Source organism: Coptis chinensis, chromosome 1 (assembly GCF_015680905.1).
Source record: "Coptis chinensis isolate HL-2020 chromosome 1, ASM1568090v1, whole genome shotgun sequence".
In the NCBI taxonomy this organism is placed as follows: domain Eukaryota; kingdom Viridiplantae; phylum Streptophyta; class Magnoliopsida; order Ranunculales; family Ranunculaceae; genus Coptis; species Coptis chinensis.
The window spans coordinates 40,718,729-40,790,817 of NC_141456.1; the positions used below are offsets into that span (position 1 = coordinate 40,718,729).

At 37.2% G+C, this 72,089-nt stretch overlaps 1 protein-coding gene, 2 long non-coding RNA genes, 1 other non-coding gene and 1 pseudogene across 5 annotated transcripts; 1 reads left to right on the forward strand and 4 right to left on the reverse strand.

Moving 5' to 3' along the window:
* Window positions 1–19,739: 19,739 nt before the first annotated feature.
* LOC147524007 (uncharacterized) lies at window positions 19,740–21,921 on the forward strand. Its single transcript, XR_015196841.1, has 5 exons — window positions 19,740–19,892; window positions 19,981–20,126; window positions 20,621–20,697; window positions 20,804–20,926; window positions 21,692–21,921. It is a non-coding gene; the product is annotated as an uncharacterized LOC147524007 (long non-coding RNA).
* Window positions 21,922–33,700: 11,779 nt separating this feature from the next.
* Window positions 33,701–35,503, reverse strand: LOC147524008 (uncharacterized; annotated as a pseudogene). The gene has a single exon (XR_015218308.1). The product of XR_015218308.1 is annotated as an uncharacterized LOC147524008 (transcript).
* A 1,687-nt stretch (window positions 35,504–37,190) lies between these two features.
* On the reverse strand, window positions 37,191–42,516 carry LOC147524009 (polyadenylate-binding protein 2-like). The gene is made up of 6 exons (XM_086601320.1): window positions 42,253–42,516; window positions 42,069–42,171; window positions 40,086–40,156; window positions 38,715–38,906; window positions 38,452–38,582; window positions 37,191–37,812 (listed from the first exon to the last, which is right to left on the reverse strand). The coding sequence occupies exons 1-6, from the start codon at window positions 42,376–42,378 to the stop codon at window positions 37,764–37,766; spliced, it is 672 nt and encodes a 223-aa protein (XP_086457446.1). The 5' UTR covers window positions 42,379–42,516; the 3' UTR covers window positions 37,191–37,763.
* A 78-nt stretch (window positions 42,517–42,594) lies between these two features.
* TRNAW-CCA (transfer RNA tryptophan (anticodon CCA)) lies at window positions 42,595–42,666 on the reverse strand. Its single transcript has one exon. It is a non-coding gene; the product is annotated as a tRNA-Trp (tRNA).
* A 13,400-nt stretch (window positions 42,667–56,066) lies between these two features.
* LOC147524011 (uncharacterized) lies at window positions 56,067–57,145 on the reverse strand. The gene is made up of 2 exons (XR_015196842.1): window positions 56,751–57,145; window positions 56,067–56,314 (listed from the first exon to the last, which is right to left on the reverse strand). It is a non-coding gene; the product is annotated as an uncharacterized LOC147524011 (long non-coding RNA).
* Window positions 57,146–72,089: the final 14,944 nt, after the last annotated feature.

Genomic DNA, 72,089 nt, shown 5'->3' on the forward strand with positions numbered 1-72,089 from the left:
ACACAAATAAAAGAAGAAATCTTGTATTAAAAATATTTAATATATATAACATTGTATTCTCAACAAACAATATAATTGTAACCCTGCTACATGCGTAGTCCCACATAGTAAATTTCACTCAACAATTGTATTAACACGCCTACACTTACAAAGAACAAGTTCTAACACTTATAAGGAACCAGTGGACAACGACTTATAAAATGACAAGAAAAGCCATCATGATTTAAGTACCAAAAGCTTTTGATACTTAGCCCTTCACAGAAGAACTAAACACCAAGGGCACCAAAGAAGAAGCACCACTAGTCGCAGAAGCACCAAAGAGGTCCATGGCAGCAAGCAAGCACCAAGAAGTCCATGGCAAAGCAGTAGAAGCGCAAAAGGTACCCAAAGAAGAAAGACCCAACACACACTCCACCCAAAGAAGCGGCTCCAAAGACTCCAAAGACCACACTCACACACTAACCAAGTTTTCATGAGTCATAACTTTCCTTTCCTTCATTCTCAGATTAATTGGCCCCACCCTTCAAAACCAGTAAAAAAACATATACTTAAAAACCAAAAAATGAAAATGCTGCTTAAATTCAAAGAAGAAGATGTCATTGTTATTTACATGAATGGTGAAGAATCCCAATGCCTTCTTGAGAACTTTAGCCACAAAACTACCAATGTACTTCCAAACCAACAAGGCGCGAGCATCCTCAGTTCCATTAAATTCTCAGAGGCAAAAAACTACATCCACGATGACAAATAATATCGAAATGTTTCTTACTAGTGACAGTCCAAGAGCTTGATGTTCTTCTCGGCAAACATAAGCCTATCAATACAGAAGATAGATAAGTGCATAATGTAATAAGTAAAATTTAAGGTTGGAGCAACAGCAACAAGCAATATTAATAGTGCATGATGCAAGGACACATAAACTCAATATGCGATAGGTTTTCTTCCTTGAGAGAAGACACGCTCGGTCGCTCAAACAAATAAAAGTTGTACCTTCGCTGTACCAAGAAGTCCAATAGTCCACTCATGGTTCCAAGAAGAAACCTTGTAACAATTGCCATCCAAAAGCTTCTACTAAGGCAAAACAAGCTGTTGAACACAACCCTGTAAAAATAATTAACAAGTTAAAACAGTGCTCAAACATCTACAGTGATCAGGCGACAAAGTTCCCACGAGACTTGTTTATAAAGTGAGCTCAAGTTGTAATGAAATAAAATCTATCAATCGCAATTCAACATAGATTAGTCAGGTAAGTGGTCAGCTCTATCGTAGTTCTACACTCACAAATTGATAACATTACATACATACAAAGAGAGGATTTACAGTACAATGAAAACAAATTGATAGATAATAACATTTAAATAAAGGTTCAGTTTGCAACGATCTATTCTTACCATGAAGTAAACAAACCGAAAGAGGGACGCTGTTGGCAAAGCTGTAAAGAGAAACAAGAAAGAACAGAATGTTAGATTGCAAGTGCATTGGTCTCATAAGCATTTCAAGAAATGTCAACACTAAAAGCTTTAAATGTCCTAATTATGAACATGATGTTTTTTCCTTATTATGAACATGATGCTCTTCTGATCCCTACTTTTGATCATGGATAGAGTGTAGAGTGTTCATAGTTTCATACTCATAGCCTTTCTGAAAACCCTCAGATTTTAGTAATATTAAATGGGGCAGCAAAAAACATTTTCTTTTTGTGAAGGCAGCAAAAAACTCTTAATTATTCATTAATTTACTGATAAGCATTCAGAACTATTTACACGGAAGACAACCAACAGAATCCCCTCAGTCACAAAAAAAAAAAAAAAAAAAAAAAAAAAAAAAACGAATCCCCTAAGTCAATGTGGTCAACAATTTCTTGAGATAGTGACATCTAAACATATACCAAAACAAATTTATCTCATTTCAAATACTGATAAAAAACGAACAAAAAGCAATTAGCACCATAACAAGTCCAAGCCACAAAGAGAAAACAGTAAGCTGATTACTAGTTCCACACTTCCTCGTACATTATCTCTTTATTAAACATTGACTACTGTATTTTTATAACAAGCACATAACTAAAAAGTAAAAACCATGCAATCATGTTTTAGCTCAACAAAGTGTAGTGGTTATCGGCAGGAGAACATAATGTTTGACATAGATAGTACATGAAAACATGAAACGCTGAACAGTTTCATAAATCAAAATAATTACTGTGTAGAGTTTACCATTGCACAACACCATTATCCAGTAACAATTATTGGTGCTAGTGTTGTTGATGAATAGCTTGAATTAAAAAGTAACAATGACAAGAACAAAAAACAGTTGTTCTTGGTCACAAGCCTATAGCAAACCAAATTTACCGCTACTTTACATATGCACGCCGACATCAGATCAATCAAGTCTAACAGGGGGATCACAACATTAAGACTATGTATGGATTTTTCGGTTTCTTCACTAGCACAAGAAGAACCATTTAAGACATTTACGTGTTGAATAACGAACTCACCTTTAATACTCATCTCTTCCGCAACCTTGCAAGACCTGGACTTTCCTCCTTGTCCTCTCCTAGCTACAAAAGAAGCTTTACAATCTGCCAATGGTTCACATAACTAATAATAAATAACCGAACTTTTATGCCTACACAAAACCCTAATATCAAAAAATTGAAACCCAAATTATTTGTTACCTTGGTTAAAGCAGGCTTTCTTCAATAGATTGAGCTAATTTATGTTGAAATAATTAGTAAAACTCCATCGAAATGGCAAGAGCTATAAAAATGGGGTTTGAAGATATGAGAAGGAGAGGAGAGGATGGGGTTAGATGATCTGTTTTGATCGAGAGAGAGAGAGAGAGAGAGAGGGGGTTTCTCACACAGATGGTTCTCGATTGTTTCTAAATCTGATGCGAATTGGGTGGAGAAACTATGAAATGGTTCTCGTTCCACTCTTTCAGAGAGTTGAGATCGAGAAGAACCCGATGGCTTTCGAGTTTGACACCTGCACATGCGAACACGTGCGCTGGTTTCAATTTTTTATTAGCTAAAATCTTTATAACATCAAGCCTATATGCCGTCACTAATTTTTTCAGAATTTTCTTTAAAAAAAAATTACCTTTTGATTTATTATGACGCTAAAAACTGAATATTGACGCCTAATTGCCATCACAAAATTTGTGACGCCAATTTGGCATCACAAAGCCTCTGTCACAAAATTGTAGTTATGGTGTAGTGTGGACAGAATGGTGTTTGACAATTCATACACCACCCCATCCTTCGTGCACGTCACTTTCGAGCAAAAGTACTACGACCATTACATATTTGAGATGGGTGAGATTTACACCAAATGATGAGCTGGAGTTCACAAGGAAGAGAATAGAAAAAGGAAGAGAAGGAAAGCTTGGAAATTTTTGGTACCCATTGTTTATCAGAAGGCACGTTTGCTCGATTAACATAATACATTTATACTCAGTTCTGAAATAGAGTTTTTGTGGACTAAGGTTCCGGCGCTTGCAACCACACACTCTAGGAGATTTGAGAGAAGAAAATAGAAAAGGGCCCGGCTACCCTAATGGTGTATTTTCCCTGTTTTAACCACCTGGAAAGAAATACACCAGCGAATCTTTAGTCTTTGTAGACTAGATCTTTGAGAAGAGTCTTTTCGACATCTGGAGAACGCAACTTATGATAATGTTTAAGGCATTGGCCATTTAATTGAAATTCGTTGTCATTGTTTACATTTTTCAAAGAGATAGCCCCATAAGGGGTGACAGCAGAGACAGTGAAAGGACCAGACCGTCGAATTTTTAATTTTCCTGGAAAAATGTGTAATCTCGAGTTGTACAACAAAACTGTTTCACCAATTTTGAATTCTTTTCTTAATATGTGCTTGTCATGCACTCTTTTCATGTTGGCTTTATAGGATTTCGAGAGATCATAGGCATCACTCCGAATCTCCTCAAGCTCATTTAACTGCAATTTTGGCTTCTCGCCTGCCGCATCGGTATTATAATTTAGGCTTTTGATGGCCCATAGAGCACGATGCTCAAGTTCAACTGGAAGATGACAAGGTTTACCAAAAACGAGGCGGTAAGGGGACATGCCTATTAGTGTCTTAAAAGTTGTTCTATATGCCCACAATGCATCCGATAATCTTAAAGACCAGTCTTTTCTAGATGGATTAACTGTCTTTTCTAAAATTGATTTAATCTCTCTATTAGAGACTTCTACTTGGCCACTGGTCTGAGGATGATACGGAGTTACCACTTTATGGGTGATTCCATACTTCTTTACTAATGATTCAAAAAATTTATTGCATAAATATTTTCCCCCATCACTAATTATAGCTTTGGGAACACCAAATCGAAAGAAAATATTTTCCTTTACGAACAAAACGACCATTTTATGATCATTAGCACGGCATGCCAATGCCTCAATCCATTTTGACACGTAGTCAACAGCTACCAGTATGTATAGGAAGCCATGACTATTTGGAAAGGGACCCATAAAGTCGATGCCCCATACATCAAAAAATTTCACAATTAAAATTGGGTTTAAGGGCATCATATTGCGTTAAGTAATGCGTCCTAGCTGCTACCAGTGGTTCCATGCTTTGCAATGCTCATGTGCATCTTTAAACAACGTTGGCCAATAAAATCCACATTGTAGGATGATAAGAGCTCCAAAACTGTAGTTTTAACCCTGTAACAGTCATACTTTTAGACCAATTATGTGAGTAATAATTAAGAGTTAACACTGATTACGTGTTTTATGCATTTCAGGCTTCAAAGTCCATTATGTGCAGAAATGTGCCACTTTAGCGAGATAAAGAAGCAAAGGTCGGTTGCTAAGGAGTTCTGTAATTAAAGGCCAAGATTGAAGAAGACAAAGCCTTTCTAAAGCCCGGTCAAAAGCTGAAAAGTCGTCGCGGGCAGAAATAGCACACAAAGTCAACAGAATTCCGAAGGCCGTATCTTTGGACTCAGACCTCGGAATTGGACCTACCTTATGTCAAAACGACCGTCTCGGAAAGAGCTTTCCAATGGTCCAAGCCTTGACCCAATCAAAGGAGCGGAAGTGGACGAAAAGTCTGTTGAAGTCAACTGCAGCTGAAGAGGCCTTTTTGGACTGAAAGAATTGGGTTTTGGGCCTGATTCTCTAGCCCAAAACATGGCTCCAAGCCCATGCACGATTTTTGGATCTGAATGTATAAAAACCAAAGCTTCACTCTTTGTTAATGGTAGAGAGGGTAGATAGGGTAGATAGTTAATGGTAGCTAGTTAGACCTAAAAATTTATAGAATTCTAGATCTAGTTTTCAGTAGTTTAATTAAGTTTAGTTCCATTTCAATTCTTGTTTTAGATTAAACTCTTAGAATCATTATTCTTAATTAGTTTGATTAATAAATTAGCTAGTTTGTCAATTTCGATTCTTGTTATTTACAATTGTGTAGATCTAATTTCCCTTATTACGTAGATAGCTAGACTTAGATTAGTTAGATTATTAATTTAGTATTTGAATCATTATTTTATTATTCATTAGATTAATAAAATAGTGTTCTCCATAAGTTAGTTTCATTTCCATTAATTGATTAATTTCAATTCGCAGATTTAAGTAATTGTCATTATTAGCTTAATTCAAATTATTGCATTAGTAGTTTTGAATTGGGTTTAAACAAGCAAAGTTTCAATCTTTATATCATGTCTTGTTTGAATTCCATTGGGAATGATAGCATGATGATTCTCGGTTAAACCTCCATTGAGGGGGTTGAGAAGCCTTGATGAAAGCTTGATTCCGATTATCGTAGAGTCGTCGTAATTTTCTTTCCACTCTAGAAACGATTAGTTCACCATGAGAATGGGTTTAATCGTTCACATACTAGTTATGAATTGGTAGGAATGCCATGTGTAATTAGGGATTAGGAGTAACCATATATGTTCGGGCGATTCAATTCGGATTACTTACGATTAAATCGTTAGTAGGATTAAGTCGAAGTTAAGGTGGAATCAATCCCCTCTAACTCCTTATCATAGAATCAACGTAGCATTCCCATAGTTGTTCTAATAGTCGACTAGTTGCATCTTGTGGGTAGTTGCATCGTAGTCTAGTTGCCACTTCGTAAATCTCTCATTAGACTTTAGAGTTAAGAATACTTATACGTAGAGAACACAACATGCGGAAGGACTAGGAGTGGAACGAATCACTTTACTCCACTATATCTCATAGGATTGAGAGTAGAACTCTTTGATAAAATATAGGCACATAATTTAGTTTTAGTTTACTTACGTTTTGAGTTCATCGTTCATTTTGTAGGTAAACTATCATTCATATGATTTATTATAGGACCTTGGCCACAGTTTTCTTACCACTGAATGACCACCACAAGATTGTTCATGGCAAAAGGATAATACTTCATTATGTTCCCAGTCGGGAATGCAACGGCGTATCAGTTGGTCGGAACAATATTTGAAGAGATAGGGATCATCCCATAAATAAAATTTCACAGTGGATAAGAACTTTTTCCGGTCCGATCGAGTCCAAGATGAAAGGACCTACTTGGTAACTAGGTAGTTTACTATATCAGCATACCAACGAGATGAAAAAACAGAGTAGAAGTGTTTATCCGGAAATGAATCGTAGATTGGTTCAGCATCATTATTGACGATTCGTGATAAATGGTCTGCTACCACGTTCTCGCAACCTTTTTTATCTCTAATTTCTAGAGTAAACTCTTGCAAAAGGAGGACCTAGCGGATCAACCTCTGTTTTGCATCTTTCTTTGCTAGTAGATAACGTAGTGCCGCATGGTCAGTGTAGACTATTGTGGAAGAACTAACTAGGTACGAACGAAACTTATCAAGGGCATAGACAACTGCAAGAAATTCTTTCTCAGTTGTGGTATAATTACGTTGAGCTTCATTAAGAGTTTTACTAGCATAGTAAATGACAATTGGTTTATTCTCTTGGCGTTGCCCTAAGACAGCTCCAATAGCGTAGTCACTCGCGTCACACATTAATTCAAAAGGTTTAGACCAATCAGGGGGTTAAATTATCGGAGCTGTAGTCAGGGTGGACTTTAAGGTCTCAAAAGCTTGTTTGCAATCAAAAGTGAAGTCAAATACGACATCTTTAAGCAGAAGATTTGTTAAAGGTCGAGCAACCTTTGAGAAATCTTGAATAAATCTTCTATAGAATCCTGCGTGTCCTAGAAATGCACGTATGTCGCGAACTGATTTTGGTATAGGAAGTGAAGCAATTTTTTCAATCTTAGCTTTATCGACTTCGATTCCATCCTTTGAAACGATATGACCTAGAACTATTCCTTTTGTAACCATAAAATGACATTTTTCCCAATTAAGAACGAGATTTTTCTCTTCACAACGTAATAAAACCTTTTCAAGATTTGATAGACAGCTATCGAAAGAATTACCATATATTGAGAAATCGTCCATGAACACTTCCATAAAGCGTTCAACCATATCACTGAAAATGTGAAGCATATAGCGTTGGAATGTACCAGGTGCATTGCAAAAGCCAAAAGGCATTCGTTTATATGAAAATGTACCAAAAGGACAGGTAAACATTGTTTTTTCTTGATCAGTAGGATCTATGATTATTTGAAAATATCCTGAATAACCATCAAGAAAACAGTAAAATGCATGATCGGCTAATCGTTCAAGCATCTGGTCAATGAAGGGAAGTGGGAAATAATCTTTACAAGTGACCGCATTAAGTTTGCGGTCAATGCATATTCGCCACCTCACTGGAATACGAGCGGAGATGCATTCATCTTTATCATTTCGCACAACTGTAATGCCAGACTTCTTGGGAACAACGTGCACTGGACTCACCCAAACACTATCCGAGATAGGGTAAATAATATCGACATCGAGTAATCTTAAAATTTCTTCCCGTACCACCTCCTTCATGGTGGGATTAAGACGACGTTGCGGCTCACATGACGTCTTGGCATTTTCTTCAAGATGTATGCAATGGATGCACACTTTAGGGTCAATGCCTTTAATGTCATCAAGAGACCATCCAATAGCAGAACGGTGTTCTTGGATGACCTTAATTAAACGTGATTCTTGATCGGTAGTCAATTGTGATGATATGATAATTGGGTGACTACCATCTGGATCTAGATGTACGTATTTTAAGTCCGAAGGAATAGGCTTTAAGTCAGGGGTGGGAGGAGTAGGTATTAAAGATTCTTGAGGAATGTCGTCTTCCATATAGAAAATAGATTTATGTTCGTCCAAGTCGCTTGATAGGACTGTAGTAGAGTCAATTAGTGGTATTGACTCTAAGAACTCGTTTACATCCTGTAAATAAGCATCCACATCAAATTCAGAATCACCACATGAAAGGAATTAGTGTACTTCATCCTTAGAAAAAGAGTTTGTGAAATATTCCTGCACAAGGGTGTCAACCAGGTTAACCTCCCCATTAATGTCATTCTCTGGAATTTGTTTCATCAACTTGAACACATTAACCTCGACCGAAAGATTTCCGAAGGACATGGTCATAGAACCATCCCTACAGTTTATGAGTGCATTAGCAGTTGCTAGGAACAGACGCCCTAATATGATAAGAATAGAGTCACAGGCAACTTCTGTATCCAAAATGACAAAATTGATAGGATGAAAAAGTCTTGGACTTTTATAAGTACGTTTTCCACAATGCCTTTTAGATACTTAATGGAACGATCGGCTAATTGTAGAGTCATCGTGGTAGGTTTAAGCTCATGAAGACCTAGTTGTTTGAATAAGTAATAAGGAAATAAGTTCACACTCGCTCCTAGGTCTAGTAATGCAGTGGCCGTATATTTGTCACCTAATGTTCATGGAACTATTGGTCTACCAGGGTCCTTGCATTTGACTATACCATTGTATTCGGTGATTGGTGAAAACTGTTCAGTAAGGAATGCTTGTTGAGGAACATTTGTTCTCCTTTTTGTGGTGCACATATCTTTCAAAAAATTTGCATGTTTTGGCAATTGTTTTAGGGCATCGAGAAAAGGTAAGTTGATTGTCAAATTCTTAAAAGTCTCTCAAATTTCATCAAAATTTTCATCAGGTTTATTCTTTGCCAAACGGGCAGGAAATGGTGCCTTAGGGTGGAATTTGGCATAAGGATCCGCTCGTTTGTTTCCCAATTTTTTAGTTGGTGACTTTGATGAACTAGGTGTTTCCTCTGTTGGTTCATTATCAAGAGCAGATTCATTGGAAACTTCATTTACTTTTGTTTGATCATCCGACATACGGATTTGATTGTCAATGGTTTTGCCCGAACGAAGAGTAGTTATTGCATTCACCTCACCTTAGTTTGGAGCATTTGTAATATGTGCATTTGTGACTTCACAGGCAGTGTTCTCTGGCTTAGGGGGTTTGGAACTTCTTAGCCGGGAAACACACCTTTCTGACTCTTTTCTTGTGATAATTGTTGAAGTAATTGTTAGATAGACGTTAGGATTTGGGATTGCTAGTTCATATAAGCGAAGAAAGTCTCGTTTGTCCTATCGGTAGCGAGAGGCATAAGTTATGCAACAGGGACGAGTTCACAATTATTGCTTAGAAGTGGTTAATTATAGCCAAAATTTGGATTGGCTGGAGCAAGGCTGTGGTTGTTTTGCTAGTTAGCATTGGAATTACTTTGAAACGGATTTTGACTTTGTTGGTATTGCTGATTATTTCCTTGGCAGTATGGAATAAAATTGTTGATTGGTCGAACAAGTGGATTGGCAAAACCTGGAGGAGCCATCTATTGATTATTCGGGCGCCAAGCAAAATTCGGATGTTGTCTCCAAGGTGCATTAGGAATGTTGAATGCACATGCCTCCTCCTATGTTTGGGTAGGGGGAGTAAGTAACAAGGGACAATAAGCATCGGGATAGTCTGGACTAAGACATAGAACACATGGGGAAGTGTTAACGTTCATAACCTATTGTGGAAGTTGATTGTTTACTTGAATTGCAAGAGCATCTACTTTTTTAGTGAGGGATTCTATCATTTTTTTAGCTTTGTCTAGTTGGTGATAAGGACATTCTAAAAGAAGATCAGTAAAGCGACTCCATGCTTCTGTAAAGGATTCATGAGGATTTTGAGGAAAGAATTGAATTTTTTGAAGCATTTCAGTAGTTTTCTTTTGAGTATAAAATTGTAGCATGAAAGCTTGAACAAGTTTATTCCATGTGTCTATGGATTGTGGTTATTGTCCTGCTAACCAAACTGACGTTTTATCTGCTAAAGTGAATGGAAACAACCGAGGCAAGAGTTGTTCCTTAGAGACGGCTAGATGGTGAAATATTGTGGCCACTTGCTGAAGCCTACGAAGGTGATTGTACTATTTTTCATGATCTAAACCATGATACACAAGTAACAAACTAAAAATATTGGGCGGAATTCGAAAATCACCTACAATATCCTCGAGTTTGATGCAGGAAGAAGGTCCTTCCTGTAATGCTGTGTAGAAGTCTGAAAGGGGCTTCTCAGTTGGTGGATTTTTGTTAGCCATAACGAATGAAGGGAATGATGACAAGGAATCTTGTTGATTTGGATTAATAGATGAAGAACATTGTGGAGTTGAGAATTTATGCAAATGTTTATCGTATTTTCTCCTATGATAAGTATGTTCAAATTCTTTAGTTGAACCAGACCTTAATCTCATCCAAGTATAAAATTAGATCTAATTTACAGAAGGAAAGTATTATTAGTTGGATTTTATGATTATCTTTAAGCATTAAAGTTGAACAACGTAGGCCTAAGCTGCTGCTAACGTAGTAGTGAAGCTAGGAATACGTGTGCATAAACCAACAACCAGGTCACAAAATAGATATGAGGGAGGCTTTCCGTGCAAGCATGGTTCTAATTAAGTAACCTCAATCTTTCAAGTTTCCTAGGCACCGTTGGAATATGATTAAGATTTATAGAATTAAAATTTATGCAAGGTCCTAATTTTTTTTTATTATTATTATTTTTTTTTAATTAAAATTTATGCAAGGGAGAAAGTATAATCATGCAAATACGATCTACTCATACATTACTAGATACAGTAGCATGTGAAGATACTCTACTCATACGTATAGCAATACGAATATGCAAGGTTGTATCATCAATAAATACTTCGATACATACAGACAAATACACATAAGTAATACGTATATGTAGGCAAATAGGTAAATATATATTACGTATACATATATCTACACTAACAGGCAAATTGTAATCACTCATACGTATCTAGTTACAGTAGCATGCGAAGATACTATACGTACGCTGATATATACGACTATGCAAAGATGTAAACTAAACATGCAACGTATTATACATAAACTAAAATACTATTCTTGTATTGCATAATAATTCAATTTCGTCAATATAATACTCATTGAGATTGCGAATGTCATATAGAGAGTAACATCACCCTGCAGAGTTTAGAAACAAATTATCCAACTCAGATTTTAACCCTCGTTGAAATGTTCTCCTCTTTCATGACAAAATCGACTTATTAAACAAGACAATTTTCTAAAATGATGATTTTGGAGGGGAAAACAGTGGACAGCGTGCGCACCGTCGAGATCTTTCTGAATTGAGCTTGCACGTGTGATTCAGAGAACCGTAGCCAAAGTTATGGCCAAAATACCAAAACACACCCTAATTACTATGTATAACTTAAAAGTTAAATATGCCAACATGCAATTATATTACCATTTGTATGTATATATACATTAATATGCAATTCATAGCCACTTAACCGCATATATATATTCACAGGCGTATTGACATGATTCATACATATTATTAACCTAATACGCAAGAGATAGTCCAATAATTATGACATAATAACTATATATGTGAATCATGCCAAAATACGATAATTTTTTGGAACCTGCAGCATCCGCAATTCCGCCAAGAAATGAAACAGATGTTTCAACCCGTCGGCGTCTCGAATGGCCAGAAGATATTTGAAGTAGCTTTTACAGGTGCAGAGAGTTAGGCCTGGTACTAGAACAAGATTTCACAGGGGATGCTAATGTTGAAACAGGATCACCAACAGAGACCAAACACCCGAAAGCACGCTGAAGTCCAAAAGATTATCAAGACGCTTGGCAGGATTCTTCCGCGATCGGCCAAATTTTCACAAAGAATCTTATATTAGTGTGTAGATTATTTTCCAGGTTCTAACTTTTTGTTCCTGTAAGTGCAACCAAAAATGCAAACTCGGATCAGTAGCGAAACGCAGGATTTTTTTTTTTTTTTTTTTTTTTTAAACAATGAAAATGAAAGAAAAAATGATGGATAGGAATAAGAGTGGGGGGTTTCCCCTTGGAGCAATTCCAGTGTGTAGCACAAGTCATTGGTTCTTTAGAATGGCAGCGGCGCCATTTGATCCCTACACTTCTACAGTCTAAAGATACGAATAACTCGTTTCGGTGTAGATTTCAAATCCTTACTCACGTATTCGTGCATATAGTTTAAATAAGGGTTTCGAACCAATCTAAGTTCAAGGACAGCATACAAACTTCTAATGCTCTAAGTTAGAAAACATAGTGAGTAAGTTTCTTATTTTACTTTATGGAAAACATGGTTGGTTATACTAAACTACTTGGTTTCCTTCTAGATTTTAAGTTTACTTAACATGCAAACTACAATAAAATGAAAATCGATTTATAAAAGTGTGGATGGAGTAAATCCACTCATGTTTCGAAACACCCTTCTTGCTTGACTCTAGTTATTGCATATTAATCTTCCTTAAAATTCCTTGACAAATTTTAAATCAGATTATATTTTGATCCCTAACAACATAACTCATCTCTAAGATTATGTTGCTAGCATGAGAAACTAAAACAATGACTTATCTTTAAGTCATCACCTTAATTCCTAACTAAACTCTATACCAACTACCATTTTGGGGTAGGATGTAGAGTCTAGCTTATGTTTCTAAACAATTACTATAATTAAATTAAAAGTGTTATTCCTCACATGAGCATCATTAACCCTCCACAAAGGGAGAGTCTAGCTTATGATCATGGGTTGAAATGAAGGTTACAAGATAGATAAGTAAAAAGATATAGAAAAAAGAAATAAATACAAAATCAACTAATTACCTAAGGAAAACAGAAGTTTTTATTTAGAACTAGAAGTGTTGTCCACCATTAAAGAGTTACAAGCTTTTCTCTAAAAACAACAAAAGATAAAAAAAAAAAAAAAAAAAACAAAAGAAAAAGACAAGGAATGTAAAAGAAAATAAAAGTCAAGGAAGTAATGCTAGCTTTCTCCCCTTTACATAAGAGAGCTTTTTCCTCTCTTCTCCCACGTGAAACACTCCCCCCTCATTTATTTTTCTCTTATTCAAACTAAACCCCCATTTGACACCATTCATTTTCTAGATAATCATCACCTAAACTAACCAACTTCATTAAATTCATGCAAGGTGTCAAATTTGCACCAATTATTTTGTCTTGCATGATGACTCATCAAATCTTGTGGGACTGCATGGTGGGTCCATGTACTGTGCCCAGTGGCGATCCGGTCTTTTGGCATTTTTGCAACTTCCTGCCAATCCGTAGAGTTCGTCGCACTGATCGTCTTAGCAGCTCACTTGTCACATTCGGAGTCCTGGTTTGAGAGATATGAGCTTCGATAGTTTGATGCTTCTGTGCATGTAATCCCATTTCTAGCTGGATTCTATAATGTTTGAGTCTTTGGGCTTTAGTCTAGATTTGTTGGGCTTCACATGAGCTTGATCGGAAGGCATATGTATACTCCCTATTCCGTGCTTAAATGTTGGCTTTATCATCATTTTTACATTAGTTGATCCAACCTGCAAAAAGCACGAAGATGCGATTATTTCATGATTATTAAGCACAAAATTAACTAAAATGTTACGTCTCTACAGGGTTTTATATATAATATAGTTTTGGGTGCTTATCATTAGCCTCATTGAATTGAGCTCTGAAATCAAGATTACAGAACTATATTTAAATGCAAAATCGCGTAATGCATTCAAAAAGAATCTATATAAATAAAATTCGAAATCTTTCTATATGAATTTGGATATGTCTGTATGCATTCCGACTTGACAAAAGTTGTGAAAATACTAATTAAGTAAAAAATACCTCAGCATCAGCCACCTGTTCTCTAGGCCTTTGAACTATATAAACCAACAACAAAATTCAACATATTAGCCAAAAAAAAATGCCATAAGGACGCCACCCCATCAAACAGAGCCTAGGTGCTTTTTCTTCTCATTTTTTAGAAGCATTTTCTGCTTGGAAGAGAGTCATTTGTGATTTCCAAATCATCTCACTTACAATATCATCAAAATGATGCTTTAAAGAATATAACAGATTTACCTCGCACTTGATGTAAAGAATTGAAGTTCCGCCAACATGATTAAACTTTGCCGCTATTGTGCGAAACTAGCTCCAAATCAGGTGAAGCTCCAAACTAACATGAAACCCCCAAATCAGTGAATTGCAAAATCCAAAATCAATTTATGAGAACCTTCAACTAATAAAAAAAAATAACCAAATTGAACGACCCTTGGTTTTAATTTCAGAGAAATTGAGGGTTTTGAAAATTAGGGGTTTCAAAATTAAGGATTGAAACCATGAAAATTATTCTAGGGATTTAAAATTCAGAGAGAGATATGGGCATACCGAATCAGTATTTGTGGATGTGAGTGAGACTCCTAGCAAATAGAGAAGTGTCGCAGCTTTAGAAGAAGATGAAGTTTTGGTGGGGGGTGGTCTGGGTTTCTTGTTCTTCTTCAAAAAAGTGGTGTTGATGGAAGAGAGTCAAGAGACGAGATTGATAAAACTTTGTTACAGATTTACGAGAGTTGCCATTTGAAGTTGCGTGACCTAACACGTGCCTTAGTTTTGACGCCAACTACCCGTCAGTTTGTTTTAGAATAAACTAGCTAGATTTTGGACCAGGGCATACGTCCGGGATCTATTAAATATTTTGTGTGCTGAAAAGGCTTTACAAAATGTCTCACACAAATTTTTGAATCAGAATATATTTTAATTAAAAATAAACCAAAATACGTTAATGAGCAACGATTATGGTGCATAAGTACTTGGAAACTAAAAGATCAAATTGAGATAGTCTCATCACTTTGTGGTTTAGGATATTAATCCTTAATTTTCAAATATAATTATCTTAAACTCGATCTAGCTTATATAATAGTTTTTTAGATTTATGGTGATTTAGCGGCAAATTTTCGAATCAGAATATATTTTTATTGAAAATAAATCAAAATACGTTAATGAGCAGCGATTATGGTGCATAAGTACTTGGAAACTAAGGGATCAAATTGAGATAGTCTCTTTACTTTGTGGTTTAGGATATTAATTCGTAATTTTCAAATAGAATTATCTTAAACTCGATCTGGCTTGTATAATAGTTTTCTTAGATTTATGGTGATTTAGCGGCAAATTTTCGAATCAGAATATATTTTTATTTAAAATAAACCTAAATACGTTAATGAGCAGCGATTCTAATGCATAAGTACTTGGAAGGATCAAATTGAGATAGCCTCTTCACTTTGTAGTTTACGATATTAATCCGTACTTTTCAAATTGAATTATCTTAAACTCGATCTAGCTTGTATAATAGTTTTATTAGATTTATGGTGATTTAACGGTAAATCATCACCGCTCAGCTTACGTACTAATGTGTACAAATCACTAAAACAAATTGATTGTTTACATATCCTCAAATAATACAAGACTCCCACTTGAAAAGATTTATCACATGAATATGTCCTACGAACGGGTGTCGTTATACTAAATTATTCTAAAAAATATTAGCAACTATGCATAGCTATGAGATATGAAAATTATATTAATTACTCATTTAAATTTCTTGCACCACTCTCTATAAAAAGGAAGCATCAAACCTTGATAAAACTCATTGACTTCTTTTTATTATTAGGTTTAACAATAGAAGTTTGATTGAAGTTTTGTGAGAATGTCCAATTTGGCGAAGATAATATTGAAGCTACTTGAATAGCAAGGCATTCCCAATCACAATAAAAGAATTATGATAAACACTACTTAAAATGCAAAACTATATTTGTCGAGACATTTATTCCCCCTACATATAATACAAATATATTTTTGGGTTATTAGTTCAATGCATTTGCATCAAGTTTATGATTTTCCATTAATTATTCTTTGAGTTTAGTTTAATGTAGTACGTTGCATCCAGTTTCCAAATTCTCATTAATTATTCTTTGAGGTTAGTTCAATGCAGTTGCATCAAGTTTTCGATTTTCTGTTAATTATTATTTAAGGTTAGTTCAGTGCAATTGCATCCACTTTATGATATCCCGTTAGTTATTCATTAAGGTTAATTCAGTACAGTTGCATCAAGTTTTCAATGTTTCGTTAATTAGTATTTGAGATTAGTTCATTGCATTTACATCCAGGTTCTAATCTCCCGTTAATTACTCTTTGAGGTTAGTTCAATACATCTGCATCCAGTTTCTGATTTCCCGTTAATTGCTTTTCTAGGTTAGTTCGATAGTTTATAATTTCAATTCTATACAGTTTGCATACATGTAAGAGTCTATTTTTATAAACTCACTTTCGTCTTGGGTTCCTAATTACTCATAATTACTCATGTGAGAAGGCTAAAAAAGCAGACATTTATGCTTTGAGGTCAGTGCGATGCAGTTACATCCGACTTTCGATTTTCAGTTAACTATTTTTTGAGGTTATTTCAATGCATTTGCATCCAATTTCTGATTTCCCGTTAGTTAATATCTGATTTTAGTTTAATGTAGTTGCATCCAATTTTTAGTTTTCCGTTAATTATTATTTGAGGTTAGTTCAATGCAGTTGCATCCAATTTTTGATTTTATATTAATTGTTCTTTGAGGTTAGTTCAATGCATTTGCATCAAGTTTCCGATTTCCCGTTAATTATTTTTTGAGGTTAGTTCAATGCAGTTACATCAAATTTATAATTTTCCGTTAATTATTCATTTAGGTTAGTTAGATCAAAAAGAAATATGTCAATAACAATTAGATTTCAAACAGAAAGCCCTAGTTCCCCCAAATTAAACCCAAATTTCAAAATGAAGAACCGTAATGAAGAAAAAAATATCAATTCAAATGATCATGTGCAAGCAAACACAAAATCTACTCCAAAAAAAAAAGACAACCAGACGACAAAAAGATTAGAACCCAAATTTAATTGATAGTTTCACCATTTTTCATTTTATGAAAAATTAGAAATAAATTAGTTAAAATGTGTTGAATGTATTCACTGCAACATGAGTGTTGCATCGAATATAAAATACTTCAATAATCGTGCCCCTCATCTACAGTCGGTCAATAGTGTTTTAATATTTTTTTATGTATCTCTGCATCTCTTCGTCACTTTTGTATGACGTTTTTGCTCCTATTAAAAATGTTAAATTCCACCAGCACATGTTAATAGATAAGTAAATATTTAGACTTTTTAGGATAGAAATATAATTATAAATTATTCTATTCTAAAACTTAGTCAACAATAGCTACTAATGCCATAATGATGGAATGTTATGCACTTAGAATGGGATTGTTGGTAGCAAAGAAGTTAGAACTCGATCGCATCATCATTGAAGTGGACTCGTCTTTCCTTCATAAAGCAATAATTGGTGAGAAAGAAGAATCACCTTCATCTGTCATAACTCTAATAGAAGACATCAAACAACTATTGCAGGGATTCAGGCATACAAGGATGGTTTGGAACTATAGAGAAGCGAACTGTGTTGTTGATACTTTTACCCAACATGCGTCGACACAAGCTGCAAGTGATGATTGGATGACCAATCCAGTTCCTCATCAAGATAATATACCGGGAGTGATTCAGCCCTTGTTAAATGAGTTCTCTTCGTTCTGGTGGTCTCATCCACCTGCTTTTGTATTAAGCTCTATAAGAGCGGATGTTCAAGGAATTTGTACTGATTAATCAGTAAGTAAATAAAGAAAGTATCGTTTTATAAAAAAAAAACAATAGCTACTACACAGTTGCAAAAAATTTAGTCAACAATAGCTGCTACACGGTTGGAAAGGTGCATAACACGTACCTTTTGCTAGTATAAATTATGTTGTCTAGCCCTCTCTTCTTCGGTCTCTTGGCTCGACCCTTGATTGCCAAATCAGAAAATTAGTCTAGAGGAGTTAGTTATAAATATTTAGTAGTCCTAAGACTCCTCTTAAATTTGTTTAGAATTTAATACCCCAATTTGACCAGAATATGGAACTAACCACCTGTTATCCAACTTTACCAGGAATAGACGAAAATATCCTCACTTGGAAACAAACATAACCGATTATCTACCCAGTGACATAGTGGGATACAAAACAAAAAATTGAATTTCACACAAAAAATTCACTTATAACTACCTGCCTTCACATTTAAAAATGCATATAATGAAAAGAGGACATCTAGGGTGCATCGAGTGTATGAGTCTTGTGAGGAATGAGAGCCCTTGGACAAGTACTTCTTTCTTTCCTCACTTAATACACCAAGATCTTGTGCCTATATGAGTGGCCCAGATGCTATACGCTGAGTACACCCTGCGCACACTAGCTTTTCGGTAATTAAAAACTAAAAATATTATGCCTCCAATATTTTGTGGAGGCATTTGACACTAGTCGTTAAGTCTAAACTCCAAACCACTAGACACTAAACCCAAAATCATTATAAACTAGACCCTAAGCCTAAACCCTAAACCTTAAGACACTAAACCCTAACCACTATAAACTAGACCCTAAGCCAAAAGCCTAAACCTTAAGACACTAAACCCTAATCCCTATATCCTAAATTTATAAACATTAAACCCTAAACCAACCCGTTTCATTTAATAGTAGTTAATCAAACCCACAAAATAAATAATCAAATGCATTTTGTATCTGCATTTTAAAATGCGTGGTGTGTATGCATTTTAAAATGTATAAGTTTATAACGTGGTGCATCTGCATTTTAAAATATATAAGTTTATAACGTGGTGCATCTGCATTTTAAAATATATAAGTTTATAACATGGTGCATCTGCATTTTAAAATGTATAAGTTTATAATGTCCATATTCGGATGAAAACAGGTAGTGTCAAATTTAACTTTTGGAGCAGTACACCGTACTTTTTGCTAAATTTTATTCAAACCCAAAATCTACTCTTTTTGTTCTAGTAGTTATCTTATCTAAAAGTAGTTATCTTATTCAATTTTATTATGGTAGTTATCTTATCTAAATCTATTATTGCACAGTGGGCGAAAATGCTCATCTGTGATTTTAGGAAGCCACGTCAGCAATATTTTCACTTAAGGACACATTTTTAATTACTATCTAGGACATGTTCATCGGTTATTACATATAAGTCCTCGATCTCAGGTAATTCAGTCGTAGGATTCTCTCGAGATCGTGCATATGATTTCAAAGTACATAAAACAATTAGACACCACTTTAAAAAAGGATTCGTGATAAAACTACGATTCATAGAAATACAAAAATTGATTCTAAAACTAAAAACCCTTCCAGTCCTTCAAAGTTTAAGCTATGAATCCTAAAACAACAAAAAACCTTCTAATAGTCCGCAAAATAAAAAACACCCAAAAGACCAAAATCCCACGAGTTCTCAACCGCCAAGATTGAAGAACTCACAATTGACGAAGAAAGAAGCAATTTAACCAGTCCATTGTCTATTCTTTAATTTTTGTGGTTTTAAAATCTATTCAATCTAAACTATAAACACTCAGCAAGGTAAGTGAAGCTTTTCTTACTTTTCATCTGTAGTACTGTGTTGTTGGGTTTATTATGTTTTTTGTCATCCTCTAAAGAAGCCAATCAGAATGCTCTCCTCGCAAACCTTCCCGGTTTCAATGGCACTTTTCCTTCCAAACATTACTCTGGGTAACTCTTTTTTTTTTCGCTTTATTATTTTGCTTAAAAGTTTTAACGGTCTGCAAACTTAGGTATATTTATGACTTGGGTATTGAAGGTATGTGAACATTGATGAGAGTCATGGGAAGAATCTGTTTTACTATTTTATTGCTTCTGAGAGGAACCCATCCAAGGACCCTATTGTTCTATGGCTCAATGGTGGACCTGGGTGTTCTAGCTTCGATGGCTTCGTGTATGAGCACGGTATTGGTTTCACTTAATTAGCACTCTGATTGATATGACTTAAATTTTCCTGTTCCACACATTTAATATGTTATATGTACTATGTCGAAGTTGTTTAGTTAGTTGTTGAAACAATTGATAGGAAACTGCCTTATCCAAAATGTTTGGTGCAATGGGAGATTTATTTACGCCATTTCATCAACCTAGAATCTACTAAATCATTGCTTAAGTGGCTTACTGATGGTTTGATACACTCCTGTTTGCCCATTATGTTTGGGTAGAAATCTGTCTATAAAAATGAGGTATGGTCTATGACTCTATGGGTAAGTGAATTAGTGTAATGGCACCTCCCAATATGAAATTCGTATCTTTCTATTGTTTTTGCATATACAAATGCCTTCTTAATTTTTCTTGTGGTCTTCCACATAGTGTCTAATTTTATATGTAATACACTTGAATTGACTTGAATGTTTTTGGGAAGGAGGCATATCAATATCTCTGCTGCATTTTGGCAGGTCCGTTCAATTTTCAAGCAGGAAAGACTAGTGGAAGCCTGCCCCAACTGCATCTTAATCCATACAGCTGGTCCAAAGTTAAAATATTGGAAAGCGAATATATAATCTTGGAATAATTGTTGCTTACAGCCTTAGTTATTAGGTTAACTTTTTGTTCCTTGTGTACTTTTATTTTGAATTTAGGTTTCCAATATTATCTATCTGGATTCTCCTGCTGGTGTTGGATTGTCTTACTCTGAAAATTAAGATGACTACTATACTGGGGACATTAAGACTGCCTCTGATACTCATACGTTTCTCCTCAAGGTACTACACAAACTTGAAAGAATGATTCATTCATGGTTTTGGATTCGATAGGAGCCTGGCCTGTACATTTCTTCCCTTTAATGTAGAATACACACCACACAGTTTGGTGTCTTCTGTTTCTATTAAGGTGAATAAATTAGTGATTATGTATTTATTAAGTAGACTTGATTATCAATAAATTATAGTAAGATAAACATTAACTGGTATCTAGAAGTTATCCAGATAGATCAGTGAATGCCAATCTTTAAGTGAAGTGAATGATCTTAACATTTTAACATTAAGTTATATGAATTGAGAGTGCTTTGTACTAAGAACGATAAATTAAAGGGTCAATTTTTATTACTATTGTTACTATTTGAATTTTTTTCTCCTCTATTGGTTTATTACTTAGATTTGTTGATGATTAGTGTTAAGTGACCATATAAATGAGAAGCAAGCAACTTCAAAGATAATATAGGATTTGACACCCTTACATTGTCAAGGTCCATATAATATAAGTTATACCATATATTCTTCTGCACTAGCAGAATATAATCCCATACCCTATTGTCAGTATAGCGCATTTGGTAATCCCTCATCCCTTGCTCTCAATGTTTCTTCTTCTCAATCATTTTTCTAATGTTTAAATAAGTTTCTATTGTTTAAACTGCAAATGATGTCGGTGAGATTTAAGTATCTAGATGTTAAGAGCTCCATACCTGCAATCAAAATTACGGTGCATCTTTTTCTTAGTATATCATGACACGTTATTTGAACTCCATCCAGTCACCCGTGCTCTTCAAGTGAAAGGATGACCAATTTCTATAGTTATTCTCTTGAAGGTACACAGTTTTCCCACTTCGCCTGCAATGTTTCATTATAGTCTTGAGTGTTGATATTCTCCTCTTGATGTTCTATTGTTGTACTTATATCCATTGAACGTGTATTGTTGTAGGTTGCTACAAGTGATGTTGTTACCTGGTGCCGAATGTGGGCTGCTACTATCTGAACAATATAAAAGAGCGTATGGAAAATGGTAAATGACGTGTATGGAGAATGAAACAAATCAGCCAATCTATGATCAATTGGCTTCACTTCACGAGTGGATTTTTGAAGCTTCATAAAAGAAGACAAGCCAGAGTAATCTACTATGTTTTATTTTTTTATTTATTATTTTTTTTCGATAATCTGAGTGATCTATTATGTAGTACATAATAATTTGAGTTAATGCTTATTGGCATATATATAATCTCATATGCGGTGTCAGTATGAACTTTTATGATATAGGCTCATAAAACCAACTTCAATAATTAGTTTGACTCTGGTCTGAAAACTGAAGCTACAATTTGCCATTTAACTTTTGTCTACACTTACCATTTTCCTATTTGTGTGCGTCATAGATATGTAGAATAAAACAACCAAAGATGTGTATCATGGTGCAAAAGATACACTAAATTTAAACAATGCACGAGTAATTTAGCATGCATTACGAAAAATAATTTAACATGTGAGATTTTTCAATATTTTTGGTAACTATTTATCTTTGGACGTTTGAATGTCAATTTGTTTTAATTATCGATTTATTATTATTATTAAGTTTCTTCTAAATTTATCTCACTAACCAACTGATTTTTATCATATTTTGTTTTATTAATTTTGGTAGGAACAATAGCTTCTGTATCACCTGATATGGCTATTTAAAAGCAAACTACACGACCAAATCAGTTTTTTTTCTTAGTAAACTTAAGCCCAAAACACAAATAAAACTCAAACAATATAACAATCCCGGCCATAAGCCGGGCGAAATGCTAGTCAACAAGTAGTTATCTTGGAAGGGTGAAAAAGAGAATAATTTATATTAAAAAATAACAGGTGGCACCTGGTCTCGAGTCAAAAGTTTAGATTCTAAAGATTTTCTAATAAAAAAATACTTACGGCGGATAAAAACAATGGAGGGGTATTAAAACCCAAAAAAATTATGGATAGGACTTTTGAGTTGTTTTTTTTTTTTAATGGGACTCTCTAGCCCAATTTCTTGATTGCCAAATGTCCAACTTTTGTTGGTGGCGAGAAATATCTCATGTATATAGTTGCCAATGTAGTGCCATGTGTTGCTCTATGATTAAATGTAAATATGTAAGTACAAGGTTGAAATAAATCGTCCTCTACTGTACGTGTGGTTGCCCAATGAACTTCTTCAATTCGTTAAACAAAATCTATCACACTAGAAATGGCATACATGCTTTTGACCATAGAACAAAATATCGCCGATATATTTGATATCCGATATATTGTCGATATATATCGGTATTTTGGTACACCGACATCGATATTTTCGATATATATCCACTGAATATAGAACTCTTTTTTCCCGATATATATCGGAATTTTCGATATAAAATTTTATATCACCGAGATAATCGATATATTCGATATTTATGATATATATCGTTTGACTTTTTGACCATTTTTTAATATAAATATGATATTTTCAATATATTTTCGATATACTTCCAATATTTCCGATATTATATTTTCAATATATCCGATATTTCTGATATTTTAAATAGTTTGGAATGGTCACAAAAAAAATAGATATATCCGATATATATCGGTTTTTGGGTACACCGATATATTAACCGATATCGATATTTTGGTCCTTGCTTTTGACTAATAAATGAAGATCACAAAACAATTATTTAATTTCCATGTAATCCTAAAATAAATTGCGATAATATTACCAAAATAAGGGGAGAAATCAAATTTTAAAAGCTCCATCTATCATAATAAAATTTATATTTCAAGTTTTGCAGATAATTTCATAGTTTTTCTTTATTTTTATGTGTTTTTGGATAATTTTTTAATACCAAGTTTCACTATCATCACATGCCGAAATACTAATTTAGTTGGAGATGCCATGAATTATAAAAGTTGTCGAAATAGCCTAAAATATTTATAAGAAACCATTCTATTTATAAAAAACATATCAAGATTTGAGTTTAATCTCCCTGGTTAGAAATCCGGTCCATTAAAACCCCCTCAAATCGTAACAACTCACAAAATCTCCCTGCTTTTAAGAAAATAGGAAACTGACAAAAATACCCCCCACTTAACAAATCCGTGAACCCGTGAATCCTTCTATTTTTTCTCTTCCTTCTCACTTCCTTTTCTCTAACTTTTTAGATCTGAAATATCTTCTCTTGCAAATCTAAATTCACATAGTTTAGGATAATAAAGTGACGAATCATCAACAAAAGAGAAATGAAGAACTCTACAATTTCGAAAAAAAATTGAAAATCCAAAAAAAAAAAAAAAAATCAAACTTTCAAGTTCTAGAAGAGATGGAGATGAAATTGAGAAGATGGCTGCTCCAAAAACTACGGCAAACAAACCAAATCTGGTGAGAATCTTCAACCTTTAATCCTATTTTTAGAAATTTGTATGAAAAAATGAATTTTTATATGCGAGTTAGTTTGTAAATACAAATTTACATTTGTTTATTGATTTTACTCTGTATTTTATAGTTTTCATAGTTTTGCAATTTCAAGTTTGGGTTTATTCTGAATTTTTATGTTTGTGTATGTAGTAGTTTTACCATGTATTTTTATATTTTCGTAGTAGTTTTTTATCTACATTCTTAAATTTGCGTAGTGTTTTTACTCTGTTTTTTCATGTTTGTGTAATATGTGGTGATAGTTTTACTCTGTATTCTTAAATTTGTATAGTAGTTTTACTCTGCATTCTTAAATGTGCATAGTAGTTTTACTCTGCACTTTTAAATTTGCGTATTAATTTATTTATGTTATTTTAAACTTTGCATAGATAGTCTTTGTTATTAATTGGTTTTCTCTCATTGTAAAAGGAAAAAACGAGAATAAGTCGTACAAGACCTTTAGAGCTTCTGCATTACCTACGCTTGGGGTTGTAGCAGATTTTAAGAAAAGGCTTAGAGCTGAGGACCATATCTCAACAATGAATATGGGATCTAAAAGAAGAATGCAAGAAATGATGAGTTGATTTTTGTTTAATCAGTTCTTGGTGGATTTGTTATTAGATCTTTGATGTAATGACTACAATTGTTAGAATTCTGGATGTAAAAAGGCTGATTTGGCTTAATGTGTTGTTGGTAAATGATGTAATGGAACCTGTTTTATCTTTTTTTCAGTTGGTAAAAGCAGTTGGGTTTGTTTTGTTTCAAAAATATATTGTGTAAAAATAATTTTGCATAGGTTATGATCTGTTTTTCTCTATGAAAATTTAACTTTTCATAGATCAAATTATTGTGTAAATTTAAATTTACATAGATAAGTTCTGTGAAAATATATTTTAACAGGTTGTATAAAATTACATGAGTTCGTTTGTCAGATATTAGATTGGTCAATTTCAAAGAAATGTTATGTGAAAACAATTTATCATGCATAGTTTCTTATTTGTGTTGCATACTTGCATGTAAACACACTCTTCTAAATAAATTTAAATTTTCATAGATCAAGTTACTATGTAAATTTAAGTTTTCATAGCTCTAGTGACTATGTAAATTTAAGTTTGCATAGTACAAATGTTTTTTCGTCAGACATGTTTTGTTTCACAAATCTATTATGTAAATTTAAATTTTCATATGTAAATTCTAATTTTCTTATATCAAACTACTATGTAAATTCAAATTTTCATATATCAAACTACAATGTAAAATTAAATTTTCATATGTCAAACTACTATGTAAATTTAAATTTTCACATGAAAATCAGAAATCTCTGCAAGCGCAGTGTGGACAGCAGCCCCGATGGGAAGGGCATCTTCATCAAGGAAAAAATAAGGGGAGTGTGGCGAGTGAACTGAACCCAACTCCTCATTTATGATTCCAATACTAAACATTACACCAGGAATCACTTCTTGATAGAAAGCAAAGTCTTCACTTGCCAACACCTTGTTACACAACTTGACATTCTCGGAACCGAGTAAGTGTCTGCCAACCATTTCCACATGTTCATGCAAGGTTTCATCATTCATGACAGCTGGGTAGACTGGACGCTCCTTCTCCTTCATGTCAATAATAGCCTTGCATCCGCGTAATGCAAGCCTTTTTTGTGACCACCGCATCCAAACTCCATGCATATCAACATGATTAATACATAATTTTATTTCATGCGAGAAGTTGTTTCTTACAATTACATAGAACAAACACGTAATGGAGAGAAATATACTACTAACTTTAAGCAAGTATATCCCGTTCTAAGAGAATCCACGAATATCTTCGACAAACTCGTCATACACTAATATTTCATAAGCATCACAGGGCTTGATCAATCAAGATGTGTTTAAGCGAAATAGAAAGGTCAAGTATGGATGATAGTTACCTCTTTTAGTCTCCACCGAGTCGGTGTAGGCCATTTGTTGTAAGACACCTCAAAGTGCCCCTCAACATCACCACATTTAACATACCCCCTGCCAACATAGAATTCCAATAAACCACATTTCTTTCGGGCATCTCATCAATCAACCTCTTTGCTTCCTTAATACTCCCAACCAATGCATATCCATTAATCATAGTATTCCAATGCATATATCCGTAAATCTATATTTACATAGGTATGCAGTATTTTCAACATTTAAAGCATGACAATATCACCAATTTAAATTTTAATGACATGAATCTAACGAAGAAGAGAATAAGTAAAATTAAAATAAAGAAGAAGATTGAAAAGAGGATAATCAAAAGTTCAAAGAAGTGTATTGAAAATAGGTTAAAACAAAAGTTAAAATAAGAAGATTTCTCTCATGCCAAACCTTATTCTTTAATGATGTGAGAATGAAGAGATCAAATCGCGAAAATAAAACTCAACTCCGAGCTGAAATCGGTGTGTTCTTTGTGTCATTGTTGGTTAAAAATGGCGAGAATAAAACCCCAAAACAAAGTTGTTCTTTGAAAAAGAAAAAAGGGTAAAAAAAGGAAATTTTTGTTTGGAATTTAAAAAAATGTGACCCTTTTACACCTTTACAAAAAATATAGTGACACTGTTCACCAGTTTAACACCCATAACAAAAAAAGATAGAAAGATACCAAAAAATCAAAACAAAATCGTACAAATAAGGAAGAATAAGGCAAGATTATGTATGCTTGGAAAATCTCCACAATCTAGGCCTCTTTTTTCAAATCCTAAAAAAAAAAAAAAAAGGTTTTATTCAAAAAGAAAAGAAAATCAATTTTTGTTATATTTGGTTTTTCAATTTAAAAATAGTTGTATAAACTGTTGGGGTTAAATGAGTGGGCAGGTGTCAATCTAATTTTTATTACTTTTAAAAATAGCAAAATTACTTTAGCAAAAAGAGGGAGTTTATTTCATAAAAACTTAAAAATAGGGGGGTTTAATGGGTTGGGCCGACATGGGGGAGGTTTTGAGTTCTTGTTAATTTCAAATAATGGAAGGGGGGTCTAATTAGCTCATCTAAAAATATTTAGAGTTTGAGAGTGTTGTTTGTGAAAGTTAAAAAGAGATGGAAAAAAAAAGTTGTAAGAGCATTTGTCGCAAGGTTTATTTTTGTGCTATGTATGATTGCACAACATATAGTAACACTCTATGACGAATGCACGATGGGTGCGACTATAGTAACACGCTAGGATGTCAAATAAAATGGACAAATAAAGTGTTTCTGGGACAACATATAATAATATTACGGGAATTTTTTATTTATTTTTCGATCAGGTATTTATTTATTTATTTATTTTTCGATCAGGCTAGTGTGGTAACTTGAGTTGTGCATAGTACTATATAACTCGGTAACACATTCTCAACTCTCTTCCTTCTACTATTAATAAGTACGTCACCTCTAGGAACCACCTCAGAGAATGCTGATAGAACCTGGTTTTTGTGGAACGCAGGTGAAGAGGCTATGGAAGCTAGGTTGCGCATTATAATAAATTGAGCATACATATTTTACCCAACATGAATCCTTATGCGAAATACATGTGATGCATGTGCTAACTTCTTCTCTCAATTACACAACATCAAAATCACACGTGCATTAGGGGCTATAGTCGTGGACTCGTGGTTGTGCAAATATCGTTCTACAAGACCCAACTTCACATCTCCTCACTTGAGGTGAGGGTAACTCGTGATTGAGTTGTTGGTGTTTTCTCATATTCATCCTTTGAGACACACGGATGGCTCACCCTATAGGCAGGTGAGGCTAGCTGGTGTGGGCCTCACCCTATAGGGACCTAGAGCATTTCTAATAGAAGGTGTAAACTCTTTCTAATAGAAGTTTACACTCCAAATATCCAAAAACTCTTTCTAATGGGGGTAATATACCTTAGATAATATAGTATTAGTTGATAGAAGAGGTAGAGAATTTTCCATCTCGCTATCAGTTGATAAATAGCTCGGGCGACACTTTAACCAACGTCCGAACAAAAAAAAATTCGGACATCACTTTAAATAACGTCCCTTTTCTAATTCTAAAGTAATTTTTTAACTCGGACATCACTTCCAGTTTAAATTAAAGAGAGACGTAACTTTAAGTAACGTCCGAGTTTAATTTTAATTTTTTTTTACACTTCTTCATTGGGAAGTATAGAGTGTGGATATTTATAGGCTATACAATAGTATATAATTATATAAGAGTATCTCCAATGGGGGGTGTAAAATTACACCTCCACCTAGGCTCCATGTAGGTAGCATTAAGATTTTACAACTCTAATTATATAATATAGCCCATAAATATCTACTCTCTCTTATTCTCAATGGAAAAGTGTAAAAATTCAATTTTAAACTCAGAGGACACTTGAAGTGACGCCCCTTTTTGAGTGACGTTCGAGTTTAAAATTTTCAAATTATGACTTTAGAAATAGATAGAAACAACACTCTAAGTGACGTCCGAATATTTCTTTTGTTCAGATGTATGTTCAAGTGTCGCCCAGGCTATTTATCAACTGATAGCGAAATGGGAGCTACAGTTTAGCACCCCTACCCTCTATCAACTAATAGTCTATTACCTACGGTTTAGCACCCTTATTGGATGTATTAACAGTTCTGCACAAACATTCTAATTCTTAAACCATAGATCCCAAATTGTCGATTTTAGATGCTGCTAATACCAGAGTAGTCTGCCCTCAAGAGAAACAAAATACTCTGCCAGTTGGCAAGATTTGTTAGCACGCGCATATGAGCTAGTCTGACTAATACCAGAGTAGCGTTTACATCGGTGCATAACTGTGGCAGCCGAAATGAACTGCTGTAATTTAGGACTCTTTAACGTTCCAACTCTTGCCGATCTAGGACAGACCCCCGCAACTACGTTTCAGGTGCGTCCAACAATTCTAATGAGGTGCATCACTGCCAATACGTTCCATTAGTTCATTCTAGATCTCCTGTGAAAATCTCCTGTCAGAGAAGTAATTTTAAGCTAAAAATTCAAGTTCATAGAGGGCCCAACCAGTGATCTGACACCACATAGATCTTGCTGTTGGCACTGCTAAACAGCCTAAAAAAGCCCACCGAGCTGCTTCTCGCCACCAGCAATCTAACCAGAACCTATCTTGTGCCTTCAAAGCCTTTCACTGAAGCGAGGCATAAGCAAATTAATTACTCCCCAGCATGAGGAAGACTAACATCCTCTGGCCACCAACTTTCCACACTAGCACCATAATTTGCTTCAGCGACAAATATCCATAAAGAAAATATACTACCAGTTATGTTTCCAAAACCGATAACAAAAAGTCTTATGTCTATGCTCTGTACCGTAGATCCTTCCAGTAGGTGACTTTCTTTCTCCTTTGTGGAACCCTAGATATAGTATCTAATAAACATGTCTAACCAATCAACAAAGGTTACCAGTATGGTGAGTAGTGAATTTGGATGTTCGAAGAGGTGAGCCCATTCCCCCCCTATACTACGAGTTATGTCAATACTCTGTACCGTAGATCCTTCCAGTAGGTGACTTTCTTTCTCCTTTGTGGAACCCTAGATATAGTATCTAATGAACATGTCTAACCAATCAACGAAGGTTACCAGTATGGTGAGTAGTGAATTTGGATGTCCGAAGAGGTGAGCCCATTCCCCCCCTTTAGACTACAACTTACTTCCTTAGGAACCCATACCTCCCTTTTCCTTATATGTTACCCTTATCAACAGCCCATAGAATCTACAGCAAAAATGATCAATATAATAGTCAATAGTCAATACCACATCCTAATACACGCAGCCAATCTTCCACATTCCCCACACCAACAATCCAAAACCTGGACATGCTCACTTCCAATCCTGTCGCTGCTTCAGTGAGAATGATTGTACCATTAGCTACCGAGTTGAGGAGGACCACTCCCTGAGGAAAAAGAGTGGAGAGTTCTATGACAAGTCAACAAAAGCTTCCATAACCATAATGAACAGAAATGACGAACTAGGTCTGGGGTTTCTTTGCTATATCCAACCTGTGAAATGGCATGCTGTTGATCCATGAACAACAAGCGAGAGATGTTTTGGAAATACATGTGTACAACCATCCACTCCAACCTATGCCACAAGCCCAAAACCCCTCATCAATCAACACATAATCCAAGACTTTTCACTCCAATACACCACGAATAATTATCTTCTCCAATATTGTCGGGTGCACTAACCATTACGTATATTTGGGTAATCGGGCCTCCCACGACTCTTTTTTACTGCCTATATATGTTATTTCATGGTTTTTACAATTTTGTAATAAAGATTAGTTAGTAAAGTAAAAGCTGACAAGTGATACACTATGATTTAATTACTTGTACCTCAAATTATATGTCATAAGAAACTCTTCGACCTCAAATTGACCATACAAATATATAGGTTATACCTACATTCCCATACAAACCTGGATATAGAGTTTTACTATGAGGTTAGATCTAACAACCAACAGTCAGGGACGCTTCCTTCAAAAGGGATTAATAATTTTTATCACAGACAAATTGACTTTGTTGTGTACTATGAAGCACAGACACTCCTCTAAGGGCAAAACGTATCCGTGTCGGATACGTATCCGACACCGACACTCCCCGATACGCCTCTGGCACGTGTCAGATACTCGATTTGGAGTGTCGGATTTATTAATTAATTTATAGAATTTTAGACATTCCATGGACACGCTGGGGGGACACTTCTACATTTTACTCTAAATTTTTAAAAAGTGATTAAAATACTTAAAAGAAGACATGACTTGGTAGGGGTTTTATTTCACTCTTGAAATAAGGAGGCACACTGCACAACTGCACACTTTTGATGATTGCCAAGTCCTTTTTAAGTTTTTATATATATTTGTTATGAATCTTCTGTAATTGTTATTTCTTTCGTTGGCATTAGCTTGCATTTTTGGACATGTATGCTGTTGTTTAATCTTTTAGAGTTACACATGTTCAAAACTAGTTTTCATATTTTGATTTAAACTTAGTGGAGAGGGTTAAATTTCATGACGTATCCATATATATATAATTTTTCTTTAACATGTCCATGACGTATCCGTGTCCTATTTTTTTGAATGATGTCGTGTCTGCATATCCGTGTCGTGTCATATCCGTGTCGCGTGTCGGTGTCCGTGCTTCATAGGTTGTGTATGCCCTCGAGGCCAGCAGCTACAAAAATTACCTATCAAGAGTTTAATTCTCACTCCTATCAAGAGTTTACCTCTCACTCCTGAACAATATATACGTGAGGGAACCAGTATCCACATAAATCCAATAGCGGCAGTACAATCAGAACACCCAAAAATCTATTAAATATAATACACTACATGTCTACATGTGCTTCAGCTCTGCAAGCCAAAGTTTTAAAGATTAGCACTTCCTATGAACTTTACTCTGCATCCAGTCCAGCAGCTGGAGTACTCCAGCAGAGTAGCAGACACAAAATGAGTCTTGGCTCAACCAGATTTTAGATATTAGCTTGAAAAACTAACATAGAAATAAATAGCTAAACCAACTTTTAACTATTCAAGTGAGCTCTTACACCTTAACTATTTGAGTAGCCTCTTAAACATCATTTTTTTGGATCGCTAAAGCATAGTTTTAGTAAAATATATCTAACCTTGTCAAAAATAAATATATACAATTATATCTATACAAGGATACAATAGGATGAGATATCAATTCATTGAAAAAAAACAAAAAAAAACAATTGGATGAGATATCCTAAAAATGTTTTTGTGTTTTATGTTTTTCTCATCTTAAACATTTAAGTGTAAAATAAAACAACTATTTTTCTTTTAGAGTCTGGAATGACTTGGGTATGCCCGGGCCGGGTATTGGATTTACTTAAAGGTTGGAGTCATGGTCCTTTCTCTTCTTCTAGAAATCACATGTGAAGCTTATTACCTTTTGCGATCATGTGGGGCATTTGGCTAGAGCGAAACCGTCGTCACTTTGATGGCATCTCTATTTCGCGTGAGAAGACAATTCTCTCGATAAAAGCTTTGTTATTTCGGTGGTCTAAAGTCTTCAAAGAGTTTAGAGGATACTTTTTTGAGTATTTTGTTGCTAGATTGGATCGTCTTATGTTTTTAGACATAGGGTGACGGTGCATGTCAGGGGTTTTTTGTTTTTTTCTTCTTATGTTTTGGTTCATCGCTTGTAAATATTTTTTTTGATTGTTCTCTTGTAATGTAGGCCTTCTCAGCCTACTTTTCTTTTATTAATGGAATATCACTTTTACCGAGCAAAAAAAAATAAAAAATAAACTAACTATTAACTTTTTCATCTTCTTTTCATTTTTTATTTGTTCCACAATGGTTCAAAGTAAACCTTTACTAGAGAAATACAGAGGTCCAGATAGGGGAGAAATTCCAAAAGTCAAAGTTTCTCACGAAAAATCCTCTTAATTGATCTCTCCTTTCAAGAATTCAGCACCAAGAATTGACCAAAAACAAGGCAACCCATGAATAAGTTCTAAATGGGTCTCCAATTCCCCTCCGAAACATGATATATTATTAGGCATCACTTCCTCGCTTGCAAAATTTGTCCATGAGAGTCAAACAAAACCAACATCACGTAAAACATTCACTTTAAAAAGGATATTCGTAGACCATGTTTTCTGCTAAAAAAATGACGAAGCCCTCAAGATGCAAATAACCCTATTTCTACTAAGAATGCTAAACTGCATACTTGGCATTAAGAGTGCATAAACTCTTTTCTTCACTCCTAAATCACCAAATCCACTTGCTCACATACACTATATTAGTTTCTCTAGTAATTGCGTATCCCACAACCTTACTTTCTTGGCCCATACACATGGTACAAGAGATAAAATAGAACACCTTAGTTGTGCCTTCCGGCTTCATACGAAGTAACTCATTATTTATCACAAGAGTAACACTGTAACAGTCACACTTAAACGTACCAGAATAAGAAAAAATTCAAAAATATTTCTTATCAAGTAATAATTTGCGAGCTACATATTGAACAGGACATACACTTTCAAGGGTACTAGGCCTTTCTATATTATCTGATAGTCAGACTACATACTTACATGCCCATTCTCATATACTATTCATGTCAGAAACTAACTGGAAATATGAGGTTGTATACAAAGTATTCTGGAATCACTGCATTAATAAATTCAAAAAAGAAGGAAATGAATTGCCTCAATTCGGAATATTCCACAATCACACGCAGGTTCAGAATCACAACAAGCAACATAACAAAGCAATTAAAACTAAGGCTTCCATCTTAATAATGTGAAGCAGAATTAGTAATATAAATGTGCACATGCCCAAGGTCACACAAGAGAAAAATATTGAAGTTGAAAACAATGCAAATGAAGCACCATTAATAAATAACAACTAAATGTAAGAACTCCATTAACAAGAGCAAGAAGTGAAAATACATAGGAACCAACTTTATAACTTCTATATTACCAAAACAGGGCTAAAATGTAAGTTATTCTATTCAGATGAAACTAAACAAACTAAAAAGTCCAAGCATTGAATCAACTACATACCTAAAACAGCGAAAAAACAGAAAACTCATTCCTTTTCAACCATCTTCTGTTCAGGCGAGGGCATCCTCTTCAATTTCTTATTCTCACAAATCCCCTGAGCAAAAGCCTCGACAATCTTCTGTTGCGATTCAAGAATCATCTCTGTCCTCTTCATTTCCATCTCCATCCTCATCTGTTCCATTTCCTTAGCCATTTCCATCTTCATTTGCTCCATTTTCACAAACCCTTCTCCCAACATTCTTATTGAGGATACCATCTCCCCAACTGCATCCATTTCTTTCTTCCCTCTCTTAACCCCACTCTCACTCCCCTTCCCACTAACCGGTACCGAACCCCCACTCATAAACCTAGAACTATGCACTAAATTAGGGTTATGACTAGGTTTATAGTATTCATAATTCTTAGGCCTCGAAACTCCAGGTGTCATAATAGGTGGGGCCGTTCTCGCCCCACTCGGGATCCTAAACCTAAAGTACCAGTACCAGTACCAGATCCAGACCCAGATCCATTACTAACAGACCTATGAAAATTAGTCTGCTGGTGATGAGGGGTATTATTGTAATCCTCGTCTTCATTCTCCTCCTCATTTTCATTTTCATCATCATCCTCATCCTCATCTTCTTCTCCCTCATCTCGACCATCTTCATCCTTAACCTTAACAGCGGGGGCTGCTTCTGCCGTCGTCGATAAGGGGCCTTTTTCCATGTTATCCATTTTCTTGAAAAAGACCCATGAAGAAGAGAACTTATTATTATTAGGTAAACTAGAAAGCCTTTGCTTTTCAGTACGATAACGTTTACGGAGTTTTTCAATCTTATGTCTACATTGAATAGATGTCTTTGTAGGTATAGTAAAACGACAGCGACGTGCGACGGAGTCAGCTACTTCTTGCCAGTGTACAGCTTTGAGATTGCCACGGCGGAGGATGTACCATTTTTCATGGTATGATTCGATTAGTGCTAAGGTTTCGTCGTGGGTCCAGCAGGGAGGTGGGACCCTACGAGGTGGTTTGGGTGTGGGAGAGGGAGAGGGTGCGGGCGATTGGATTGGCTGAGACATAAGGAGGAGGGGAGAAAAGAAGAAAAGATTGATAATGTTGTGGTGGTGGTGGGCATAGTAAGAAGAGAGAGAAAAAAATGTGTTGTAGTTGTAGTAGTGTGGGGTGGGGGGTTGAAAAGAGATGGACGGTGAGGATGAGTTTAGAATGGGTTAGATGAGGAGCCACCGCGTAGGAGGGTGAGATGGATGACGCGAGCATATTAGCGCGGGTTGAGACTTGAGAGAGAGAGTTGTTAGAGCTTGCGGGCGACGTGTAAACGACCACCCACGAGATTGCGCCACTACTTTGCTAAGACGTAACCCCAATTTATTTGTGGTTCACCAATTTATTACTTTTTGAGCTACTCTTCTAAACCCTTGAGGCATGGACCACTCTCTAATTCCCTCTATTATTAATAGCAAAACACAAGATTTTGGAGAAAACTAAGGAAGACATTGACTCATGCACGACTCATCTGGTAGTTACTACGGGGCGAACATAGTTAATTGACATCGGGCCGATATCTAAGCACATCAACTTGGACTTCGTCTAAACCTATGGGCTTTGTAATACCCTCTCTCAGCGCTTCAAATGCTGAGCTGGTTGGGTTGTTTCCCTGCACATACTCCAGATTAATGGCTTATTTTCTTGTGTTCTACTGGTGAAACTTGTGAGTGAAGGATATGTTCATGTTACCTTTGGTTGTTGCTATCAAACTTTGCATCTGCCCACCTCATGTGGGAGATTTGTAATTTTGTCTTCCGTGGATCAATCCAGGTGGCAGGTAGGTGTAGAGGCCTACTTAACAAAGTTGAGGTGGCATATATGCAATTGCCAATTGACATAGTCCATAGCCTGCTAGCCGTCCTCGAGTTCCGCGTAGAAATATGACCCCAGACCCCACTACCATAACACAAACAATCCGTTGTATCCATTGTTGTACACACAATATCCGATATCTCACCGATATATCTCGTTGTATCCATTGTTGTATCATAATATTGAATTTTTTCTATATCGGAGATATGAAAGTTTATATCGTATAATTTTTCGAGGCCTGGTTTAGTTGACTTTTTGACCAATTATTTATGATGTGTATCCGATATTTATCTCAATATCAAACCAAATAAAATCACATATTTTAGAAACAATTACTCTATTATCCTCTTTTCTTTTTTAACCACCCATTTTCTAGTCATTTTGGCCTGGTTTAGTGACTGGCTGATGTGTCTGATTTCTCTCAACTCAAACCAAATAAAACACAATTACTCTATTATCCTCTTTTCTTTTTTCCACCGATTTAGTCATTTACCAACATCCCATATCAACTTAAATTATCAATTTCAGATTGTGATCACTGCTGATTTTCTTATCTTAGTATTATTTTTTTTTTCTTATTTTTTTTTGCTAATGATTTCTCATCTAATACCTACAAAACGAGACACAAATTTTATTTCATACCCTTAGGCCCTGTAAATTAAAGAAAAGCCCCTCATCTCTAATGAATAGAAAATTAGAAGAAAAATTGATTTGAGAACTTGGTTTGTTAGAAAATAGGATTTCAATAATTCATTAATAAAAAATGGTTTTCACAAGTTTTTCACTATAATGAAATTTTGGCTCTAATTAGGACAAACGAACGAACCATTATAAAGACACCAATATACCATCCTCTTTTTTTCAATTTTTTTTTGTCTTTTTTCTTAAACCAAAATTTGATCATATTCGGTGTTAACTGGTGGAAATAGAAAAAGAGGTGTAGAGAAAGAGGTGTGGAGTCAATATTGTACAAAAGAAGAGATTAGAGACTATTTTCGGTTTTTTTATTTTTTAGTCACGTGGAAAAGATGTTAAAGAATAAAAAAATAGACTTGCCATGTCATCCATGTCACTAACCAGGCCAAAAATAATGTCGCCCTAGAATTATTGTTGTACATATAGTGATATAGTTGACAATCAATAATGCAACAAAATTGTGACTTTGTGAGTAGCCATGATCAAAGAAAGCAAGTAGCTATACCAAAATTTGGGCACTCCATCAACAAAAAAGCTCTAAACCTGACAGTCCCAAAAAACTCTACAGTTTCTACTGCAATCCATGAAACAGTTTCACAGTCCAACCCTACTGTACGGTCAGAACAAGCAATGTACTACAGTTCTTTCTCAGGCAGTCATCTCCCACTCCATGCATGAGATGTGAGGCACCAGAGAGACTGACACATTTGGATCTCCAGGCCTTGATAATTAATGGGGCAGAAGACTGACACAAACTCTTAAAGCCAAGAAATGCTAACACAATCAAGAAAATTATGATAAAAACAACAAATTGAAGTATTGAAGCCAATTCAACTCATAAACTACAACACCGTGTTGGAACTACAAAATAAATTTTCCAAGAACTGGCATAGAAGTCGCCACAATTCATCTGCACTATTTGATCAGTATCTTTTGCTGCCTTTTTTCTCTTTTTTACTTCATTTTTTTAATGATTGCGATTAAATAATATCCATCCATAAATCCATAGTCATGAAGTGTATAAAGAGTAATCTAAAACATTGAAACAAGGTAAACATCTGCTTATGTGTCAGCCACTTTCTTTCTACGGCATGCAACATAAATCCATCTCTAAAACAAACACAGTTTACGGGGCGCGCAAATTGCAGGGAAGGGAATGAATACTCCAAATGATTGCACATTTGAGAAAATCAAGCAGTCCGTCAACGTGTAGATGATAATACAAGCTCTTGAGATAATAAATACCCGAGTTCAGATTACATACGACCATCCCTGCCATTAATGACACGAAAGGCAGGAAGGAGGAATGCCATTATCTCCCTTGACGCAAGGTGACATGTACTCATCAATAATATGGCCTGTATCGCATTGGCCTCCTGAACCTTGGAACTTTGCTGCAGGATGCAAGCCATTAGAACATATTAGAAGTTTAGAACAATTCAAGCAACAAATTTATAAAGGAAAAAGAAGACTCCTTGCATTACAAATAACGCTTTACAAGCTGAAAACTAGCCAACTTTACTGCACAAACAGTCGACCTCAAGGTGTTATAGCGCAAACTTTCTAACATTTGTTTAACCACTGCTAGCTATAAAGCTTTTAAAGCAAATAAAAGTATCTTACCAACTTTTGTAAATTTCACTTTCTACATTTCTGAAGCTTGTTGAATAAAGGAGATGGGATTTATATACAACACTTTTTATATAATATTTTATAAAACGCCTACAAGATGAATCAACATAGTGTTTTCTATATTGTTCCAAACAGATATTCACCAAAACCAAACCCTGTCAACCCGATGATTGACTTGTTACTTGCTCTTTGAGCTGACTTCCCACAACACACGAAGAAGGCAGAGAATCATACAAGTGATGCGCGACTCTAGAAAGAAGTGGTATAAACCGATAAACAAACAAATGGGAAGAGGGAGGAGAAAAAAAAAGCTGTCAACACACAACTTATATCCCAACAAATATACCAGGTCGCCGAAATGTATCAACTAGCTAGAAGCAAGTAAAAATATTGGAGCTTACCCATATCCATAAGGAGAAAAGAAAGGAGTAGGCATGAACGGTCTTCGGCCTCTAAAACCACCAACAAATGGACTGGCTCGCCTTCCTCGAAATTGCTTCATTCCAGGAACATTAGTTCTCTTAGCTGATACCTGCAGAACCACAAAATTCAACACTGACCAAATGAGCCACAATAAAAATGTGATAAGTTGATAAGGGGAGGGCAGGGGGAGAGGAAGAGGGAAAAAAAGAAGAGAGCAAGAAAAGAAAAGAAGACCGAAGACCTTCAACTGACGACCATGCAACTCAGATTCATTTAACAGTAGAGCATTCTGAACAGCATCTACTTCGACAAACTCCACATAAGCAAATCCCTTGGGCTGACCAAACTTGTCAGTCAAAATTGTAACCCTGTTCACTGTTCCACAGGACTGGAAATGCTGCTGGACTTCCTCAGGGGTGCAGGCATAGTCGACCTGAAATTTTCAGAAAATGAAAATAAATAAATAAAAAATAGCATAATAACTCAACTATCTAGGAAACTTAAAAACAAATATAAAGATATAAAATGAGTCAACTATCAACATTCTTGATGACACAAGAAGAAGAAGACAAGCATTTTTTATCTAACAAAAAACACTACCATCTGCTATCCAATCAGGATTGAGTCTGACATTGGATAAGAAACGGTTTTATATCCTGGATATACCGTAATGATCTACCACTTGTGTTGAGGCCATTTGAGGAGAATAGCACACCAAATTGGTGTTTGTCACTGAAGATGCTAAGTGGGGACACTATCGACATGTAGTATGAAGTGAGTCATTATACGTTTGGTAAGCTCAGTCTTAAGGCGATTGGATTGTGATACACCATCGGGCTCAGGTCCACAATCAAATATGGAGTTATTCTAAATTTGGGATGAGCTACCACTTGTGATGAGGCTTTTTGTGGATAACCTCACCCATGATGGGCTCCAATAAATGGCCAAGTGGGGACAGAATTAATATGTGGTACATAGCAAAATGAAGCACTCGAAATAAAAGTTTAAATCATATTAAGGAAAAAATAACTTTATTTGTGTTGATTTTAATGGGACAGAGGTCACAGAACTGACTGACTTGAAAACTCAAATCGACACAGACGAACTGACTGAGTCTGCAACGCATGTCTTTCATTATGTGTTTCTACCCATACTCAATGTTTTAAAAGGTATTTCAAGGCACGCCTTGAGAGGCATGGAGAAAAGTATTGAGGTGCAATTTAATAGAGCTACATAAGGCATGTGCCACTCACAGCTAAGTTCTCATTGATATATTGCTAAGTGTGTTTTATTTTTATTATTTTATCATTTATTATTTCTAATCTTGTTTCAAGCACATGAAAGGTGACATGTCTGTGGCCTACTATTCTGTGATCTTTACAGATTGCCATGGGGGGATCTTTTTTTCACCATATTTATTTATGCGTGACTCCACTGGCCTCCTGGAATAGTAAGAGGCCAGTGAAGCAGGATAAGTAACATCACAGCCAGCAAGATCGAAAGAAAATGTACGTATATATCAAATCCACACACCAAATGTGTGAAATGTAAATGAGCATATTAATAATTACAAAATGCAACAAAACAGAGTAGAAAGATAGCAAACACATACATTACCAACATATATCGAGCGTGCATCCACCTCCTCCTTCTCAGCTTGGGTCGCAGCGACGCCATTGGGATCTTCATTCACAATTCAAAGAACAAAAGCAAATTAGAAATTTCTTCACTTGCTTTGATAACATGATACACTGATCTGAAGAAACAAGATCCATACAGGTGATACAGCCAAGGTAGCTGGGTAGGCCAACTGCTAAAGTAAAGGTTTCCCTACTATTGCATCAACCATTTTCACTTTTATAAAGAACATTTAATGTTGCAAAGCTTCTATTCTCTAACGGGAGATTTTCTTTTACCTCTCTTCTTCTGGGTTAGGTTTTCATTATTTCTATTTTCTTGTTTGGGTGTTTTCAATGATATGCCTGTCATGTGTATCTCCCTGCACTGAGGCACAACAAGGATTTATGACTAAAATTGGGAAGAAGGGGAACGGGGTGGGGCAGCAGTGTATGCATTGGCAACAGCTAGTACCACTATCCTTTTGCGCCTGAAGGTATTAAAAACAACTAGCATCCTTAAACTTTTGTGCCTTCAGTTTGGGACGCTCATAATAGTACCATGCTAAAGGGGTAGACCATGGAAACCTATAGACCTACCATTTGTACTGGTGACTTTCTATATTACTAAATTCAACTGTTCCAATAATTTTTTTTTAAAAAATGATTGTACCTTAACTGTTATCAAAGGGGGCAAAAAATTTGGTAACAATTGTATTACTCTAAAATTCTCTCTTAATTATTCTAACGCATTAAACCTTCGCCAATAATGGTATTTACTTTTTAATTTACAAAGCTACGAAAAATAACAATTTATATCCACCACATGTACACACACACACACACACATACTCTCTCTTCCCTTAAATGTAAGTGTATTATATCCCAGCATTCTATCTTTCTAGATTTTTTTTTTTTTTTTTTTATTGGCAAGCCTGTTTTAAATGAGATTAGTAACTCTTTGATGCTGGCGGGTTCGACCCCCAGACCTTTGGTATCATCACCCAAAGGTTTTACGAATTTGCTAGATTTTATCCCTTATTATAAAGACGATAGACACTGTAACTACACGTATGACACACGATTTTCTACTGTATCACAACATGGCCAAACTCCAAAGTCAATCTATACACTCTTAAGCGGATTACTCTAGACATTGTAAACAATCGAGGGGGGGGGGGGGGTAGGGGTAGTTAAAGTCATGAACGCCAAACTTTACAAAACTTATTTGTGTATGCATACTGTATAGAGTATATATATAAAATAGTGAAGTCTTTCAAAATTGGCCAGTAAGACATTGTTGAAAATCAAGAGATGGTGGTGGAAGGGTGCTCAAAGTGAAAACCCTCAAAGTTTACAACACCTACTTCTGTGTACGGAGATTAGATGGAATAGTGAGGTCTGTGTAAAAAGGCCGCCGAGCTGTGTGTATGTAGGTGATTAGATTCAATGGTCCCAGCACAGGAAGTCCTCTGGTGTCTACTTATTTTATACATGATGCACACTAATCCAAAATCTAATTCTTGTCTCAGCGTAAATTCACCTTGAAGAAAAATGTAAGTGTTGTATATAGCTAATCTCTATCCGTTAACTAAAACCTATGTAGTTGTGCAAACAGATTTCAACACATGTTACAACATGTACTCACAAAGGTCAAAGGTAGATAATAACTGACTACTCAATTACTACCCTAATTGATCAAATACCAGATTGGTGTATCAAGAAAGATAATACTTAAACCACGGGAATTACCACATCATTTCTGAACCTAAAACGAAAAATCTCTATTAGGCAACATTATCCACAGATCTCCAAGAAACTAAAACTAAAACTATCCTATCCTAACAACTCCCATCAGTGCCTAAACCATAAACCCACAAAAATTTCTACACATGTTGCCCCGAGCGACAAACCCAAGAAGGTCAAAGGTAGAGATAAGTGACTAATATTATCAACAGTTGAAGGTTAAGCAAAATCACCTTGAACAGCACCCATCTCCTTCTCAACCTTCGCTTGCATCTCGCGAAGAGCTCCCGCTTCTTCTTCAATCTCTTTCAATCTTTTCTTCATCTCCTCCAAATTCTAAACATACTCAAACAATGACAAGTATAAAAAACACATCTTTATAATCACCCACTCAATTTAAACGAAATTAAATTATACCTCTTTGGAATTGGGATCATCATCATCACCATCTTCAGCTCTAGAAGACATCTCCACGTCAGCATCCATTTCACCCTCGTCTGGAATTTCACCTCCGTATACTTCATGTTCGTTTTCTTGCTCCATTTTTTTTTCTCTCTCCTCAAAACCCTAGTTTTTCTAAAATTGGTCAAAAAAAGAAAAAAGAAACGTGTCTTTTTTTTGAAGAGGAAAAAAGTTAGGGTTTGGTTTTATGTTAAAAGGGGAAGATGAATGTGGGTTTATTTGGTAATTAATGTTAAGTAGTAGGGTTGTTTTTGGTAATTGCTATTTTCAATTAAAAGCTGGAAAAAAGGGATATTTTGAACCCGACGTGAATCGAACACGCAACCTTCTGATCTGGAGTCAGACGCGCTACCATTGCGCCACGGATCCAACTTGTTATTGGTGTATAGTATGTACTAGTTTTTATGGACACAAGACCTGCAACTTTGCGAATTTATTGGGGCCAAGTTGTGGGAAGTGGGGGACAAGTGGACAACCAACCCATCTACATTTTCCATTGTCCCTTACTGCCTAGCAAAAAAAAGTGTGAACTCTTTGATAAAGTGGACTGTACATTATTTTAGGAAAAACACATCAACCAAACTTTCAGAGTCACTTTGAAGGAGCTTTTGATAGGTAGCCTTGACTCACCAGTTGAGTATTCAGAAGGAAAAGATCTATCAGTTCTAAACCAATGAAGGCTTTCTTTGAACAGTGTAACTACCTTCCGATCTACACTACAGTACACGTGTCCACATACCAGAACGTACCCCATCAATTCGTAATCCATCCAACGATCCAAACCCAGGTCGTCCCAAACATAAGTTACAGCTATATATAGAAGCAAATCATCTAGTACAATCCTAGAGCTCAGACAACACACCAATCAAGGAGACATTAACTTTGTAACATCAGGAATAATGGCGAATCATCAAGATAACATACAATGTGGATCTACACCTGATAATGGCCTGGAGCAAATATGGAAGGTCAGCTCAAATATCTATAACTAGAGATAAATGAACTACATGAGGCTTGATTCAAGTTGACCTCAAGAAACTTGATATGTATGCAACTCTTAACCCAAGAAGAGTGCAGCCATTCTCTATCAAACAGAATATCAGGTCGTTATCCCCTAAACACCAAACCTCTACATTGGCGCCGTCTGCCGGTTCGTTTTCTTAAGAAAAAATTACACACTCTTTTCTCAAGCCCACGAAGCTAGTCAGAAAAACCACCATGGACCCCTCACTTCAAATATTAGCAGATTAGATGAAGACGCTCCAGAAGCCCTTCATCACATTGCAACAAGAAAATCAAACGATGCGTGACCAAGCCACCTCCAACGCCACTCCAGACGCAGTGGAGAACAACGCCGTCACAGCCCTCGCCACCACCACCAATCAAAGGTTAGAAGACTTCGCCCAAAGGTTGGAGAAGTTGAATGACAAAACCAGCGTGATCCAGATCGCTCAGAGGATACTCCAGACATACAAGGCATCACCTTTCACCACTGAAATCAGGGACAAGCAGCTGCCCTCAGAATTCATCCAACCAAAGTTCTAGTTGTACGATGGTAGCTCATGTCCAGGCCATCACATAGCCCATTTCAACCAGACTCTCACACTCTACAACACTCCAGAGTACGACTACCTGAAGCGCAAGCTCTTTCCAGCCAGTTTGAAGGACGGAGCTTTAGAATGGTTTTACATGCTCCTCGACTCGTGCGGCAACCGACAAGCTAGGCGAGGCGTTAGCGGCAGGGTTAGATCCCACAAAAAAAGAAGCAAGCCGACCAAGACTCCTTGTTTCAGCTCAAGCAAGCACATGGCAAGACGATCTGCGTTTTCCTAGGACGTTTCAAGAAAGAACACTTCTCAATGGAGCCAGGCCTAAAGGACAGTTTTGCAACTTTCGCATTCACCAATGCTCTCCTAGACGACTCCGACCTAGCAAGATCTCTAATGCGACAAAGCGAGCGGCTTAGGCGATATGTACCTGCAGGGCGACAAGTACATCAAGTTGAAGAATGGTTGGCCCAAAAGAAAGAACAAGTGATGGCGACAAATGAGGACCAAAATAAAACAATCACACTACTCGAAGCTAGGGTGTTTAGCAAAAACCGGAAACCGAAACGACGAGACCGAACCGAATTGGCGGTTTTGTCGGTTCTTTATAGACTGATTCGGTTCGGTTCCTAAAAAATAAAACCGTAGGTTCGGTCGCGGTTTTCGGTTTCATCCCTCGGTTAACGGTGCCAACCGAACCGAACCAAAATTTATGCTTAACCTAAAACATACGGTTGGATCTTAGAATTCTATCTTGGAATTTATTGTGACCATTGATCTTAAAAGAGTATAAAATAGCCAAACCTACTCTCACCAACTCCAATCTTATCTCTCCGGCCGCCATCTCTCTCCACTTTCTCTCATTATCATCTCTTTTCCTACTCTCTCTCAAACAATTAAACCAACTACCTCTAATCTCTCTAGCAATCTTCTTCTCTCTTTTTTTTATCTATTTTCTATGGGTCGTCCTCCTCATTCCAGCGAAAGAAAAGAATCACAAAATGGTTTAGATGAAAACAAGTAAAAAAGCTAGATCTACAATTCTAGCTTACAAAATTGGTTATCTTACCTTTGTTTTTTCCTAATCTAATCTCTTATTATTATTTTTTTTTGTGTGAATTAAATGATAAAATTAGGAGTTTAAATCTATTTAGTTGTAAACAATTGATAAAAATTCAAATTTGGATCTCTTTCCTTCCTGATTTTTGGATCTGTTGGTTTGACAAAGTTAAGTTTCAATACAAAGGTGCAAACCGATAAAGGCAAAACCGAACCGTAAAATCGGTTACGTTTAAATTCGGTTTCTCAACTACTACCGCGGTTCGGTTTTCGGTTCTAATTGTTGAAAACCGACCATCTCGATTCGGCTCGTAATTTGACCATAAACCGGACCGAACCGGACCGTGAACACCCCTAACTCAAGCAGCAGCTGCACAACAACAAGGGCTCCAGCTCCCACAAGCCCTCCTACACAAAAAGGGACTTCTCTAACTTCTCTAGGACGCTAAGTCAGATCCTGAAGAAGATATATACAACACCATACTTCAAGCCCAACATCAACAAGGTGATCGCCATACCAGAACATCCATACTTCCATTTTCACAAACTCCACCACCATGACACCAATTAATGTTGGAGCCTCAAGCATTACCTTCAAGACTTAGTCGAAGAGGGCAAACTGAAAGAGTTCCTGCCAGAAAATGACCTACGGCATAAGCTGGATGCCAACCGCCATAGAAGCAGGAGCCGAAGCCATGAACAACCTGCCAACAACAGAAGCAGGAGCAGAATAGCCCAAAGATCTAAATCTCCAGGTCAGTCGAGGCACAACAGGAGACAACACTCCTCCGACCACGATGAGGAAAAAGTAATCAACATGATTACAGACACCACCAACGATAAAATCTCAAGTTGGGAAAAACGCAAACGGGTAGGAGTGCTTCAAGAAATCTACCACCTCTCCCACAAAGCTAAGGTGATCAATCCTACCAACCCTCACACAACAATAACAATTTCATTCACCGAGGACAATCTAGACAAGGTGTGCCTACCTCACAATAATGCTCTAGTAGTGCACGTCAAAATCAACAGTTGGACAGTAAAAAGAGTCTTCATCGATCCAGGCAGCTCCTGCGACATCCTCTTCTATCAAACATACAAAGACATGCACCTGCCAGACTCGGTGATAATAGAATCAAATGCACCACTCTATGGGTTCAACGGAGACCGCACAGATGCCATTGGAGACGTCATCCTACCATTCTCCATTGGAGAAAAATAGGACATGGTCAAAACTTCAACACGCTTCAGTGTGATCGATGTCAAGTCGTCCTACACTGCCATTTTAGGACGCCGATGGATTCACAAGATCCAAGCAATTCCATCAACCCTACACCAAGTCCTGCAGTTCCCCGGACCCCGAGGCATCATGAAGCTCATAAGCAACCAACTAGAAGCTCACCGATACAATCACGTCAGCACAACAACCACGGCCAAATCTCAGGTCCTCAAAGGCAAGGACGTCCCAAGGAAGCAAGATCCTCAAGCTTCCCGCTTTCCAACGTTAGCAGCAGACAAGCTCAAAGGGAAGCAAACACAAATAGAACCAGGAGAAAAAGTGAATTTGGGCACAGATGATGACCCAAAATTTGTTTATGTAGGGGCCGATTTAGACCCCAAGCTCAAGGAGCAACTTGTCAAATTTCTATCTCTCAATAAAGATGTTTTTGCTTGGTCGTATATCGATATGTCTGGGATTAATCCATACGCCGCTTGCCACAAATTAAATGTCAATCTAAATGTAAAGCCTATCAAACAACGTCCTCGCAAATTGGCTCTCAAATTTTAGAAAGTCATCAATGAAGAGATAGAAAAGCTAAAAAATATGGGATTCATCAGAGTACCCGACTTGGCTAGCTAACAACGTAGCCGTTTCTAAGAAGAACGACCAGGTACAACTCTGCATAGACTTCACAAAACATCAACAAACATTGCCCCAAGGATAGCTTCCCCTTACCAAGAATTGACATATGGTAGATCAAACTTGTAGACACGAACTCCTATCGTTCATGGATGCATATAGTGGGTACAATCAAATACCACTTGCAGAAGAAAACCAGGAAAAGATGTCCTTCATAACCGAACAAGGAATGTTTTGCTATAACGTCCTACCATTTGGCTTAAAGAACGCAGGCGCGACCTACCAAAGACTTGTCACAAAGATGTTCAAAGATTTGCTGGGCAACACTATGGAAGTCTACATATACGATATGGTAGTCAAAAGTGAAAAAGGCTAAAGATCACATTTCTCACCTATAAGAAGAATTTGAAAGATTGCGCCAAAACAAAATGAAGCTCAACCCAGCAAAATGTGTATTTGGGGTAGTTTCAGGGAAATTCCTAAGCTACCTCGTTTCACAAAGGCGCATTGAAGCAAACCTAGAACAGATACGAGCTCTCCTTGAGATGCCAGAACCAACTTCTAAGTAACAAATCTACAAGTTATCTGGTATGGTTTCAGCCCTCAACATATTCATCTCACATGTATCTGACAAGTCCACACCATTCCTATAAATATTGAAGAAGGGCGCAATATTCACATGGACCGACGAATGCCACAAAGCTTTCAACGACCTGAAAGCTTACCTATCAACTTCGCCTGTCCAAACCAACTAAAGGAGAGACATTGGGGCTTTACCTTGCAACCACCGACCTTTGCTATCAACTCGGTTATCTTTCGTGAGAATGAGGGAATAGAAAAGCCAGTCTACTTCACCAGCAAGACATTGGCAGATTCATAAAAGCATTACTCTCCAATAGAGAAAACGATGATGTCTTTGCTATACTCTGCTAGAAAGTTCCGACCTTACTTCCAAGCTCACAACATCAAGGTCATCACAGATGTACCCATCAAACAGGTCTTAAGTTCTAGCAACAAAACAGCCTGCATGGCCAAATGGACTGAAGAACTCGGAGAGCATCACATAGACTTCATTCCCAAAACATCTTGCAAGGGTCAGGTTGTCGCTGATTTTTTGGCAGACTTCTCCGTCGAAGATATCAATTAGGAACTTGAGCTAATCACTTCATTTCATTAACTATCAACCCCAGACACATGGTACCTCTATGTAGATGGAGCATGCAACAATAGCGAATAGTGGACTGGGGGCTGTGTTAACTTCATCATAAGAAACACAGCTATAAAAGTCAATCAAGGTCGATTTTGCAACATCCAACAACGAAGCGGAATATGAAGCATTAATAACAGGCATCCGCATGGCGCAACAGCTACAAGTCCAAAAACTCAAAGCTCACAGTGACTCACAGCTAATCGTCAAGCAGATCACCAATGAGTATGTAACAAACGGAGCAAACCTGTACGCTCAGGTCGTCAATGACATCATCAGCTCGTTCAAAACATTCTCCTTGGAACACATTCCTCAAGAGGATAACAGACATGCAGATAGCTTAACTTTCTTAGCCTCGAAGACACAAGAGACATGTCCAACCACAGTCTACATTGACATCCTGGAGAGGTCCGCATACCATCAAGAAAGTGTCAACAGCCTCACAGATTTTCAACCCTCATTCGAAGAAGAAATCACTCAACCTTGGATAGGCCCATTTTGAAATTTCTCTTACATGGTGAGCTCCCAGCAGAAGCAAAGAATGCTCATGCCATCAAATTTTGAGCTCCCAGATACACCGTAATCAACGGATGATTGTTCCATAAATCTGCAGGAGGACCCCCTAAGGTGCATAACTCCTCGCGAAGGCCAACTCATCTTCGAAGAAATTTACAAAGGTGAATATGGCAACCATGCAGGAGCAAGATCTCAGGCTCACAAAGCAATCGCCCAAGGGTATTATTGGCCAGACATGCACATCGAGGCAAAGAAGTACGTTCTTAGATACCACTAATGTCAAACATTAGGACACAACCATTTAAGTCCAGCACGAGAGTTGATCAACATAGCTAGCCCATGACCCTTTCATATGTGGGGGCTAGACATCATGGGACCATTCATCCCACAAAAGAAAACAAGACTCAAATACGTCCTAGCAGCCACAGATTACTTCACCAAATGGGTTGAAGCAATTCCACTAGTCCAAGTCAAAGAAGTCCACGTCATCAACTTTATATGGACCAATATCATCACAAGATTTGGTTTATCCCACACCCTTGTCATAGACAATGGAACTTAATTTGCTGGCTCACAAGTCAAGGCATTTTTACAAAAATGGCACATCATTCAAGCATTTTCTACACCTATATATGCACAAAACAATGGTCAAGCAGAGGCTACCAACAACGCAATCAAGGAAAATCTCCAAAAGAAGTTGGAGAGCAAGAAAAGCCAATGGCCAGAACAACTCGAGAACATTCTATGGGCAAACAGAATAACAGCCAGAGCCAATACCAATGAATCTCCTTTCACACTTTGCTTCGGAATAGAAGCAGTCATACCATCAGAACTCACAATCACAACCACACGTTCTGACGTCGTCGAATCAGGAGAAAATGACAACATCTTGGCAAAAGAGGTCGATCTCCTAGAAGAGCAAAGGAAAACAGTTGCATTATCCCTAGCTTGGTATCACCAAACAATCCAACGATCTTACAACAAGAAGGTCGTCCCAAGATCTTTCTAAGCTGGCGACCTAGTCCTCAAAAAGACACTAGCTCCAGCTAAGCTCGACCCAACATGGGAAGGCCCCTACATTGTTGACAAAGTAGTTGGAAATGGAGCATCCTAGATTAAAACTCAGCTCGGTGATGTGCTTCCCGACCTTGGAACACAGCTCTCCTTAAGCAATTTTATCAATAATCTTTCTCCAGATGTATCAGTCAATATGAATAAAATTTCATCAGTATTTCGAGTACAAATGTCATCTTTGCATTACATGAGTACCACGTATCTTGCACTAGCTACTCAACCTGTGATGTCAAAATGTTAGGTTGTACACCAAAGACGGAGTAAAAAGAGACTCAACTATAATTACCACGCAGTGGTTAATTACTAATCAAATTTAACCCAAGGTCCCCAAAAAGGACCATAAATCAACTTAACACCAACGCCAGGGTTAAACATGATTCAACTATAAATTCCATGCAATTATTAGTCAAATACAAACATTTGGGACCCCAAAAGGACCCAAAGTTAACTTAAGGCCTTTGAACAGGGTTAAGCTTGGCTCAACTATAACTACCACTCAAAGGCTAGTTATCAGTTAATAGGAGTTTCCCCAAAAGGAATGACCCAATCAAACACACACGAAGAGACCTAGGTGACAACTATGCTCATCTAATCAGGTCGTAAACCAAACAATCATGACCTTCGAACAGTACATGATCTGCCATAGTTCAACAGTCGTCAAGACTGACACTATGCAGCACAAGTCGTCATACAACAAATCAAAAAGCAATGAAATCAATCACATTCATGCAACATTCAAAGACAATATCAAAGCAAAACAAGTAAGTAATTTAAATATTTTACTTATTACAAAAATTTGGTTAGATACTAGAGGCCCCCAGGTTATCCTGAGAAAACAACCTCAGTACCCTCATCAAAAATCAAAAGTCATCAATATCAGTATCAGCATCAACTATAGCAAGAAAGAGAATATTGTTCAAACATTTTATCTATCATCAAAACAACTGATAAGCACAAGAGGATCAATTAACATAAGAAAGATTCTCCACATTCAAGGGCTCCAGTGGTCCACCCTCTTCACCAAATTAATCGGGCCATTAATTTGGATCCAAACTTGCATTTATAACTTCGTGGAGACCTTTTTCGGTTAAGCGAACGGTGGAGGCGGCATCAAGATTGGATGGTAGATCAGGTCGTCTACTAGCATCTGCAACAACACTATCCACAGCTACTGTTGCAGCCCCACTTTCAATTAACCTCTTCAGGGTTTTGTACTTACGTTCTAGCTCCATGAAGTCATCCACCAGAATGTAAGTATCCCCGCTCTCTACCAACTTGACCAAGCTGTTATATTCAGCTTAGGCTCGTTCAGCAACGCCTTGCGCTTTCTTGCATTCACCGACCCAGTGCTGAACCTCCAGCTTTGAAGCATCAATAGATGGTTGCAACAGGGCCACATTCATAGCCAGCTCATGCACCTGAGCCCTTAACCCTACAACTTCAGCCCTCTCCACCTGTTGCATAGGCAGAAGCTTGTCATAGGCCTCCTTAGCAGCATTCAGCTCCTTCTTGTATAGGTTGGAGATAAGGGTCATCTCTTTTAGCTTCCTATATATAGCCAGGACTTGACAACAAGTAAAGTAAATCAGAAAGCAGTAAAATCAAAGAACAAGACAAGGCTCAGGTCAGAGAGACACTTACAAAACAAAAGGAGCGATCCATATCTCTCAGGTTCACCCCCAAGTCCTTCCCGATCTCCAGCTGGTGCCTATCTCCATCCAAGGCAATGCTCTCCAGCAGCTCTCCAACAACCAAGAAGGACTTAAAACTACATTATTTATTCTTCACAAACTTCCTCAGCCCACTCACTAGGTCCTCATAGGTGACAAGTCAATCCAAAATGTCCTCTCCACTCTTCTCACTTGGGGGCGCACTCCCTGACCCCTAGCATTTATGGGTAACTGGCTCAGTCTCACCAGCCTTCTTCTTGCCCCAGGCATCAGCTACCCCCACATCAACCTCCAGCTCTTTCAGGTTCATCTTCTTCAAAGGAGCCTGATGATAAGCACTCAAAACTGTATTATAAAAACCTGTAGAGACATAACATTTCGGTCAATTTTGTGCTTAATAATCATGAAATAATCGCATCTTTGTGCTTTTTGCAGGTTGGAGCAACTAATGTAAAAATTATGATAAAGTCAGCATTTAAGCACGGAATAGGGAGTATACACATGCCTTCCGATCAAGTCCATGTGAAGCCCAACAAATCTGGATTAAAGCCCAAAGACTCAAATAGTACAGAATCCAGTCAGAAACGGGATTACGTGCACAGAAGCGTCAAACTTCCGAAGCTCATATCTCTTGAACCAGGACTCCGAATGCGACGAGTGAGCTGCTCCGACGATCAATGCAACGAACTCTACACATAGGCGGAAAGTTGTAAAAATGCCAAAAGATCGGACTGCCACTGGACACTGCACGTGGACCCACTAGGCGAGCCCATAAGATTTGATGAGTCATCATGCAAGTCAAGACAAAGGTGCAAATAATTGGTGCAAATTTGACACCTTGCATGAAGTTAATGAGTTGGTTGGATTTAGGTGATGATTATCTAAAAAAATGAAAGGTGTCAAATGGGGATTAGTTGTGGATAAGTGAAAAATAAATGAGAGGAGAGTGTTTCACGTGGGAGAAGATAAAAAGGCTCTCTTATGTAAAGGGGGGCTGATTTTGGGAGTTAGCTGGCTTTTACTTCCTTGACTTTTATTTTTCATTTACTTCCATGTCTTTACTTTTAGTTTTTAATTTTTAGTTTTAAGAAAAAAAGCTTGTAACTTGTTAATGGAGGACTACACCTTCTAGTTCTTGAATAAAAACTTATGTTTTCCTTAGGTAATTAGTTGGCTTTGTATTCATTTCTTCTTTCTATCTCTTTTTACTTATTTTACTTATAGTTTTAATCAAATCCTAGGATCATGAGCTAAAACTCTCCCAAGGGGAGGGTTAATGATGCTCATGTGAGGATCAGACTACAAATTTAGGATTCCAAAATCACTACTTAAAAGACTTAGGTTCTATTTTTCATCCTGTCCCAAAATGACAGAGATTGACAAATATCTGATCAACTGTTGTAAAGTAGAACTAGGAGTTGGAATGATATTTCAGAGATGAAATATCATTTCAATTCTATATGCTAGCATGATATGTTTAGAGATAGGTATATTATATTAGGGATTTGAGATGGTAGTGACCTGTTTCTAAAAGACTTGTAGCTAGGCCTTTCATGAGTAGGATTAATCCTTCCCTATCTTTCTCTCTCTTTCATTTAACTATAAAACAAACTTACAAATTTTAGATAACTTGTGTAAAAAAAAATATCTATCAAATCCTTCTCACTTAGTTCTCCAAGGTGTAGATTTCAGTTGTGATCATTTAGATTCTTGTCTTAGAAGTTGGAACGAAATCCCTACTCGAACTAGATTGGCATTCTAAAAGAAAAACAGTGAGTAAGGAATTATTGAGTTTTAGCACGTAGTAAGTAAATTTCTAAAAACACTGAAAAGTGCTAAGATCACCTAACTTGAAGAGGTACGACCTTCCCTAGTACTAGGTCGTTCCTCAGACTCAATTCGGGACCTCTTTGACCTTCCGTCTCAACCACCTTAGAACGCCTCTTCAAGTTAGGCTTCCTAAATTGAGTAGGAGCATCAGCACTTCCACTTGCACCACAACCAGATCGGTCACCATCACCCCCCCCAGCACGTTTAGGAGCAGAATGGCTATCAGCAGCTCCTCCAACTATTCTCATTCTAGAAATAGGTGCCCTCCTTTGGCTCTCTCTCTCCATCTCAGCGTCTGAGCTAGAATCAGAGATGTCAAAAACGAGCTTACGAGCCCTCTTCTTTTGCTCCACCTTCTTCCGGTTGATCTTCTCCTCTCCACGCTTCTTAAAGTAGTGAGCAACCTCCCCCAAGATAGCTCGTTTCTCCTCCCAACTCAAACAAGCAAACTTTTCTATAACGTCAAGCTGAGGACCGAATGGAAACCTCTACACAAAAGGAAACAAAAATATCAGAATGTACAACATATCAAACACAATACTTACATACGACCTACAAAATAACTACCTACCAGCCCACTTTATAGAGCGGGTATTCAGCTCACACACAGAGGGGGTGTAATTACCCACAACCAACAATGGCTTACGACCATATTCCTCCTTACTCACTCCCACAATCACAACAGACTTCTCCCTTACGACCTGCAAACTAAAGTACAGTGCAGACGATCTCTTCACAGAGAAATGCTCCAACATATCTCTTAAGCGGATGTTATAATCTTTCTCATTCAACAAACCCAACACATGGAACACCCTCCAACTATTGCCTACGAATTGACAAGGGGATTTTTCACAAAAATTCAAAACCTCAATAGTAAGACGGGAAAACTAGGCAACCTCATCCCAGCCTTCAACTGTCCATAACAAACCACCACTCCCCATCTGGAGGAACATATTTGCTATTATACAACCTCCTCTCTCCACTCAGGTTGTAGATGGTCAGGTCGGCATCTACCCAACCAAACTCCTCCTTCAGATCAACATAAAGCGACCTAGGCCCCAACTCTTCAGCCATCGTCTCCACTGAGGAAGACGATGAAGCCCCAACTCCACTACGAACTCTAACCTCATCATCCCCATCACTTACTCTTTCTCCACTGATCTACCTCCACTTCCCCACTCAAACTATCACTGGTCATAGACATTATGAAATCAAAAAGAAACAAAGATCAAGTTTTTCAAAGAAACGCACCTGGAAAACAAAAGGACGAGAAAGGTTGGTTTGTTTTCTTTTTTTTTCTCTCTGTTTTTTCTTTGCGTGAATTGGTAGAATGAAGAGATGAAAGGCCTTTCCCACACGAAAACCCTTTGGCTGCGCAAACCTCAAAAAAAAAACAAACCATTTCATATTCCCACAAATGCAATAATAGCTCGCCCACAAACCGCCATGATTTCAGGCCCACGAATCCAGACCAACAGTTCCCGCATATTTTTCAAACACCAATTAAACCAACCAGCTGGTCTGACACGTATTTTAAAGCTTTATTTTACCTTTCATTTTCACACCACAGCTGTCCAAAGAACGGATAAAATAAAGGGGGATGTGTGAGTACCCTCTGATCTGCACTACAGTACATGTGTCCACACACCAGGTCGTATTCCATCAGCTCGTACCAATCCATCAGAATGTACCAACGACCCAAACCCAAGACGTCCCAAGTATCAGTTATAGCCATATATGGAAGCAAATCATCTAGTACAATCTTGGAGCTCAGTCAACACACCAATCAAGGAGACATTAACTTTGTAACATCAGGAGTAATGACGAATCATCAAGATAGCACACAATATAGATCTACACCCAATAACAACCTGGAGCAAATATGGAAGATCAGCTCAAATATCTATAAGTAGAGAAAAATGAACTACGTGAGACTTGATTCAAATTGACCCCAAGAAACTTGATATGTAGGCAACTTAGAAGAGTGCAACCATTCCCTATCAAACAGAATATCAAGTCGTTGTCCCCTAAACACTAAACCTCTACAAACCGTATGTAATGTAAAGCCGTAAAGGGCAGGCAATATGACCTGCCGACCTGGTGCGGTGTTGAGGGGATTTATGGGTGGTTTGCCACTAGAGTTAAAAGCTTTTTGAGGACAGAAAAAGGGTTTACATTGTCTCCTTCAGGCTGAAAAACAAAATTATTTCTCCCCATCCAGATGCTGTATGCAATGTTAGCAAAGACAGAGAGACCATCAACAAATTCAGTCTTAGTTTTGAACTTTTGATCAGTTCAAGCACATTCATACCATTTGTTAAAATTGTCAGATCTTAAGTTAAAAGGGAGGGGGCCAAATCAGATTCTACTAACAAAGCACAAGTAAATAAAGCATGCATAATTAAATTTTCCTTCGCATAACATTATGTGGACATAATTAGTTAAGACTTTAAAAGAAACAGTTTTATATCCTATGAGGGGAATGAATCTTCCATACTGATTTCCTGTGTTGACAAGATTTTGATTGTTGTGATGATTAAAGTTATTGATCATGAACCAATTATAAACAAATTTGCCAGTTTTTACTTCTGAATTTTAGTTAGGCTCCGCTTGATTGCCAACCATTTTTAAGTGCAATTAGTTATCAGATGATACTTTCCACATATTTTTACCAATTCAGTATTTCTATGTTAAAAATCAATAACGATGATCAATTGATTATATAATTGTTGCCAGACGGCCCTGAAAAGTTACTATTAAGCAAGGTATAATATATATACCAACGAGGCAATTCAATTCAAGGTTACCAAAAAAAAAAAAAAACGAGTATTACCCCCACTACATGAGTCAATTAGAATTTTCCCCACTAGATGAGAAATTAGGGTCTCCTCCCCCTCCACAAATTGATTTTTTTTCTTGTGTATATTTGGGGGGCAACCCTAATTTCGGGGGATCCTAATTGACTCATCTAGTTAACCCAAAAAAAAATTCAAGGACACAAAATATTAGCATGGCTTGAACTTTTATTTTATTTATCAATCTCAGGATGATTTATGTTTTGTTTACAACAACACAAAATGGATTCTAGTCTTGTGTCCATGAGGCATCCGATATTAATTATGCATTACTAGTACTGATCAATGATCATTTTCTGTTTTACTTGAACATGAAAAGACATATATAAAGGACTTCTTGAGAATGCTTTTTGAAGGCAGCAACTGAAGAAAGATGCATCTTCATGGAGTAGTGATGCCTGCAAACAAATAATTCATAACAAGTGCTCAGTTCATAAGAAAAAAAACTTAACATTAACTGGAAGCACACTTCCAATTAATGGTGGCTACTGATGAGCGACCATTTTAAAAAAATGGAGTTGATAGTTATGAATTTAGCTGTATTGGGGAAGCTATTAGAATAGGTAATCGTAACTAGTAAACATCAGTCATACGGATAGTAGTTCTGAGCAATTGAACACGTTATAGGCTTATACACATAACTACTATCGATTGTTCTGTTCAACACCATTTAACTATGGTGTATAAGGTGTTCTAAGTTCTATTGTTCATAATTGGGACCAATTAATTGGTTTCTTCTCGAACCGAAGTTTTAGAAAATGGAACTGGCAAGAATGACATTAAAAGCTTTCAAGACGGGCGCATCTGGGAAGAGAAATTAAATAGAGCACTTACTTCCACACCTGAAGTGTCGAGGAACTGGCCTTCCACACCCTTGAATGAGCTTTATGGCTCGATTAACATCAACAAGGGCAGCCAGTTTGGGTGTAATCACAGGGCACACACATTCAACATGGCTCACCCTTACCCGCTCACAACATTCTGCTGTTGGGAGCTTTCCATATATTACAGGCTTACAAGCATTAATACCAATTCTTCGCTCCTCCTTACATTGGTTTTCATTCAACAATGCATCCACCACTGCAGTTTCCAACATCCCCACAATAATACACACCCCCAAAAGCAACATGAAAGCAACTGAAATAACCTTCATTCTGACTCAAGTCTCTTAACAAACACACACCCATAGGAGCTACTCAGCCACCCTATTTATAAGAAAATTGTACCATGGAAGTATCCCCTGGTTTCCCTGTATTGCTTAGGAACGTATCTCTCAAGTGTCAAGTCTCACCACAAGTGTACTTTGCAGCATTTTTTGACTTCTGTAAGCTAGACCTATCAAACTTTTCGAAAGTGCCTGTCTATTCTTATAGTGATCTAAGTACGGACATTGACTAAGTACTAAATAGGCCGGTCATTAACTAATTACACACATTTTAGTTACATCCAAGACCAAAGTTTACGTTTACGTTTCACCACTTTCACGTTGATCGTGCTTATAACAGTAATGGGAGATTAAGCTTTTAAAGAGGCTTATCAAATGTAAACTACACACATTAGCAAGCATATATTTACCATGATTACTCGAAATTTGTGAATATGACTGGACATAGTGAACACTAGCTACGGCTTCTATAACCTTGATTTTAGGACATAAACATGGACTAATAAGTTTTGAAAGTGAAGACGCTCAAAGTAAAGGATTCATAAAATGAATAACTCAATCAAAGAAGAAGAAGAAGTTACAGATTCATTTCTTGTGTCTGCCGACTTACATTCTGTTTCTGTATTGTTTTCTTTTATACTAACTAAACCCTACCTCTCTTTCACTAACTCATAATAGAAGTTTGACATCTGTCACTAGCTAGGAATTACCATACAGTACTGGTTAAACATAATCACTATTACAGATTGATTAAGCACTAATCATTACTATTACACCCCCTCAAGCTGAGGATGTGAAGCAACCGAAAGCTTGGACTTCAGCAGATTGAATCGACTTGCAGAGAGACCTTTGGTGAAGATGTCTGAGACCTGATCTTGAGTACATATATATTTTAAATGAAGAGCTCCACTGGTGACTAACTCTCTTGTGTAGTGATAATCAACCTCAATGTGTTTTGTTCTGGCATGGAAGACTGGATTGGATGCCAATGCTAAAGCTCCAATATTATCACACCATAGAATCGGAGGATGTGATAAGAAAACATGTAGGTCTTGTAAGAGTTGACATAACCAATGAAGTTCAGTACAAGTGTAAGCTAAAGCTCTATACTCAGATTCAGTAGATGATCTGGAGACTGTAGACTGTTTCTTTGCACTCCATGAGATTGGATTTGATCCAAAGTAGATACAAAAACCATTTGTTGACCTCCTATCAACAGGGCATCCTTGATGCCGTGCATCACGAAAAGTGTAATAGAGATAGGACTTTTTCCAAAAACAAGACCATGAGAGATTGTGCCTTTCAAGTATCTAATAATTCTCTTGACAAAAGTGCAAAGTGAGTAGTTCTAGGGCAGTGCATGAATTGACAGACCTGATTCACAGAGAAAGAAATATCGGGTCGAGTCCAGCAAAGATATTGAAGCGCTCCCACTAATGATCTATACTCGGTGACATTTGGCAGAGGATCACCATCAACATTGTTAAGCTTCCGACTGCGGCCGGAGTAGTGCAAGGTTTGGAACCCTCCATATGGGACTTCTTCAATAAATCCAAAATATACTTGGACTGAGTCATGTAGATAGCCTGAGGAGTTCTTTTGATTTCCAACCCCAAGAAATAGTGCAATGGACCTAAATTCTTCATACTAAACTTCAAACTAAGTTTGGTGAATCACATGATTAATGAAAGCGATAGAGTTCCCAATCCCAAAATGTCATCAACATAGACTAGAAAGTAAGTGAGACCGAGAATCTTTCCTTGTGAATAGAGAAGTATCTCGCTTTAGAGGAATAAATCCAAGTTGTAACAGTTCAGTGTAAAAGGGCTTGATACCAGGCCGAGGTGCTTGTTTTAGGCCATATAGAGATTTTTTGAGTTTACATAGATGAGTGGGCTTGTCAGGATGAGTGAAACCAAGAGGTTGAACCATGTAAATATCTTCCTTGAGATGGCCATGTAAGAATGCATTACTGACAGCAAGTTGATGAATAGGCCAATCATGATTAAGAGCAATAGAAATAATGAGTCTGATAGTAGGTAGTTTGGCTACTGGGCTGAAGGTTTCAAGATAGTTGAAGCCATATTCTTGATGATAACCTTTGGCAACAAGACGTGCTTTAAGTTTGTCAATAGCACCACATGGTTTGTATTTTATTCTGAAAACCCATTTGTTGCCAACAGGATTGAGGGATGGGTGATAAGGAATCAATTCCCAAGTGTTATTTTTCATTAGAGCATCATATTCCTCAGTCATGGCTTTGCGCCAGCCGGGGTCTTTCATGGCTTGAGTGAAGCAAGTAGGAACTGAAGTGGAACTAGTGGCAGTGAGGATGAGTGGAGAAATTGGATGTTTAGTGGCAGTGAAAATTTTAGGTTTGTGAATGCCTTCTTTTGCTCTTGTATGCATGGTATGATCATTATGAGGAACAGTGAAAGGAATGGTAGAAGTTGCAGGAAGAAATTGAGATACAGGTTTTGGAGGTAAAATGGGATGAGGAATGGAATGAGAAGTTGGACTAATAGTGGAAGTAGAAGAACCATATTGTTGTTGTGGGGAAGCATCAGTTGGTCTAGTAGGTGAACTAGATTGTGGTGAAGGAGGATCAGGAGGGGGAAGAGTGTCGACTAATGGTGGAATGCCATTTTGAGTTGGTGGTGCACATTTAGAGAACATGGGAAGAATTGGATTAGTAGAAAATGAAGAAGAAGAAATAGAGTGATGAAAACATTAGAGGAATGAAAAGGAAAATCTGATTCATGAAAGACAACATGCCCGAAATGTAAATTTTACCACTACTTAGTTCTAAGCATCCAGATCCTTTATGATGAGAACTATAGCCAATGAAAACGCAGAGCACCTCTAGCTTGCAGTTTATTGGTGTTGTAAGGCTTTATCCAAGGATAACAAGAACAACCATAGGACTTGAGTAAAATAATAATCGAGGATGATTGAACAACATTTCAAATGGTGATTTGTGTGCAAGAACTGGTGTGGGTAGTCTATTTATAAGAAAAACTGAAGTGAGAAAGACATCTACCCGTAATGTATGTGGTAAGTTACTTTGAACAAATAAAGTTCTACTAAGGTCAAGAATGTGGACGATGCTTTCTTTCGACTCTGAGTTTTGCTCGGAGTGTGAGGGCAGAGAACCGATGAAAGACACCTTTTGATTGTAAAACTTTTGGAGCAAGTTACTAGTAAATTCACCCCCTGCATCTGTTCTAATAGTTTTGATTTTTGTGTTGAATAGATTTTCAACCAAAGCAGTGAAGGATACAAAAGTATTATAGAAATCAGACTTCAATGTTAATGGATAAATCCAAGTAAAACGAGACCAATCATCCACAAGACTAACATAATATTTGAAACCGTAAATAGAAGGACAAGGAGAAGGCCCCCATAGATCAATATGAAGCAATTGTAAAGGGAAGTAGTCTTGGGAAAAAGCATCTTTAAATGGTAACTTCAGACTTTTCCAAGTTTACACTACATAAAAAAGTTGTTTACATGTAAATTATGTCGATACAAAATGACTTTTGGTAAAAACAAATTGCAAAGTTGTTGAGGAGGGATGGCCTAATCGTTGATGCCATTGTCTTTGAAGAACTTCTTTCACCACGCAGAATAATAGGTGCTGAATTTGGAGGAAGAAGGAAATGAAGAAGGATGCATGGTTGTGGCAATCGAAAAAAGTCCAGGATGGATGTTGAGAAGAAACTTGGAGAGGAAAAGGATATAGACCATTTCTAGGTTGCCCTTTTGGAAGAGGATTTTCCCGTAAGTTGTCCTTAACAAAAAGGATGTAGAAGTAAAAGTCAAGGAACAGTTGTTATCTTTTGTAAATTGATATACGTAAAGCAGATTATTAGAAATTTATGCGCACATGAAGAATATTATGTAATTGAAATGATGATAAAGAGGATGTAAAAAGTAGATGTACCAAGATGTGCAATAGGAGACCTTGACCATTACCAAATGTAAATTTTGTCGTCCTTCATAATCAATATATTGAGAGGGTTTGATATATCGTGTCACATGATTAGTGGCACCGATGATCGGCAAATCCAAGGTGCATAGCCACCATAAGAGTAACCAGTATCAACACCACCGAAGAAGGATTAGAGTGAGACCCATAGCCAGCTCCAGAATTATAAATGTTATAAGCAGCAGAACCAGTATGGCCATGAGGACTGGAGTTGGAACTGGAAGCCAAATTTGCTGCCATGGCCTGTAGTTTGGAGGTGGGTTGCTTACCAACATACGCATGATTCATACGTTGATAGCAATCAATAGCAAGGTGTCCAGGCTTACCGCATATTTGGCAAACAGGACGTGTACCAGTATTATTGTTTGAGGAATAGTGGGAGGAGGTAAACCTGTTTTGATTTGAATCACGAGAGAGAGAGAGAACGACCTCCACTACCTCTTCCTCGATTTGAACCACGTCCTCGATAGGAAGTTGATGCTGGAGGGTGGAAGCTTGATGATGAATGATTATAGGAAGTTACATGGATATTGAATGCCCGGTTTAACGCTCCATCCGGGTTGACTTAGAGTGCGACTCCTCTCATCAATAGAAATTTCTTCGCTTAAGATCAAGCCGTATAACTCATCACCGTATTAACGGAGATGCCGCAATTTAACGTAAGTAGCAAAAGCATGAAAAATCACTTGGAAGACCTTTAAGAGTATAAAATAAGATATCCGGATCACTAATTGGATTTCCAGCAGCAGCAAGGAGGTCACAGATTTGTTTGATGTTATTAAGATAGTCGGTGATAGATCCAATGCCTTTCTTCACATCTTGGAGTTTAGATTTGAGTTGCATAATATGAGCCCTGGATATGGAAGCCAACCGTTTTTCCAAATAGTCCAAAGTTGAAAAAGAAGAAGTAACACCAACCACGAAAGGAAGAACTGATTCCAGAGAGAGGGCGTTAATCCATATAATGAAAGCTTGTTTGGTCCTTTTTCTTCCACGCAGCACATATTCATCATTGATAATAGTGGAAGTAACTTGATTCGCAGTGGTAACCTCTTTAGTTTTATTTGGACAAGGGATTGAGCCATCAACATACCCTAATAGATCAAAGTTATCCAAAACTGGTTCAAAAACAGTTTTCCAGAGATGATAATTTTCTTTGGTGAGTTTGATGGAGATGAAATTACTGATGTTTTGATAAGTAACTTGTTGAGTCGAATTCATGATGATCTGGAAGTTTGAATGATTAAAAAAAAATTAAAGGATAGATTAGCCGTTTGGCTTTTAATGGCTCCGATACCATAAAGGATTCATAAAATGAATAACTCAATCAAAGAAGAAGAAGAAGTTACAGATTCATTTCTTGTCATACCGCTTACACTTACATTTTTTTAGATTGTTTTCTTTTATACTAACTAAACCCTACCTCTCTTTCACTAACTCATAATAGAAGTTTGACATCTGTCACTAGCTAGGAATTACCATACAGTACTGGTTAAACATAATCACTATTACAGATTGATTAAGCACTAATCATTACTATTACAAAGGTAGATTCTAAAAATTGAAGGTACTAAGATTATGTGAGATGAGATTGATGGATAATAGTGTATTGTTCAAACCCCTCATAAGAACTTGCGGAAAGAATTCTTCCGGGAGTTAAACTTTTCCAAGCCAGTCGTCTACCGCATGGGTCTAAACATGTACTAAGACTAAGCATTTTCTAATTGGATAGGAAGGTTCGTTTGGTGAGGACTAAGGAGACCAGTAGTACAGTTAGTCAGTGTTTAGGTAGAACTTCAGAACATTTTCTTCTTTCTAGGTATCTAGGTATCAGAAAATTTTAAGTTGGTCAAGTTGGCTACTTGAGTATACGAATATATCAGTAACCAATTTTGGTTGTTTGTGTGTAGCGACAAACACAAAGCGAAAACAAGTGTTCAACAACAAGATCAACCACAAAAGTGTGACATTTAATCAAGACAAGTGCTCTTAACAATACCCAAGCACAAACCCAATATCTCCATCAACTAGCAAGCCATAAACAAGTAAAGAGATGTAATAAAGAACACACACCACAAGACAAAGATTTAAAGTGGTTCGGCAATATGCCTACATCCACACGACGAGATCAATGATTTCACTAGATGAACAAGAGGGGTTCTCAATCTATATAACAAAGAAGGGAAGTGTGGGGGCCGTAGACCATTCATCCTAGGGCTCGAGCCTCTAACCCTATTTTCCTCGGGCTTATGGCGTGGGCCGAATGTGGGATTATCTGGTGGTATATATGCTGTTTTAGTGATCTCAAACAGGCCCATAGAATCCCTTCTTTTGTTTTCTTCTCCAAACAAACTAACGAGATGCTTCATCACTCTCTTGCCTCATCCCTACCACCGTCATCACTCCTCCCCTTTCGCACTTTCAAAAGCACGCCAGATCCGTATTATCGTATGGCACGGGCAAATACTAGTCACTACTTAACAAGTGCTCTCACTAATCTCTCTTTTCTTTTTCTCTTGAAGTTATTAGGTCAAAATAAGCCTAACTTCTTTTATATAGTTACTTGTAATTTTGGTGTCACCGAAATTGAGTCATCTTAAATATCCATTTAAACCGAACTTTAAGCGTGTAGAGACCAAAGGGCGCGCTTCTTGTGAAGGATCAACTTCCAAGATCGATGTTCGCCTTTCTGGAGCAACTCTGATGAAGGCTAGGGGCGTCATGCCTTCCATCCCTAAGGTATATAAGGGGGTACCCCATATACTTATACATAGTCAATACTTGTTTTTCAACAAAGGTGCCTATAAGCATTACTTGATTAAAACTTGAGCTAGCTAGATGTTATGTGCACCTTATGATGGATCATGGCTACGTGGGTTATGGGGTTGCTTAGTTGTTAGTTTCCTATTCTATTGCACTATGTGGTGGTGGGTAGTTTTAATTGTTAGTGGTGTAAGACTTATATAAGTCCTTCTAACTTTTGATTATGGTAGACAATGAATATTATTGAAAGTTGATTACACTTTTGTGTTATCTTGGAGGTCCGGTTCTCTTCGAAATGAAGCAATTGGAGGTCATGGGTTCCTCAATCAACTCAAATACTAGTTACAATCTAAGTGATTGTAACAATAGAATTGGGTTTTTTTCGAATTGATCGTGTGAAAAATAAAGAGGTTTTGGTGTCTTCCTGCATTTTGCATTATGGAAGACTAAATTTCTTTGTATTTGTAATAAACTTTACAATGGACAAATAGAAACTTTCTTCTTTAGTGAGTGACTTCTTCTCCAAGGATTACAATAAGGGAAAGTGCTTGCAACTATACCCAAGGAATACAATAAAGGGAACAACCAAAAATAAGAAAAGAAACACTTGCATCACAAGGAAGGAAACACTTGTGACTCAAGCCACACATAGCCATAGCCATATGTGAATATTTTAACAGATCGAGGGTCTGTTGCAATTTGCAAGTAGTTAGGTGTTAGACCTGTTGCCACAAACCACCACAACAAATAAACAAACCAAAATGATATTGCATCTAACTCCTAGTAAAACCGGCCTAAAGTGGTTCTTGTCATAGTAAATATCTAAATACAAAAACAGAGAACATAATGTTAAATTATGCTAGGAGATACATATAGTGGTTAGTTGGTTAGATTATAGAGATGTAGTGGAGAAGAAGAAGAAAGGATGGATGCACAAGAAGAAAGCAGGGTTTAGAGTATATTTTACTCTAACCTACAATCCATATATTTATACTGGGGGTGATAAACTTCACTGAAATAGCAACTACTTAAATAAGATACGGTCTCACACTTATAGAATGTGTGGAGACCGACTCTGCATACTTCAACACCCCCTTTCAAGCTGGAGCATAGATATCGCTCATGCCCAGCTTGTTACCAATATAATTCAAAACTGGACGAATCACTGGTTTGGTGAAGATATCAGCTAACTGATCTCGAGACGCCACATAAGGAGTATTTATCTCCTTTGTTTCAACCTTATGTCTAACATAATGACAATCTACCTCTATGTGCTTAGTTCACTCATGAAATACTGGATTAGAAGCGATATGAATGGCTGCCTAATTGTCACAATGAAGAGGGATTGGTAGCTGTACCTAGAAACCTAACTCATGTAGCATATTATGAATCCATATTAACTCACCAGTCCCTTGAGCCATAGCTCTATACTCAGCCTCTACACACTAGACTTTGACACAACTGTTTGCTTTTTACTCTTCCATGTCACCAAATTTCCACAAAGGAAGGTACAATACTCAGTGGTGGATCGTCTATCTGAAGCTGATCCTGCATAATTAACATATGAATATCTAACAACATCAAAATTTCTGTTAGAACAATATACCAATCCACGACCGGAGAACCTTTCAAATACCGCATAAACTGAATAAGCGCACGGTAGTAAGGAATCCGTGGTGTATGCATATACTGAGATACTACACTGACTGCAAATGAGATATCTGGGCGAGTGATAGTAGCATAAATCAGCTTTCCCACCATTCTATGGTATCCCTCAATATCAGTATACAACTCTCCAACATCCGACTAGAGTTTGTCGTTTGAATCTATAGGAGTCTCTTGGGCAAGCTCTTAAATTATCTCCTCACCGAAAGGTGTCTAATACATACTTTCTCTGTGAGAGATGAATTTCACCGGGGAACCTTTGTAACTTCAATGCCTAGGAAATACTTCGGTTCTCCTAGATCTTTGGTCCGAACTGCCTTGAGAGATTGACTTTAAGTCGATTAATACCACGTTTGTCGGACCACTCGTGACAATGATATCATCAACATACACAACTAAGACAATAATCCCTTTGCTAGGTCTTTTCGGTAAAACATGGAATGATCATATTCACACCTATTCATTCTATTAGCCATCAAAACCTGGCTAAACTTCGCAAACCAAGCTCTAGGAGACTGCTTGAGCCCATAAAGAGACTTCTTTATTCGACAGACTTTCCCCCCTTGAGCAACAAAACCAGGAGGTTGTACCATATAGATTTCACCTAAGAGATCTCCATGTAAAAAGACATTCTTCACATCTAACTAAAATAGAGGCCAGTGATGATGAACAGCAAGAGAAATAACAATACGCACAGAGGCTATCTTTGCAACTGGAGAAAACGTCTCAGAGTAATCACTACCATAAGTCTGGGTAAAGCCTTTTGCAACTAGACGAGCCTTTAAACAAGAAATGGTACCATCCGGATTATGCTTAATAGTGAAAACCCACTTACAAGCAACCGCTTTCTTCCCAGAAGGAAGATTTGTAAGACCCAAGTGTCATTAGAATACAAGGCACTTGTTTGGGTAAGAACTCAACTGAACACACTAACGATCTTGTTAGGAAGATTGTTATAGAATTGTTAAGACTGTACCTTCAATGGCTGCCTACGTATCCAAATCGTTCTCTGGAATCAAGTCTTTCAAATGAACGTAGTCCTTTGTTTGAAATGATTATTAGGTATTTATAGGAAAATGAATATGTTACCTTTTCCTTAGTTGATGGGATATTTCCCCCTTTGTACGAAATCTTTCCAAAAGCTTTATATGGAAAAAATCCCTTGACATATCTCCGAACTTGCTATATATAACTTGGGTGCTATATTAGTGGGCAGTGTCATTGCTCCAATAGAGGGCATGCCAAAATGCAACACTAGTAGGCAAGGGGGAATGCCACAGTAGCGGGCAAGCAAGCATGTCTCACTAGTAAGCAAGCGGGAATGCCACAATAGTGGGCAAGTAAGCACGCCTTACTAGTAGGCAAGCGGGAATGCCACAGTAGCGGGCAAGCAAGCACGCCTCATTAGTAAGTTGCTCTTATAGTAGTGCCCAATGATGGTCGTTCGTAGGGGTACGAGTACACTGGTGCATACACCGCCCCCTCTTCGTCGGATGGAATTCGTTCTTGCGGCGAAGAATAAAACATAATATTATTGACGATTTTTTTTTGTTTATGTGGGGAGTAAGGTGTGGCAAACGCAAACTCCGTAACTTTTTTGTGCATGGAGAGAGGTGTTGAAAATGCAAACTCCATGACTTTTTATTTTATTTTTTATTTTTAATTTTTTGCATGGAGAGAGGTGTTAAAAACGCAAACTCCACGACTTTTTGGTGCATGGAGAGAGGTGTTGAAAAACGCAAACTCCATGAATTTTTGGTGCGTGGATAGAGATGTTAAAAATACAAACTCTACGACTTTTTGGTGCATGGAGAGAGGTGTTGAAAATGCAAACCACGACTTTTTGGTACATGGAGAGAGGTGTTGAAAACGCAAACTCCATGACTTTTTGGTGCGTGGAGAGAGGTGTTGAAAACGCAAACTCCACGACTTTTTGGTGCATGGAGAGAGGTGTTGAAAACGCAAACTCCACGACTTTTTGGTATTGCACGGAGTAAGGTATTACAAACGCACACTCCATGACTTTTTGGTGTATGGAGAGAGTTGTTGAAAATGCAAACTCCATGACGTTTTTTAGTGCATGGAGAAAGGTGTTGCAAACGCAAATTCTATGACTTTTTAGTGCATGGAGAGAGGTGTTGCAAACACAAACTCTATAACTTTTGAATTTGTATATGTTTTGTATAGTTTAACCTTCATATGAACTGGCTGTCATGAAAGATCATTGATTTTTGTGTGACCAGCTAGTATGACATTGTAGCCCGTCATTGCTAAACTTTGTTTCACAGTCTTTGGAAGTATAGTAAAACTTGTCTAATTGCCCATTTTCAACTAGCTTCAGATCTTTCCTTGAGGATTTGCAATCTTCGGTTTCATGACAAAAATCGTCGTGGAAGTGACACCCAAGATTTTTTGTCGCGTCTAGACTTGGTGTTTTCAGGTAAGGTCATCGGAGGAAAAGTAAGTTGTGTCCCTTAATCTTCTTATATATCGTTGCATATTTGGTATTGAATGGAGTGAGCTTCATTTCTTCACGAACCGTGTTCACCTTTTTGTAGTCTGATTTTTGTTATTGCCCTTCCGCAATGCTTTGCTTATGTTTGCCTTTACCATCTCTTGAATCTCTACTCCGAAAATCTTTGTCTCTTGAGGCTTTTGTTCTAACATCTTTTTCGACATTAATGAATTGATGTGTTCATGTAAACAAATCGGACTTTGATTGTGGGGGGTCTTAATTATGCATAAATCGATCTGTGAACTAATTTGCTAATTCTTGGAATGACATGATAGAACGAGCTTGCAGGCTAGAGAGCCAACGGAGAGCTTCTCCTTTTAATGTAGACAGAAAAAGTTTGCATAAGAGGGGGTCATCTCCACGCCAGAGAATTAGTCTACTTTTAAACTCCATGACATGATTGTTCAGGTCACCTCCTGCGTCATCAAACTTGGGAATATCTGGTTGTTTGAACCCTTCATGATGTTTTGCATTTTGTATTGGCAGAGAAAATTGCCCAACAACATCTTCATTTACAGTAAGGTCTTTCCATCGAGTTTTATCCATACTTGTATTGCTCATTGTTTTCTTGATAATGTCTTTGATTTGTTGTTCTGTAAATGCTGCTCCTACGACTTCTTGACTTTCAACTTGAGGAGTAACTTCGTTATGCTGCCTCTCACGGTGTGGTCGCCCCCAATTGCTGCTTACTTCTAGAGTTCGTTGGTTCTTTGGATTGCAATATCTGAGTCTATAGTACGAACTATATTGTTGAAGTTGGGAGTAGTTTATTCGATGCGGTCGCATTCTAGGCTAGTCTTCAGTAAACATTTTGTATTAGTTATCTGTATTCAAACCATCGTGTTTAACTTTGTCGCCCCCAAGTTTTGAGTTGTACATAAAGTATTGGTGAAACATGAACTTTATTATAATACCAACTTCTCGATATGTCTCCAGTTTTCTTTAAGAATGACTTTTTGACAATGTCTTTGTGGGGTTCTTTAATGTTTTATGCCAGATTATACAACTTCTTGATGTTGATTTCTTACGGTTACCCCCAATTCTGCATTTTGTATGCAAGATCTTTCCATTGAGTTTACACCACACTAGCATTGCTCATTGTTTTCTTGATAATGTTTGATTACTGGTCTATAATGTTGTTCCTGTGACATCTCGATTTTCAACTTGAGGAGTAACTTCGCTATGCTGCATCTCACAGTGTGGTCGCCCCCAATTGTTGCGTACTTCTAAATTTTGCTAGTTCCTTGGACTGTGAGACCTATGCCGATAATACGGGCTAAACTGTCGAATTAGGGAGTAGTTTCTTCTGTGTGGCCGCATTCTGGGCTGATCTTTGTTAAACCTTCTGTAGCAGTTTGCTACATTTAAACCATGTCTTAGGTCGTATTGCAATTCGTGCCTGAGGTCATGACTTTGTCGTCCGCATCGCCTTCTATGGTTGATGTTGTCCATCTTTCTGATCTTCTTGACATGTTGTGATTAACGCATGATGATTTTGGAATCTCATGGGAGGTATGATGTCTTCCTAACAACTTGTTTTGTTGTTCTTTATGCCTTGTGTTATGACCCTTGCTACGCCATCGTCCTTGTTATTTCGAGATCTAGATTGGCCCCTCGAATAGGATGAACGTATGCTTAACCTTGAGTGATATGGATGATTTTCGGGGATAAGTTCTAATGGACGTAATCTACCATTATTATCTTGTATTCGGTTGAATACATTTCGATTTTCACTCTATTTGGGGGGCTCTTGCCGTTGTGGAAGAAGTAGCATCGATGTCATCCATTTGTATTTGTTTCCCTTTATCCAGTTGCTTCTGCAAGTAGTTGTTGTGTTAATTTTCTCTTTTGAACCTTTGACGTATCATTTCTAGTGTAACGTCTTCATCTTCTGTCTCTATATTTTATGGATCTAATTCGTTTGCATTTGTAGCATCTAGATCTTGAGGATGAGCTGTTGGAGCCTTCGGTCGTGTATGTCTAGATCTGGGTTGTCGTGGCACTTGAAGATGTGAAGGTCGAGTTTGCAGATCTAGTGCGGCTAGTTGATCCATTACGGCTTGATTAATCAAAACTTCAGGATTTGGTAAGTTGTTTTCTTCTTCTTGTCGCTAGTCTTTGCCCGTTTGTTGCTTCATTAGTGTTGCCTACTTTTGGTGCCCAAAATTGTTGCTCATTAGTGTTGCCCACTTTTGTTGCCTAAAAGTGTTGCTCACTAGTGATGCCCAGAAGTATTGCTCACTAGTGCTTCCCATTTTTGGTGCCCAGAAGTGTTACTCACTAGTGCTGCCCAGAAGTGTTGCTCACTAGTGCTACCCATTTTTGGTGCCCATAAGTGTTGCTGACTATTGTTTCCCACTTTTGGTCAAAACCAGAACTGTTGCTCGTTGGTGCTACCTACTTTTAGTGCCTACGAGATGGTGTCGTCTTCCTCTGTTCTTGTTATTTGTTGTCTTGTATTCAGTCCATACGTTATAGTTTACATTAAATCTGATTGTGTTGCACAAGTGGCAGCGTTATTGTCGTTGTCTATCTTGTGGTTGTTTCCTTTTGCTTTACGCTGACAATATTGTAACGTCTCCTTTGTAACGATGGTATTGTCTTGTGTGCAATTATGTTTTCCATTGCTGAAGCCTACGGACAAAAATAAATAGTAACAAAAATTTTAAGGAAGAAAAAGTGAAAAGCAAAAATTAAAACTTTAGACTGTAAAAGTCTGGATCTGTATTGTGGTGGCCTTTAATGAAGGCGGTAGAGGATGCAAATTAATATTGAGCCTTTTGGCTTATAGAGTCTCTTGATCCAGCGAGTTGTTGTGTTAGATTGATAAACTCTTATTTGCCTGCTTGTCTGCTATCGAGTAACAACCGTTGATGGAACTTGAAAGTAGTATATCTATTTTGGCTGATAGTTGAAATTTGAATGTTTGCTTAACTTCTTCATTCTGCTTTCTGCCATGGTTGACTTTGGCGTTCTTCTCTGTAAGGGTGTGAGATTTGATAACATTTTGGAGCACTTGTGGAAATTCTCTTGCGTTTTCGCCATTGTTGATAGTTGTACTGGCCTCCTTTTGTTTAGTTGTTTCTACAAGTTGTCGTTAAGTTTCTTTATTTTTCTGAACCTTTGATGCAACACTTCTAGGGTCAGGCTTTTATCATCTGTCTCCATATTTTTTAAATCTTCATCTCACGAAATTGTGCCATTATGAAGAGAAGATACTGGCTAGTGAGACCGTAGAAGTTTAGATCTGGGCTTTTGTGGTATTTGAAGCTGCAAAGGTGAAGCCTTTTGGTATGGTGGAACTTGATTGACTGGATCTTCAAGATTTGCTCAGTTGTTTCCATTGGACTATTGTGTTCTTGCCTAGTTGTTTACTTGAGATCTTGTAGTTGTTGCCATTAATGGAACTTGAAGAAAAAATGTGGAAGAGGGCCCATTGATAAGAACCGCAGACAACGCCAATTATGTTTGGGTAAGAACTCACCCGAATACACTAACGATCTTTGTTAGGGAGATTGTTGTAGAATTGTTGAGACTATACCTTCAATGGTTGCCTACGTATCCAAATCGTTCTTTGGAATCAAGTCTCTCAAATGAACGTAGTCCTTTGTTTGAAATGATTGTTGGGTATTTATAGGAAAATGAATATGTTACCCTTTCCTTAGTTGATGAGATATTTCCCCCTTTGTACGAAATATTTCCAAAAGCTTTATATGGAAAAATCCCTTAACATATCTCCGGACTTGCTATATATAACTTGGGTGCTATATTAGTGGGCAGTGTCATTGCTCCAATAGAGGGCATGCCAAAATGCAACACTAGTAGGCAAGCGGGAATGCCACAGTAGCGGGCTGGCAAGCATGCCTCACTAGTAGGCAAGTGGGAATGCCATAATAGCGGGCAAGCAAGCACGCCTCACTAGTAGGCAAACGGGAATGCCACAGTAGCGAGCAAGCAAGCACGCCTTATTAGTGAGTTGCTCTTATAGTAGTGCCCAATGATGGTCGTTCGTAGGGGTATGAGTACACTGGTACATACAGTACTCAACTCCTCGTCCATTGCTTGCTTCCAGCCAGG

Bases quoted from the DNA above. Each gene is read 5' to 3' on its own strand.
- LOC147524009 (XM_086601320.1), bottom strand. From the start codon at position 42,378: ATGGAGCAAGAAAACGAACATGAAGTATACGGAGGTGAAATTCCAGAC. The intron at 42,172-42,252 runs GTATAATTTAAT...GAGTATGTTTAG, and splicing joins ATGATCCCAATTCCAAAGAG to AATTTGGAGGAGATGAAGAA. The intron at 40,157-42,068 runs GTGATTTTGCTT...TTGTGAATGAAG, and splicing joins GGAGATGGGTGCTGTTCAAG to ATCCCAATGGCGTCGCTGCG.